The following is a 72089-nucleotide window of genomic DNA, read 5'->3' on the forward strand; positions in this document are numbered from 1 at the left end:
TAGGTCATTATGCAGCAAAATGTCCTCATAAACATGACAGTGATGATGAAGGAAATTCTAAAAGAATGGCAGACAAAAAGAAAGGGTTCAGTAAGAAGAACTTCTTTTCTAAGCAAGATGAGTCTGATGAGGATGAGTTTATGGTCATCAAAAAGAAATCAAATGAGGAAAGTGACCATGATGAAATCCAAGAAACATTATTCATGGCACTCGCAAATGATGATGACTCAGGGCTGGAAGGAAATGTAGATGAATTGTTAATAACTGTCATTGAAGAAAATGAGAAACTACGAAACAAAATCATTTCTCTCAAAGTAGAAAATGAGGAAACAAGAAGGAGAGAAGATCTCTTGGAAGAAAAGCTTAAAGAAAAAGAAGAGACTTGTGAAGAATGTGAGGCTGAAATAGTGTCTCTAAGAAAGGAGTTGGAGAAAATTAAAAAGGGTTGTAAGAGCTCTCAAATACTTGAGACTATTTTGAAAAATCAAAAACCTCAACATGACAAGTCTGGAATGGGTTTCAAATGAGAATCCTCAAGCACTAAGAATAGTGCAAAAATCTATGCCGATGCACCTTCCTGCAATCCAAAAGAAGAAAAAGTATGTTATCAAAAGTCCATCCCAGATCTAAAGAATGAAGAGAGAATTATTCCAAAGAAGAACGTGGAGTCAAATCATGGACACTATAGCAAATACAAACCTATACTCCACCAAGGACACATCACAAATCCAAAGAATGAGGGAGGAGTGATTCCCAAGAAGGAAATTGACTCAAACCATGGTTGCTTCAACAGGTACAAAACCATCTTTCTTGGACACTGTTTTCACTGTAAAAACTTTGGTCATCAAGCTCGACATTGCATAGCTCGCAGAAGTGAAACAACAAAGATAAAGGACCAAATAATCAATTCATATGCCCCCAAAAAGCAGGGACAAATCAAAACCTTCAATTCATTTGATCCCTTGACCAAATTTGATCTGATTTGCTCTTTCTGCTACAATAATGGACACTATGAACAAGACTGCCCACTCAAAGGAAGAAAGACGAGTAGTAAGAACTCCAGCATGGATAAATGCGGCCTGGCTCTATATGCTCAAAATAATGGAAACCATTGGTTTGTGGATAGTGGGTGCTCCAGACACATGACAGGAGATAAAAGGAAGTTTGTCTCACTGAGAAAAAAGGAAGGGAATGTGTCCTTTGGAAGCGGATCTGGCAGAATTGTAGGAAAAGGAACTGTTACTCTGATCAATGGAAAAGGAAAAGCTCAAGACGCTCTGCTTGTTGACGGACTCAAACATAACCTCCTGAGTGTCAGTGAAATCTGTGATCAAGGACATAAGGTTTTCTTTAGCACCAAAGACTGTGAAATAAGGAACTCTGCCTCAGGGGAACTTGTGGCAAAAGGGGTGAGAACACTAGACAACATTTACATTTTGAACAAGATTCAAGAAAATAAATGCTACCTGAGTCAGACAGATGAAAGTTGGCTATGCCACAAGCAACTTGGACATATAAGCTTCAAAAATCTGATCAATATCAACAAGATTAGAGTTGTACGAGACATCCCAAGGATGCTCAAACCAAATCAAGGAGTATGTGGTCCATGTCAACATGGAAAGCAAACCAGAACCATCCACAAGACAAAGGAGCTCTCTACATCGAAGCCCTTGGAGATCATCCATGCTGATGTGTGTGGGCCAACTAGAAATCAGGCACTCTAAGGAGAAAGGTACTTTGTGTTATTTGTTGATGACTATACTAGAATGATGTGGATATATTTTATAAAGTATAAATTTGAAACTTTTGAGAATTTTAAGAATCTAAAAGCCCTTGTAGAGAATGAAAAAGATTCAAAAATTGAGTGCCTCAGAACAGACAGAGGGGGAGAATTCACATCAAACAAGTTTAGTGAGTTCTATAATTCATGGAATTAAAAGGGAATTCTCTGCTGCCAGAACACCTCAACAAAATGGGGTAGTTGAAAGAAGAAACCGAATAGTCCAAGAAATGGCAAGAACAATGTTATTAGCAGCAGACTTGCAACCTAAATTCTGGAGAGAAGCAGTAGGGACAACTGTCTATACTTTGAATCAAACTCAATTGAGACCAAACTATGAAAAAACACCTTATGAGTTATGGAAAGGAAGACCAGCTTTAGTAAAGTACTTCAAGATCTTTGGAAGAAAGTGCTTCATAAAAATCAATGATGGCTCAATAGGAAAGTTTGATTCTCAAGTTGATGAAAGGATATTTCTTGGATACTCTGTATGGAACAAGGCTTACAAGTGCTACAATTTTTGACTGAAGAAAATAGTGGAAAGCATTGATGTAAAGGTTGATGAAGGACTTCTAGAAAAAGTAATTGAAGAATATGAAGATGATCTTTTCATTGAAGAAGAAGGACCTAAAGAAGAAGAACTTGAAGAATAAGAAATAGATGAGGAAGAAGAAGAGGAGAAAGAACCACCCCATACCCCTTCAAAGATGAAGTTTATCCAGAAATATCATCCAGAAGAGTAGATTATTGATAATAGAGATGAAGGGATGCAAACCCAAACAAGGGTGACCATTACACCAAAGAGAAATGTTATTTCTCTTCTATCTATGACACAACCAGAAACATTTGCAGAAGTAAGTAAGGGTCCTCATTGGGTAAAAGCCATGGAATAAGAAATGTCCCAAATTGAGAAGAACAAGACATGGGAGCTGGTACCTCATCCAAAGGATAAAAACATAATAGGAACCAAATGGGTGTTCAAAAACAAAATGAATAAAGAAGGACAAGTTATCAGAAACAAGGCAAGGCTTGTCTAGAAAGGCTATTCACAAATTGAAGGAATTGACTTTGAAGAGACATTTGCACCAATAGCCCGTATGGAAGCTATCAATATGTTCTTGGCATTTGCTTGCTCAAAAGGATTCAAAATCTATCAAATGTACGTGAAATTAGCATTTCTAAATGGGGAACTCAAGGAGGAAGTCTACATGGAGCAGCCATAAGGGTTTGATCTAATAGCAGGAAAGGACTTAGTTTGTAAGTTGAAAAAGGCTTTATATGGGTTGAAACAAGCTCCTAGGGCTTGGTATGCAAAATTGGATCACTATCTACAACAACAAGGCTTCAGAAAGGGAGTGGCTGGAAGTAATCTATACGTAAAGGTAGATGAAGATAGGTTACTAGTTACTCTTGTTTATGTCGATGATCTGATTAAGTTACTAGTTACTCTTGTTTATGTCGATGATCTGATTTTTGCTAGTAATAATGATGAAATGAGCCATGCATTTTCTTAAAACATGTCAAAAAAGTTTGATATGTCAATGATAGGAGAGCTGTCTCACTTCCTTGGACTTCAAGTATCTCAAACCAGAGCAGGATTGTGTATATCTCAAACCAAATATCTAAAATACATGCTCAAAAAATATGGAATGGAGGACTATGCACCCATGAGCACACCTATGACCACAAACTGTACGTGAGCAAAGATGATGACTCCCCTCTAGTAGATGCAATTCATTACAGGTCAATGATTGGATCCCTTCTATACTTAACAGCTACAAGACCAAACATAATGCAGGCAGTAGGAATGGTGGGAAGATTTCAACCTACTCCCAAACAATCCCATTTATTAGCTGTAAAAAGAATTCTCAAATATCTGAAAGGAACTTCTGATTTCGGTCTATGGTACCCAAAGAGCTCAACACTTACTGTAACTGCATACACCGATGCTGATTGGGCTAGAAGTATAGATTATTGGAAAAGTACTAGTGGAAATGCGTTCTTCCTAGGAAACTGTTTAGTATTCTGGCTCAGCAAAAAACAATCATCCATATCATTATCCACAACTGAAGCTAAGTATATTGCTGCAGCAAACTATTGTACTCAGATACTATGGATGAAGTAAGCTCTAAAAGATGTCAAAATATGTACAGATCAACCAATTACCATCTATTGTGACAACACAAGTGCTATCATCCTCAGCAAAAATCCAGTGATGCACTCAAGAACCAAACACATACCAATCAAGTATCATTTCCTCTGTGAGAAAGTAGTTAAACAAAACATCGTCCTGGAATATATCAATACTAAGGAGTAGATAGCTGATATTTTCACAAAACCTCTTCCTCGAGAAGCATTCGAACATCTGCGTCAAAAGATGGGGGTTATTTCTTTATCATCACTCAAGTTCATTCATAAATATGTAGCAGGACAGGGGGAGCAGTTTGACAAGGGGATTCCATATGCATTGCTTTGCCATTGATGTCAAAGGGGGAGACCAGAAGAATATTGCCATCAATAACAAAGGGGGAGATTGTTGGACACAGATTGTCATTGATGTCAATATGGAAATATTTGAGGAGAAAATGGAGCCAAGAGGAGCCAAGAGGAGCAGAACTCAGATATATATATATATATATATATATATATATATATATATATATATATATATATATATATATATATATGCATGCATTTAAACAGCATTCGGGGACCATATATGCCAAAGTACAGGAGCAAACAAAGCTAACAGACGACGCAGACAGCCATCAGAGAAATAGAGGAACAAGCAGAGCTATAAGGAAGCAGACAGAGCTATCAGAGGAGCAATGGGTGCATTTATATTATCGGGAGCTATCGGGCCACAAAAGAATTATATGCATGCAGATACAGGTGGAGGAGCATATATCATACATATGTGTTTTTAACACTATCGGAGGCGCAAACTTATATATATATATATATATATATATATATATATATACATTTATGCTATCGGGCCCGTAAAACCCATGAATGCATGTTTTTACACTATCGGCGGATAGAAAGCCCAAATACATAGGCTTAACACTATCGGGTCTAGAAAACAAACTTGAAAACATATGCACGAGATTTTTGGGATCCTATCGGGTCCGGCACCTCATATCGCATTTACACGTTGGGATTATATATTGCAAGTGGTTAAGGCCCTGCCACACTAAAACCTTTGATTGCAATAAAGTATGTGGACCCAACGCAATAGTGTAATATGACTTAATGCATTATTGCGTCCATCGCTATATCGCAAGCCGTAAAGCCTTGCCACATGAAAGAGCCAATTGCAATAAGGCTGCAGACCCAATGGGCATATTAACTATGGTTTAATACCATATCGCATCTGCCCATCATAATGCTACATAGAGGGTTGTCTAACTACAAGTGCCAATTGCGATAAAGCATGTGGACCCGATTAAACATTATAACATGGCTTAATATAATATCGTGTCTAGTGGAGGATTAGCCATCAGCCATCGGTGATGCCATGGTCTTGATGTATAAAGGACCTCCAGAAGTCTAAAGCGCTGATTGCGATATGGACTGGACCCTATACAGGAATAGGTGTGATTGTAATATTTCCTCAAGTTTGCCTTTTAGTCTGTTTGATTGTTTTTCTCATATTCTCTGTGTACTGGAATTTTTGGCTTGCGTGGGGTGTTTTAAGCTGACAGGCTTATGATGGCCTTTCCAATGGTTCAATGTTGAAAATGCAACAAGATGATGGAGCTTAGTGAAAAGGAGTCGCCTTCACTAAGTGGGCCCGCAGGCTATTTTTGGCGCAAAGTCTATTTTTAGACTATGTCTATTTTTAGACATATGGATCATGGTCTATGAGTTCCAGTATGTTATTTGTGGATGATTGGTCATATTGGTAAAAATAGATGGACTTCTATTTTCAGACATATGGCAGGTTTCTATTTTTAGACTGCCAGGCTAAAAATAGAAAAGTCAAATATTATTGTCTCATAATAATATTTGGACTATAAACATTATCTTATCCTCTTGGAGCACTTCAGTTTGAGCTACAGATGTGGCACATGCAACTATTAGAATGAAATACGCTTTCTTTGTGGGTCAGTTGAGCTATTGCATGCAGGACTTCAGTTAGAACTCATGTGGTTGAGTTTGGTGGAGTTGATTGTGGAGTTGATGGAGTTGTGTTCAGTTTGACTTGGTTGAACTAGTTGTATTTTAGTCTAACTAAAGAATAAACTAGTGATGAGTTGTGTGAATTAATTATTAATTAATTCACTAATTATTAACTCATAAAGCAACTAAAGAATACATCAGTTAACTCAGTGCATGGACAGTTCAGTGGAGACAAGTGTTAGAGGTTGAGATTGCTATCAGTTGTGACTATAGTTGTGCATGAGATCTTGCACAATCAATGGGATTGAGTTATGCCAATGAGGACTGCCCAGTGTGGGCCAATACCAAGGTAATTGTAGCCTATGCTCACGTGATTTTCACTTGGGATTGTGCAGTGGAGGCAGGCAAAGCAGCGGAGGAGATTTGAACCTGCGACTTGTTCGAATCTGAGCTAGTTTTGTGTGTAATAGGTGGAGATAGTACTGAGTACTTGTGAGGAGTATTGTAGTATGTATTGTTGCGTGTTCTCTATCATTATAATATACAGATAGTGTGGGGTTTTTCAGCTATGTACTTTCCCTGGGTTACATACTGTGTTAATCTGCACATGCAATTGATATTTCATTGTTTTTAATGCTGCTAAATTGATGATCAACGTAGAGGAGGTTATGTATTATGCATGCATTCCACAATAGTGTATAATCGGGATAATATCTATGAATAAGTGTTTAATTATTCAAAATTTCTACATGGTATCAGAGCAGTTGATCATCAGATCTATTATTCAGAAAGTGTTTACATTTTATTTCTTCAGGCAGAGCCTGTAATCGGGCCAGGTAACCTCTGAATTCATCCTTCCTTTGGAAGGTGATATATCCGATAAAAGCCCATACAATCAATCTCTGTATGAGAAATACTTTGTTCTCACGAATTCTAGATCATAGGCGGTTGAGTTTTGAGCTGGTGGAATTCAAATTTGCAGCAGTGTTTTCTTGGTGTCAAAGTTGAAATGTCTTTCAATGGATTGCGATTGGAGTATGCTCTTGAGGGCAGCTCAAATTATATTGCATGGAAAGACAGGATGGAGGTGGTGTTAGATGACAATGGGTTGAAGAATTTCATAGATGCTGAGGTCCCAAAGCCTACTTATGCTGCTGAAGCTGTGGTTTGGCAAAAGAAGACAGAAAAGTGTCGAAGGATTATGTTGGAGGGCGTGAAGGATCGCATTGTATCCAGCCTGCATGGAAAGGCTTCTCTATACTTGATGTGGAATGCGTTGATAGATTTATTCCAAAGCAAGAATGACTAGAGGAAGTTGGCGCTCAAGGGTAAACTCAGAAACATTAAGTGTGAGAATGGAGACAGTATGCCCAGGTATCTCACGAAGTTCACCCAGTGCCGGGATGAGCTAGGAAGTGTGGGGGTGACTGTAGATGAGGAGGACTTGGTGAGCTTGGCTCTCCTTGGTCTTCCGAAGATTTTGCATTCCTATCAGGACTCTGTCAATGGTTGGGAGAAATTGCTAGGATGGGAGAGACTTTGGTCAGATCTTGTGCAAGAGGAGATCAGGCAAAATACCAGGGACGGATCTTCATCAAAGGCATCTGATGAAGAAAATTGTGCTTTGGCTACCAAAGAAAAGAAGGGGAAGGAGAAGGGTTCTCTTTCTGAATCCAGTTCTTCCAATGATGGGAAGAAGGTTGACAAGTTGAAGGTGAGATGCTTTCGTTGTCATGAGTTGGTCCATTATGCTACTAATTGCCCAAAGAAGAAGTCCAAGAAGGGATCCGAGGAAGGATCTGAAGGTGAGGCACTCGCTTCACAGTTCGAGTTGGATTTCACACTCTTCGCATGCATGGTTTCATCAATGGTGGGAAGTGGTTGGTTTCTTGACAGTGGAGCTTCTTTCCACATGACCGGTGACAAGAGTTTGTTCAGTACTTTGGAGGAGAAAGATCTCTAGATACTCATAGCGATGGGTAATGATGAGAAGTATAGTATCTCAGGTGTAGGCACAGTTATTTTTTAGAGGGAGCATGGAGCTTGCCTTACCTTGACCGATGTCAAGTATGTACCAGGACTGAAGAGAAACTTGGTGTCGATCGCGATGCTAGAAGACAGAGGCTATGATGTAGTCTTCAGTAAGGGAAAGGTTTTCCTTAGACACATCATCACTAGACAGGTGAAGCAGATTGGTTCACGGGTCAAGAACCTGTATGCTCTTGAGGTTCAAGATGCATGAAAAGCCTTAAGCAGCGAGGCAACTGATGGAGACTTGGTGGTTGAGAGGGAGCGTATATTACCGCTCAACATGCAGAGCCAGAAGAAGTCTCAGACGATTGTGGAGGAGCCATGATTGGTGCAGCAGCTTCAGGAGGTTGTTGAGCAGCCACAACAAGGGAAGCTGAGAGGAGATCGAGTAGAGAAATCTACTCATGCAGAGACCTCCAGTAGGAGGAAACTTCGAGCCAGGTGGGCTGAGGGATCACATGCAGCCATACCTCCAGGTAGGAGGTGGGGTGATGTGGATTGATCGTCCCAAGGAGGAGGGGTAGGATCCTTGAGGTACCCAACCTCTTGGATGAGACCTTGGTACGGGAGACCCGATGTGGAGTAGCAGGAACTGACTGATTGGGTTGAGACAGATGCGGATGGAGCAGTAGAGAGAGCGACAGTTTAGGGAATCCCAGGACAGCGCACAGCTAGCAGGCTGTAGCATTGCGAGAGGCACAAGTGTTTTGCACAGTGCTAGGTGGCACAGAGAAGTGTGCAATGGTGTGAGATGCATGGAGATGTTGCAGTAGCACAGGTGTTAGAGAGGGAGCACTTGTCAGCAGTAGGTAGAGCTTCAGCATCAGAGTATGTTCCTAGCCCAACAGAGTGGTCAGTTGGGAGAGTTTTTGTTCCAAGTGTTGTTGGAGCAAGTGGACCGGGAAAATGTGTTACATGCAGAACATTCCAGAGTTGCAGGATATGGGTTGCAGATAATCCATATCTTGTTGAGAGGGAGTGTTGAAAATGCAACAAAATGATGGAGCTTAGTGAAAAGGGGTCGCCTTCACTAAGTGGGCCCGCAGGATATTTTTGGCGCAAAGTCTATTTTTAGACTATGTCTATTTTTAGACATATGGATCATGGTCTATGAGTTGCAGTATGTTATATTTTGATGATGGGTCATGTTGGTAAAAATTGATGGACTTCTATTTTTAGACATATGGGAAGGTTTCTATTTTTAGACTGCCAGGCTAAAAATAGAAAAGTCAAATATTATTGTCTCATAATAATATTTGGACTATAAACATTATCTTATCCTCTTGGAGCACTTCAGTTTGAGCTACAAATGTGGCACATGCAGCTGTCAAAAGGAAATACACTTTCTTTGTGGGTCAGTTGAGCTATTGCATGCAGGACTTTAGTTAGAACTCATGTGGTTGAGCTTGGTGGAGTTGATTGTGGAGTTGATGGAGTTGTGTTCAGTTTGACTTGGTTGAACTACGTGTATTTTAGTCTAACTAAAGAATACACTAGTGATGAGTTGTGTGAATTAATAATTAATTAATTCACTAATTATTAACTCATAAAGCAACTAAAGAATACATCAGTTAACTCAGTGCATGGACAGTTCAGTGGAGACAAGTGTTAGAGGTTGAGATTGCTATCAGTTGTGACTATAGTTGTGCATGAGATCTTACACAATCAATGGGATTGAGTGATGCCAATGAGGACTACGTAGTGTGGGCCAATACCAAGGTAATTGTAGCCTGTGCTCACGTGATTTTCACTTGGGATTGTGCAGTGGAGGCAGGCAAAGCAGTGGAGGAGATTTTAACCTGTGACTTGTTCGGATCTGAGCTAGTTTTGTGTATAACAGGTGGAGATAGTACTGAGTGCTTGTGAGGAGTATTGTACTATGTACTGTTACATGTTCTCTATCATTATAATATACAGATAGTGTGCGGTTTTCAGCTGTATGCTTTCCCCGGGTTACATATTGTGTTAATGTGTGCATGCGATTGATGTTTCATTGTTTTTAATGCTACTAAATTGATGATCAACGTAGAGGAGGTTATGTATTATCCATGCATTCCGCAATAGTGTATAATCGGGATAATGTCTATGAATAAGTGTTTAATTATTCAAAATTTCTACATTCAGAAGGTTGAACGTCAATTGAAAGGGGTGAATCATGGTGATTATGATTGCGACTAGGACAAAACATCTCTGTTTAACTGAAATATCTATGTGTATGCCCGTAATCATTGCCTAAAGGAGCATTGTTATGGTAAACTGGGAAGATGTGTTCTTTGTGGATCATTTGGACCTGTATAATGAATTTATGTGTTCCCAAAAAGTCAGTAAACTTGCATAGCACAGAGGAAACCGCAACGATTGAGGAGGAAGACTAAGAAGCAGTGTAAGAGGAAACAAATGGACAAAGGCATGGGAATGAATAAAAGAGTAAAAATAGAGAACTGTGGTTGCTATTGTTGTGGTGAATAACTAGAGTGTGAGGTATCAGAAGCAGCAGATGTAGGAGAGTAGGAGTGAAGGAGAACCTCAGTTGAACAGAGATTAGCAGCATACCACTTTATACCAAGGTTGGGTTGGAGCCCAAGAGGTTGGAGCCTCAGAACTGAATAGGACTGAAGTCCTTAGGGGTAGGTGCTCCTAAGTGCAGAACCACTGCAAAACAGAGTTGGTGCTCTGGAGGTTGGAGCCTCACTGAAGTCCAAGTTGGAGCTTGGCAACTAATCACAATCAGATATTTCTTATATTGTATTTATTTCATTGCATTGTGTTGTGTTTAATAAAAGAATTAATTCCAGCTGTTGATTTCTATGTTCTATATATATATACATACATACATATATGCTTTTGGAAATAACTAGAACAATTAAAAAGAAATACTTATTCAACCCCCCTATCAGTATTTCCAACATGATTTTTGTTTCCTTATTAAAATGTTTAATTATAAATTGGAATTGCATATGGTTATACCCATGCATGTATTAAGGTTATTATCCAATTATATATATATATATATATATATATATATATATATATATATATATATATATATATATATATATATATATATATATATATATATATATATATTATCGGGCACGGGATCCCCCAAGGGAAGTTTTGGGGCTAAGAGCCCATATTTTGGTCCAACTTTGTAATTACAATGTAAAGACTCCGCATTTTGTGGGCACAGAGCGCATAGTTGTTAAAGAGTCATAGGGTTGTCTGCCCTTATTTTGATAATGTAATGTCAGTTGTAGAAGATCTACCCATGGTCCACGGACCATGGAATTGTATAAATAGAGCAAAGCTCTAAGTAGTCAAAGGCATCTAAGATAAGATAATGCAAATATATGCGAGATAATTCTGAAGTGTAAGTCTAAGTTTTGAGTCATAGCGTAGGTATAGCCTCTGTAGCTGAGTGCACAGAGGACTAGTAGTCCGCAACTGAGTGTGCAGACCCCTGTAGCTAAGTGCACAAGGCAATTCGAGTCTGTAATCATTTGGAAGTATTAATAAAGAGAAGTTTCTATCATTTATGCATCTCTATTTCCTATTTATGCATCTGTTATATTAGGTATGAATTTCACTTCTAATTCTTATATGATGTGAGAATGTGTATGATGATATTGGTTAAGTGGATGCAAGTAAGAACATTTGTTTAGGCGAAGATAATTAAGATCTGCCAATAAGATAAGTAATTTACTTAGCCTAGTTTGAGAAATAGCGCAGTTCACTAACCTAGCAATGCGAAAGCATCTCAGCCCCTAATTAGGGCTGCGCGAAGGACGATTGTAACAGATCACAAAGGTGTTGAAGGTTAGAACGAGGCGCGAAGTGACCTACACTAAGGCAGGTCTAGTTGGAATAAATCGACATCACATCCATCTCAAGGGTACAGAAACTTGGTTCCAGCATCCCCCCATACTACTTCGGGTGAGACTTCAGTCCGCGCTCCACGAGCTGATGCCGAAAGGGCCAGTAGTGTAGGGATTTGTTTATCTAAATAACTCTCAACCTAGGTCAGGCCCCCATAAGCCAAAAATGGTTTTGTTTCAAGGGCCTAGAATCTGCATATAGATGTGTGATGTTGTATCACTGTTATCCAAGTAAGAAAAAAATTGAAGGCTGGTTGGACAAAAGAATTCACAAGTTCGCGGCGTAGGAGAACATAAAACCACGACTGTCAAAAGATGAGTGGATAGATAGCTACCTGTATACAAAGATCCACGAAATATTTTTCATGTCCTTCCCTACTGAGTTATACAAGTGGATCGCAAAGCTAGCAGATAGCCAAGGAAGGTGGAATCTTGACGGTCCTATTGTATGGACCCCAGAGCTAGTGCGTAGATTGGAAGCATCAGGGGATAAGAATGTGTGCACCATCGATCATTGGCTCAATCGTATTATATGAGGATTTGTTACTCAGTTCGTGGTCGACACCTTAGTCAACTATAGCGAGGCAAAACAATGCTTTCTCAAAGGACCACGAGGTAAGTATATAAAGTCTTTGAATACTTGGACTAAAAATGTTGTTGTGCGAAAAATGGGTTATGCAATTACCTCGATGTTTGGGGCTATGTGAAATGGAAAGGTTTACAGGAACGAAGGAAATAAGGGTCTAGAGAATAGCCCCTTGATTTCACCTCCACGAGGGGATGAGGAAGAGCTTGCGAAGGTCTCTTCGTGAAGTGTTATTCACCTAATAAGGCAAAGAATTCCGCGAATACCATCTCCACTCACACCACCACCGGCTTTGCTGCCATCACCTCCATATTCGCCCGCACCAACTCCACCACCACTACAATTCAGTATGGCAAACACAAAAAAGTTGCCTATGTTCAAAGGTTTGGGAAATGAAGATCCGAACCAATTCTGGTTCGTTGTAAGGGCTATATGGGAAGCATAGGGTGTTACAAATGACCATATAAAGAAAACGATGCTAGTTAGTGCCTTGCAGGATCATGCGATGACCTGGTATATTAAGTACTCCAATGATAACCCAAATGTGAGAGTTGTGAATATCCAAATAGCACTAAATAGAGAATTTAGCAGGCCTAAATCTAAAGTGTAGTCGACCGTGGGATTTAAAGAGATCATGATGCTACCAGGCGAGACTCCTTGGGAACTAGATCAGAGGCTGAAATGTACAATTCGCGAAGGCAATATGAATCTGACATATGGACAGCATCGTGAGTGGTTTGTAGCTTCGCTACTACCACATTTAAGGAGTGCGCTATCGCAGCAGAAGATAACAACTCAGGCAGAGGCCTTAGAGATTTCTATGAGGTTACATGAGACCCCAATGCAGGATCCTAACCTAGGAGTTCAGCAGATCCACACACAGCTGAAGAATTTGTGCCTTAAGATGCAGAGTTTGAAACAAGATAGGATGGTTCGACCAGAAGTGTGTGAAGAAGTGTGGTGCGTAAAATGCAAGAGTCAAGGTCATGACAAAGACCACTACCTGGTTTTTATGAATTACCTTGTAGGAGGAGGACCGATGCCTTTAAGGCCAGAAGTTCAAGCAAGACCTAGTGTGGTGCCTGCTTTGTGGTGTGCTATCTGTAAAATAGCAAGAAAACTTGCTACAGATAACTGCCACTTGTTACATAAGTATATGCAAACTTCACAACAGTTGTTCTGCAACTTTTGTAGGTTGGTGGGACATGATGAGCATACTTGCAGAAGCTATGAATTGATGATGGATAGAACTTCCACCTATAGGGTTCAGGCTGAAACACGACCCCTTGACCAGAATGCAGGAATGGCGTGGACAGGATTTCAGGGGCATGGATGAGGCCGAGGTGGAGGAGGACTTGGTAGAGGTCACAGATAGTTGATTTTATACAATTGCAGAGGGATAGGACACTATGCCCTCGATTGCATGAATCCAACGTGCCCGTCATGCAAGTATTGCACGTTGTTTGATCATGAGACATAAGATTGTCCTACACTGATAGCTAGGATCCACGACAAAGGAGCGCTACCCCGTCCCCTAACTTAGAACCTATAGATGATGAGGTCTGAGCCACGTGAGGAAGATCTGAACATAATATTGTGCTCCAAAGTGGAATCATGATGGGAGATGACAAGGGGAAACAACCAAAAGATAGTACCTAGGTTCGCAAAGCCCCGGCAAAAGAAGTTGAGTTTGATTTGGAGTGCACTGGGGAAACCTTCGTGGAAGCTCAGAAGAGCTTCACTAAGGCCTCCACGTTAGGGAGAAAAGATCAGCCTGAGTCAGAAATGGATCCCTCCATGCTCACAACTTTCTTGGAAACCTGTATGAAGCTACTACATGACTGTAAAGTTGTAAAGGGGTTATAAGAACTCATCAACAGATGCGTTGGGACTGTGCCAGGTGAACTGTGGGTAGTCTGCAAGATTAAAAAGCATAAGATAAGGACAGGGCATGAAATGAGACTAACCGCGTAGATCGGAGAATACGAAATGGATCAAGTCATTCTTGATTTGGGATCAGACGCGAATGTTTTACCAAAACATACATGGGAACGAATGGGGAGACCTGCGCTACAATGGTCTCTGATTAAGCTGAGAATGGCGAACCAGCAGAAAATCATACCCATGGGGCGATTGCAAGGAATAACTGTAGATATTGAGGGAGCAAGTGCGCTGGAAGATTTTGAAGTAATCGAGATTGTTGATGACAACAATCCCTACCCTGCATTCTTTGGAATTGACTGGGCCACTGATATGAATGTGGTAATTAATATGAAGAAGCAAAAGATGATCTTTGAGAAGAATTCACTACGCGTAATAATACCCCTGGATCCTACTGAGGGATCTCGCTATACGGAACCAGTTCGCGACGATGAGAGTGATGATGATTTGGACTGCATCTATAAGATAACAACATGAGACGAATACTAGGTGAATCCCATCACAGATGAACGGATTACATGGGAGTGCAAGAGTTTCTACACTTTAGATTCCAATGAAGAAGTAGAACGATGGCAGAATCAGTTACACGAAGTAACTATGTTGACTTATAACATGATGACCCGATCGCTGCACTGCATGTTGACAAAAGTAAGAGATCTACCTACTTATGATGGTCTAAATGAGGTAGATATCTTCTTGGATGCATTCAAAAGGGAGGTTTCGGAAAAGCAACGCTTCCAGGCCTTGGACTAGGTATTGTGCGCTACGCCCGCAAGATGGTGGGGTATGCACAAAGGAAGCTTTGATGATTGGTGTGAATGTAGGAGAATGATGTGAGTACAATTTGGGAAGCCTAAGATGTGACTGATAGACAAGTATGATGGACAGGATGACCCACGTGCACATCTGGCTAAGTGGACGTAAGCCTATGGAGAAAAGCTACAACTTGATTGGGTGCACCTATTCTGTTATACCCTAGATGTTATACCAATGAGCTAGTATATAGAAACAGAGCTCTGCTATGGGACAGGTGAATGGGATATCCTGCGCGAAGGTTTCGGGATGACCTTCAGTTTTGAGGATGGGTGGGAAAGTATTGATGAAGCGCTACAAGAGGTAAAAGCAGCCATCTTTAGGATACCACAGGAGTCGGTAGACTTGATTCAGCCTGAATGGGCTACTCAGCTGAGTTGCGCACTGGAATGTTATAATGTAACTACTGAAGAGGAGGATGAGGATCCGCGGAATATTAACATTCCAGAAATAGAAGGCCACCACGAGGTTCATGGACCACAGATTGAGAACCTTGATATAACCGCGCTGGTGAAAACTACGCAGGTAAACATTGGTATAGAGGTAGAACCCAAATTCGTGAGGATCGGAGACTGACGGTGGATAAGGTTGCTGAATTACTCCATGAATATCAGTACTTAGTCCTGACCAAGTTTACAGATTTGAAAGGAATAATCAGAGATCTAGGAGTGATGAAGATCACATTAAAGCTCAATGCAAAGCCAGTTAAGCCAAGGCCTTACCGCTTAAATCCAAAATACAAGGAGAAGGTCCACGTAGAACTAGACAAAATGCTCACAGCAGGCATCATTGAGCCTGTGGAAGAATCTAATTGGGTAAGCCCAATGGTGGTACAAGAGAAGAAGAAAAAGGATGAGATAAGGATATGTGTGGATCTTAGAAAATTGAATGACACTTGTGTGCATAATCCATTCCCAACTCCGTTCACAGATGAAGTGTTGGACAATGTAGGAAGCATATTCTTTCACTGAAGGGTTCTCGGGGTACCACCAAATCAAAATCACGCTGGAGGATAGGAGCAAGACAACCTTCATGACTGAGTGGGGTTGCTTTCAATATACTGTCATGCCACTTGGATTGAAGAATTCCCCTGCTATCTTTTCACGCGTGGTTGTTGCAGAATTCAAGGAATATATTGATAAGTTCTTAGAGGTCTATTTTGATGACTAGACTGTATTTGGGCTGGTTAAGTGCCATGTAGCAAGCTTGTGCTTAATGCTGGATACCTATTGAAGATACCAAATCACGCTCAACCTCAAGAAGTGTCTATTCCTCATTCCTTTTGGGAACCTATTAGGGCATGTGGTTTGCAAACAAGGGCTAATGGTAGACCCCGTGAAGATCGTGGTGATTTTGAACTTGGAAGCACTGAGAAGTGTGAAATAGTTGCGCGCCACTCTGAGATATACGGGATATTACATAAATTTTATCAAAGGCTATGTCCAGATCATTGTGCCAATGGAAAAATTGTTGAAGAAGGATGTCACGTTCTACTGGAACGATGACTGTAAGAAAATCCTAGATATATTGAAAGAATAGATTGTTACTGCACCGATTCTAGTCTTCTTGAACTGGAAGAAAGAGTTCCAGGTACATGTCGATGCGTCTTGTTTAGCGCTTGGGGCAATACTGACACAGGATGGCGGAGAAGGCTTGGATCACCCTATCATGTTCGCAAGTCATAGATTATCCAAAGCAGAGAAGAGCTATTCCACCACTAAGCGCGAGGGACTAGCTATGGTATATGCACTCCAGAAGTATCCACACTACTTGCTAGGAGGCCACTTTAAGATGTATATAGGTCACTCAGCGCTAAAGTACCTGGTAAATAAGCCTGTGTTGGGGGGAGCATTTGTAGATGGCTTTTATTGTTCCAAGAAGACGATTTTGAATTTATTGTGAGGCGTGGATGATTAAACGCGGGACTAGATCACCTGTCACACATTGAGATAGGGGGGAACCTACTAGTTTGGAGGAAGGATTACTTGACGTGTAGCTCTTTGTTGTGCGCATATCGGATGGACATATTGAAGATATAATACACTTTCTAACAGCTGGAACTACACCGAAAGGATACTATTTCTAGAAGAAGAAGGAATTAGTGGTGCGCGTGGAAGATTTATTTGTCATTGTTGGGCATCTATAGAAGATGGGGAATGATGAAATACTGCGAAGGTATGTACCTGAATTTGAATGAAGCAGCATCCTCATGGACGCTCATGGGGGTGCCATGGAGGACATTATGCAGGAATAGCAACCACGCAGAAGATTCTATGTGTCGGGTTGTGGTGGCCAACCCTTCATCAGGATTCAAAAGCATATTCCAAGGCATGTGATGTATGTCAACGGACAGGAAGGCCATCGGGGAGGGATGAAATGCCTTTGAATCCACAAATGACATTGCAACCTTTCGAAAAGTGGGTAATAGATTTTGTAGGACCTATTAAACCTCAAGGAAATATGGGTGCGAGGTATATTATCACTGCGACGGATTATCTGACTCATTGACCAGAAGCATAGCTAGTGAAGGATTGCATGGGCGCGGCTGCTGCGAAGTTTTTATCTGAACACATACTGACGTGATTTGGATGTCCGAAGATCTTGATGAGCAATTGCTATACACACTTCCTGAACAAGATAACCAGTGCACTAACAAAGGAATTTCAGGTGTATCACCAGAATAGCACACCTTATCACCCACGGGCTAACACGACAATGGAGGCATTCAACAAAGTGCTCGAAAACACTCTAACCAAGGCATGCAATGTGCAATGAAGTGATTAGGACCTATGCATACCTACAGTGTTATGGGCTTATTGAACGACATGCAAGAAACTGACGGGACAGACACCTTTTAGGCTTGTCTATGGAGTGGAATCCATAATGCCTATGGAATACATTGTGCCTAGTTTGTGCATAGCAGCGCTCACAGGTATGACGGATCATGGAGCCCTCGAGGAGAGGCTTGCACAGTTGGATGAGCTTGAATAAGAATGATTTTTGGTTGGATTTCACTAGCAGGTCCAAAAGTAGCATGAAAAGGCATGGCACAACCCACACATCAAGCTTCACACATTCAAGGTAAATTATCTGGTGTTGTTGTATGATAGTAAGTTTGATAAATTCCCAGGAAAGTTCAGGATGCACTCGTTAGGGTCGTATATTATTAAGGAGATTACCAATGAAGGCGCGGTATAGTTGGTCAAGATAAACGGAGAACCCTTCCCAGGAAAGGTGAATGGCAATCACTTGAAGCCATACACCGACGATCCAACGATGTGACTATATGAAAGTGGCATAGTCTTAGCACTCCAGGCAACTGAAAGGAGGCGCGGGACTATAAACTACTCTGCCTAGGAACTATGTGATGTCAGGACTGTGCGGAGTCACAAAGTCTCACAGGGCCTGCAACAGTGCTAAGATAGCTGCACTGGCACACAGTTCTACTGGAAAGTGACTGTCAAAGTCACTGTTCACAATTTGATGGTTGGTTTGAGGCCAAATGGAGTGGGCGGTAGGCATTTAAGGTAGACTTTATGGGTTAGATTATTGGAAATCTACCACCAACTTATCATTAATGGACCGAATGTGGGGGGAACGGTCGAATTCAAATTCGAAAGGCGGTATAAATTACAAGTGGTTGTCCGGCAAAAAACACTTGGAAATTTGAGAACTGAGTTTTTGCGGGCTCAAGTATTCATGAAATGAGACTTATTCGATATTCTTAAAGTGAATTCATTGTTTGAGCAATTACCAAAGACACTGAGAGAACTATGGAATAGCACTATGTCAGCACCCGAAGAAGCCAAGCAGGAAATTACAAAAGTAGAAGCCCTAGAGAGCGCTAGAATAATCGTTGAGGTCCCTAAATCACCGTGCATGCCGAGACCCAAGAAGGATAAACATGCCATGATACCGACGTGTGTCTCGCCTAGAAATCCACTAAGGACAAAGCTCACAATGGAGGTCGATAACGAGGAAGAGTTTGGAGAAATCCTGGTGGAGGAGGAGGATGTAGAGATGAAAGTCGAAACCTAGGGTGCGAACCCTATCACCAGGCTATCGGAATATGTTCCTCTGTGAAAGGGTAAAGCCAAGGTTCCAAAGGATATAGATGAGATCAAGATCTCTCTACAAACCCTGCTACTCCCTGACGATATTGTTTGTGAGGGACCGCACTTGGGGTGGGTCCCTGTGTTGAAATTTGAAGATTGGGACCTCGCTGACCACAATAAGTTACCACATTTAGCGATTGTGAAGCTATTTCTCTAGAGCATCAACATGACTATTGGAACACTCCAATTAGAGCCACTAAAATGGCTTAGAGGTGTGGAGAAAGCAGGGTTGCTAAACCTACTCTGGGTGCCACATTACCACGGCGCCCCAATGACCACTTTTGTCATCAGGCAACTTCTCTACTTGGTTCATGATGGGTGTTTGTGGCTAGAGGAGTCCATCCCCATCACAAACCATCTGGTTCACCAAATTACATAGACCATCAGGGCATGAAAGGACCCTATGAATATGTGGCATGAGTTACCATACTTGGCGATCGATGATGTAATTTTCATGGTCCTTGAGTCTTGACCGCCGGAGTGGCGCACTCCAACTGACTCCGCGGTGGAAGTATAGAAGTCCTCCACGCAGTGGAATAAGGAAGAGATAAAACTGTAGATGGCACAACTGGTGGAAAAGTGCAGGATAGAAGAAGCAACAATTACGGCCCAAGCAATGTGCGAATCTATGAAGTTAGCAGAACAATAGCAAAAAGCAGTAGAAGAAGAGCGTGAAGGACAAAATTCACCTTCGTCCGAACCAGAGATAGACATAGAACAAAGTGGTATAGACCCAGAGAAAATGTCCACCCAGCTCAAGCGTCCACGACCACGAGAGCAGGTAGGGCCGCGAAAGAAAACAAAGGCCTCTAAGACATATTTCGACCCGATCACCCTTAGTGAAGGGGAATTGCATGATATTGGCGAAACGGTGAGGGATGTCACTGCGGAGGCCCTCCAATAGTTTGAGGAAAAACACCAGATGGTATTGGGGGCTTTCTGGATAAAAATACAGGAGTTACAGGTGCGCACTCCATAGGCTAGCACAGTGTCCACCAGCCTCATAGTTGGAACTTTAGCTGCCAAGGAAATGTTGCACACCAAGATGACCAACACAATAATGCTACAGATGGAGCACTCATCACAGAGAATGAGACCAACAGGCCTATCATTAGCAGTTTTAAAGGGGTCAAGTTAAACATGGTTGTGCTCCCTCAGGAGACGCTCTATCTTTTGCAAGATGTAGTCACCGCAAAACTTCGGGCCAGGGAGATTCACGTTCTATAGGAAATGAGCAAGTAGTGCATCAACATTGAGTAGTTGATCCTGCAGCACAACGAGGTAGTGGAGCAGAACAAACAAATAGTTCAGGTTGTGGAGGAAGCCTTCCAGATGGTCCTGGAGTTGATCATCTAAGCAGAGGAACTGGTGGAGGCGCGCGTCTGAAAGTTAGCCACAAGGATGCGCAATGCAAGAGTAGAAATGGATAGGGTTCAACTGGAGCTAAACCTGTTGATAGCAGAATTGCAGTTGAAGTCTCAACCTTCAACTCTATTGGAGGTCAGAGAACAGTGTACCACCACGGTCACAACAGAAATGGCGGCAGTTGACAATGCAGTGACAGACTACATGAAGCTTTTCGAATAATCGTTCAAGGTCCTAACCACCCTACAGGAGGACCCGAACATAGAGTGCCTAAAGACAGAGGCGCATGAGCTACAAGAGAGATATGATGAGGTAAAAGGGACCGTGCAGACGGTTGCCCTTACATAGAGGCTTGCAAAGATGCAGTAGGAAAAGGCGCTCAAGAAGCAAGTGGATGTCGCTCGACATAAAGAGGCAGTTTTGAAAGTGTGCCTATAGCCATGGATCGATAAGGCTTATACAATTATAGCCTCCATTGAAGCAAAGCTCGCACCACTACAAGCAACTCAGGAGGGGATTTAGGGCAGCAGTTCAACACTAGCGATCACCGAACAACACGTAGAGGAAGTCTAGCAGGTAGCTGCTTAGTGCGCTGCCAAACTTACTGTGCTTCAATAAGAGTTGGGAGGTCTTCACACTAAGATCTCTGCACCTACAGAGTGACTTGAGGGAGAGTCACAATGTTTGTGTTGAGGGCTTGTTGGACGCGGGATCCCCTAAGGGCAATTTTGGGGCTAAGAGCCCAGATTTTGGTCTAACTTTGTAATTACAATGTAAAGACTCCGCATTTTGTGGGCACGAAGCACATAGTTGTTAAAGAGTCATAGGATTGTCCACCGTTGCTTTCATAATGTAATGTGAGCTGTAGAAGATCTACCCATGGTCCGCAGACCATGGAATTGTAGAAATAGAGAGAAGCTCTAAGTAGTCAAAGGCATCTAAGATAAGATAATGTAGATGTATGTGAGATAGTTCTAAAGTGTAAGTATAAGTTTTGAGTCATAGCATAGGTAGAGGCTCTACACTTGAGTGCGCATAGGCCTAATAGTCCACACCTAAGTTCGTAGAACCCTGCAACTGAGTGCACAGGGCAAGTCGAGTCTGTAATCATCCGGAAGTATTAATAAAGAGAATTTTCTATCATTTCTGTGTCTTTATTTCCTGTTTATGCTTCTGTTATATTGGGTATGAATTTCACTTCTAATGCTTATATGATGTGTGAATGTGTATGACTATATTGGTTAAGTGGACACAAGTAAGAACATTTGTTTATGCGAAGATAATTAAGATATGTCAATAAGATAAGTAAGTTACTTAGCCTAGTTTGGGAAATAACACAGTTCATTTCCCTAGTAGTGTGAAAGCATCTCAGCCCCAGATTAGGGCTACATGAAGGTCGATTGTAACGGATCGCAAAGGTGCTGAAGGTTAAAACAGGGTGCAAAGTGACTAGCACGAAGGCAGGTCTAGTTGGAAAAAACCGACATCACATCCATCTCAAGGGTGCAGAAACTTGGTTCCAGCATCCCCCCATATTGCTTCAGGTGAGACTTCAATCCATGCTCCGTGGGCTGATGCCAAAAGGGCCAGTAGTGTAGGGACAATAGTGTAGGGATTTGTTTGGATACCTAACTCTAAACCTGGGTCAGGCCCCCATAAGCCAACATATATGTGTGTGTGTGTGTGTGTGTGTGTGTGTGTGTGTTTGTGTGTGTGTGTATATCTTTGTATATATATGTGTGTGTGTGTGTGTGTGTGTGTGTGTGTGTGTGTGTGTGTGTGTGTGTGGTTTTTCAATTTATTAAAAAAATAAATGCTTTTTTTTGTTAATTTATTGTTTAACATTTTAGTTAAAATTATAAACTATAATTGGATATGGCATATACCTTTATGTTTGACATGTTTGGCATAAAAGAAAAAAATTTAAAATTTGTCAATTTGTGTGTAAAATTGGATGTTAGTCATGGTATGGTTATGTTATGTGGGTATTACATTGGCATCACAATCTTTGTAGGGTAAAAAAACTGTAGCAATATGTAACACCCCTCCCTTATGTACTAAATTATTGTAAACCTAAGCTAAGTTAAAGCTAGGTGTGATATCCTCCCTTGTGTGCTAAATGTCTGTAAACCTAAGCCGAGAAAAGCTAGGTTTGATACCCTACTTTGTGGGTTAAACTATTCTATACCTAACCTAAGGAAAGCTAGGTGATATGTAATATGAAAAGCAAATTTGTTATCAAATAATTAATAAAATAAATCACTTGGAGGGTGGAGCACCAAAAGAGAGGAGATGCTTGCCAAATCCCATGAGGAATGGGATAAAGATGAATCTTTCATAATAAATCTTCTAGATGTGATTCTAGATAAGCTTGGATGGATTGTATATCCATCGAATGGATGGGAGATAAAGATCCATCAGACATAAAAGCTTTGCAGGAGATAAAGGCAAGATTTTCTGTGGAAAAGTGTCGTGGGAGATAAATATGATCTTTTCCGAAAAATACCTAGGCAAATGGACAAATCCATAAAGCAGGACGTCGCTAATTGTAACTAAATCATGAAAGAGGGTATTAAATACCAAGTGCATTGATCAATTGAGGACAGATGATCCTTGGCAAGGTCTTCAGCTCGGGGGGAATCAGAGGTGATTCATGGCTGGGTGGTGGTGCTCCTCCATCCAAGTGATGTTTTAGTGGGATTCATTTGTGCAAAATGTTTTGTATGATGATTTCTTCCCTCTCTGTCTCAAATTCATTTAGCTTATGGAAAATTTGCATGAGTTTTTCCTTGCAATAAATGAATGAAGGAATTGTATATAATCATTATGCATGAGTAGATTTGTCAATGTTAATGGCTTTGATACTTTATAGCCTAAGGTTCAGAATCTCTATGCTTTGAATTTGCATTGTGGAATAGTTGCATATATTGTGGGATTGTTGTGAATAAGATCTATGGCAACAATTGATTTGGAGAATAATAATTGCGGGGTGCTTATGTAAATGATTTCATTAATGTTCTAGGAAACTAACTTTATGAGATGGTCATATAGAGATTAACGTGTAGGTAGCTAATGGAATGAGATATTGGTGCATGCAAACCCATGATGGGATAATGCTCCTAAATGGTATAATCAATGATTGAGAATTTTCTATGACCTACATGACAGAGAATGGTACCCTATGAGGCTGGTCTAGCTGCTTTTGTATAAAACGTTATATCACCAAACCTTCTGACTATGCATGTAGAGTTATGATCTTGATTCCTAGCCATATTGGTTACCATAATGTCAATGAAATGTTCATTAACGTTGGTGTGGGGTTTCCAATGCTTGTGTAAGGTTGTCAAAGAGTTTTGTTGATTTCATGCTATGATTAATTTCTATGTATGATGAAAGATTGACCCAACATATGATTCTTGTAGATAGACCTAAAATTTCACATTAATAATCCACCTCTGGAGACAAATGGATAAAGATTATGGATTCTACTATATAGATAATAATAAGGATATAATGACAAACTAAATATACCCTTGGCAAGGGTTGAATCTTAACTATAAACAAGAAAACAATTCACCAGAATGGGAGCTTAGAAACTAAATTTCAGGGCAGGCTCAAGAGGTATGTTACAAATGGTATCAGAGCTTAAGTCCAAACCTTTCGGCCTATGGACTCATCTACCTCAGCAAAGTTTTGTTGACGGGTTGTATAATCCATAAATGTGAAGTTAAATCTTGAAAATTTATAACATGTTAATATCATACTCGTTTCTAGTCAGTAAAGGAAGTTAGGATAATTGAATCCAAATATTAACATGGAACGACATGTTGATCCCATATATATATATATATATATATATATATATATATATATATATATATATATAAAACATTAAATTTAATGAGGATTGTTGGGAAGATGTATGCCTTTTACCCATCTAGGCTCTATACCAAAACACGTCCTCTTAAAAGACCGTATTATGTCAAAAATAGTGGATCGGGGTCTATAAGAAAATTATGTACAAAATTTGGTTATGGTGTTATTTCCTCCAAATAGCATTCTTATACCTCTCTCCATTTTATATGTTGATGTTAAACACACATGGGCAGCAAAGGAATCTGAAAGATAAAACATGAGAATACATTTTTATTAACAAATGATTTACATTTATAGTACATGTTGTGACCATTGGGTTCCACATCCCAAGGTCTCTTGGACTCCTTTCGTCTATTCGGCTTCCACACTAACCCATTGAGGAGTAGGTGTCCAACATTCACCACCTTAATCCAAAGGGTTATGTATGAGTCCAAGAAAAGAGCTGTAATACAAAATGTGCAAAAAATGCATGGCAGCACTAGGTTGAATGTGCTCTCTGAAATGTTGGTATAAAGGGTGGTGGTTTAAGGATGACCACCAACACTGGAACGCTTAGTATAGTTCCCGAAACTCTTCCAAAACTGGCAAGAAGCTGAAGTCTTCTGCTAGAGGAAGTGCTCCTATTTTTTTGAAGAGGGAAACCTTCAACCATGAAAGGGAGGTCTCACCCCGCATAAAAGGGAGAACTTCAACCTGAAAAGGGAAGTCTCAACTTGTGATGGTTTAAGGATGACCAACAACTCTGGAATGCTTAATGCAATTCCTCGAACTCTTCCAAAACTGGCAAGAAGATGAAGTCTTCTGCTAGAGGAAGTATTCTCAATTTTGTTCCTGGAATTCTTCCGAAACTGGCAAGAAGTTGAAGTCTTCCACTAGAGGAAGTGTCCCAGATTACCAACTGAAGGCATGCTCAGGGGCATCTTTGTCTCTGGCTACAACTCTGAAACTGGTGTGGCAAGTTGTGGCTTAGGCTCGCTTGATGTGACTTTGAAGCATGTAGATGACCATCATTCCCCCCCCCCCGTCAGATACAAGGTGAGATGATGGAGAAAACTCAACTGCAAGACTATTTAATACTCTGGAACAAGTTCTAACATGTGATTGGAATATCATCTTAGCTATTGATGCCCATTGCCAAGAAGCGATCCATCCAAGATGAATCTTTGTTCTTGCAGGACGTTTGTTTCTGAAGCATCTGTGTGAAGAATGGGTGGTTTTATGACAATTCTTACATGGATGAAGATCAAAACAGTGATCTTTCAAATGGCCAACTCGGTCACAGTGTTGGCATTTCACAATCTGTTGTTGTTGCTATTGCTGTGGAAGAGGGGCAGAATCTGGAACAGCTGGAGGTGAACTGTCATGAAGAACAGGTGAAGATGAATCATCCTCAAAAAATCCAGCAGTTTGAAATTGAATTGGCTTTGAGTAGTCTAGAATATGAAAGGACAAGTCCTTGTCATATCCAAGACTAGTTCTGTGCTTTTTGTGGACAACTTGTTCCCAAGGTCTGCTTATGGGCTTGGGAAGTGCATACTGACTTTTTGCATCTACATGTACAACTGTTGCTTTATTGGGTACTAAATCTGAACCAACTTTAACATTGTTGACTTAATTCTGATGGGTTGCAGTCTCAATGTTCTAAATAGAAACATGTTCAGAAGGACTCCTTTGTTTTAATTCTTCTTGCTGTAACTGAGATTCGAGCTGCAAAAAATCAATTTTCTCTTGTGCATTTTGTAGACAGACCTGAATGTTTGTGAGAGAAACTTTGCTAACTTTTAATGTATCATGATTAGTAGACAATATGAGAGTTTTGAGGAACTCTAATACTTCACTGATTCTGGCCATTTTTTCTTCAATGTCAGATTTACACCTTAAAAAACTGAACAACTACTACTCAATGCAGAAAAGTAATATCACTCATAGTACACAGCAATATCCTTTATAAATGTGCAGCAAATGATCAGTGTGCAACCAGTAAGCACCAATTACAATCCATTACATAAAAAACAATAGTTTACTCATGACCAACATTATGTTCTGACAATACAACCAACAAAACTTTTCTCCATAAAAGATTACAGTCAGCCCACCAAACCCTTTATTGAGCAGTCAAATCAAGGAATCAATGCACTATAATGAGTTTTAAATATAATGCCACACTCGGGCAGCAACAACTGCAAACTTGCTTGGATCCTTCAAATACTCCTTCACTTTCAAAGTAGAAATGATGGCTATCAAAACTTCAACAATTATAACACCATGTCATGGACAAGACTTGAATGCTCATATGCTTTGACTGGGGTACGAATCAATATTCTCTGATCTTGCACTTTAGTTAGCTTCAGCAATTGTTCACATTGAAACGCCCAGCGCTTGCTGTATATGCACTTATATATCAGCAGTGCAAATTTTAGAGAATAGATGTTCCATTCTTCCACTTTATGCCCTTTGCTACAACAATGTGAAGCTACAGGAATAGATTCAATTGAATGCATTCATGTTTCTGTTGCTCAAAAGGCACACACAATCAGTAGAGAAGAAGAGTGGCTGTGTTCTGTGCAAACAGTGGTCTAATCTTCCTCAAAGAGAACCCAACAAACATAATAAAGGCGGTGGCTTAGTTCAGCAAAAGAGCACAGTTATCTCAAGGCCACTTTCAAACTCCAGAAAGGAAGCCCCCCGCAGTTTTTCCTTGAGTCCATATCAATTGACATTTAAACACTGAATTTTCATCTTACATCATGAAATGCCCATTTTATTATATTATGCACCTAAAAATTCCAAAGAGGATTCTAAATCCTGGAAGTATTGACATTAGCAAAAATGGTGTCAAAGGATAACCCCGATGGAGTTATTTTAGATGGGTGAAAAGTATTGCATTATCCATGGTCTCCTCTCATTATTTTGTTGCTAGAAAGAAACAAAATAAATGACGATTTGAATACGTCCATGATGAAACCCAACTTGAATACCTTGATCATTCAGTAAATACCACAAAGAAGGAACAAAAAACCCAAAGTTGTATCAAAGAGTGATGTTACGTAGACTTCTACGTTTGATGTTTGGTGATGGGAAATGTCACAAGTTTGAATAGTCAACCGTGGAGAAGAACAAAGAAATTGTACCAATCTTCAAACGAAGTGAGTGGTCCCTCTCTGAACATGAAATGTATTTAATGTATTTGAAGTTTACCTCTTTCTGTGCAATAATTGATATTGATAATAATGTGCCTGTGTGTGTAAATGCATCCTTCACTGACAGAACACGAGAGAAAAAGGGTATGCCAAATAATGAATTGCCAAAAATTGTCCATTGATGCTTGCTTGCACATGGCCCAGAATGAACGTCTGCCTATGAGAAATGTAATGCAAGTTCTCCTCTGTGAACAGATAAGGGTCAGAAATATTTTGACATCAACACCCAATATTAACAATCATCAGTTTCACCTTCATTCTGAGAGTCCAAGAAAGAGTGATTATCGTATTTTAGAGGAAAACTACAACTGTCCAGCATTACCAACAACTATATGTAATCGGCCTCTCTCACCCCACCATCACAGTATGTAGCAGAAAATGGTAGATTATAGGAACAACACCATAGTGATCAGCAAAAACATACAGACTTTCAACACACACGGTTATGGTCTTTGTCTCAAGAGGTTCTACAAAAATGACCAACTCTCGAGCTTCAACCAGAGTTATCCAAGAATCTGCATGTTATTTATATTCCCATTGACTGGTGTACGCATGGGCTTCATGTATTTTTCAGCACTCTTCCATGACCTTCACGCAGGGAATAGATAACAGAGAAGTATTGAATACCAGATGAGCCAGTGTACATTCAACCAGGGCATATGAACGAGCGTTCATTCAATAATAACGAAACTTAGAATAGGTCTGAGTGGCAGAGGAGATGGAAGACACAGAGCTGACAGGGAGTGGCAGCAACAAATGAGGACAATGGCAGCATATGGCAGAGGTGAGCAGCGACTGTGGAGGGGTAGGTCAGAATGCAACGAATAGCTCTGAGCAGAGAAATGCCAATGTGGGCCAGCCAGATATCCAATGCAGATAATAACAATGAAAGATAGCGCTGATTTGAGCGCACAGTTACTACAGTGAGTGCTGAGTAGTCAGAGAATCAACAAAGGCCATTTTTATATTTTTTTTTTGTGAGGCCAACAGGAAGCCAACAGGAAAATGATCTGACAAAAAGAGAAATAGTCAAAGGTAGTGGAAGCAGAATACGTTATAGCAGATGTGCATGAATTTCGATTAGGCACAACAGAGAGATAATCCAAGGAATCGACAGAGTAAAAGCATCAAATTTCTGACTGTCAGTGAATTAATGGAGTGTTATGGACAGTGAACAGAAATGTCATAACTGATATGCACATAGAGGCCACAAAACAAATGGCTCAAATTTGAGTAGGGTAGGAGATCGCCCGCTCTGATACCATGTTAAACACACATGGGCAGCAAGGGAATCTGGAAGATAAAACATGCGAATACATTTTCATTAACAAATGATTTACATTTATAGTACATGTTGTGATCGTTGGGTTCCACATCCCAAGGTCTCTTGGACTCCTTTTCTCTATTCGGCTTCCACACTAACCCATTGAGGATTTGGTGTCCAACAGTTGATATTGAATGTAAACATGAATAAATTGATTTTATGTATATACTAATCTAAATATGGTATTGATGAGGTTAAGCTGACTCAGAATGTCATTAAGAATGGGTTGTCATTATCACCTTTACTTCTTCCTTTCGGGGTGAATTGAATGCCCTAGTCATATGCATGGGTTGGACATTGCATCGAGAGAAAACACAGTTCTGCCTACAAAAGGAAATTTATGTTCTCAGATCTGAGATGAGACAACTAGTCTCACTATGGATAGTGAACTGTATGACACATTGTGAGCATATATTGTCAATTGAGGTCAATTGAGCACAGTGGTTGGAAGTAGAGGTTTAAAACTAAAGCAAATTTAAGCAATTACAATAATTGCAAATATTGATATGAGTTAACAGAGTTGCTGTTATCATCACAAAAAATTAGAACGAGGTTGAAAATGAAGCATCATTCCTCTATCTCTGCGAATAGAAGATAGGGATACTTAGATGACTGACTATTGGAATTTTCTTCAAACAAAAATAAACAACGAGTGATTTCTAATTATTGCTCCTCCCTTGTGACCGTGCGTTGGTTGCTTTAGTCATTACCATCATGCTGCTTTTATTCCTCATGCACTGATGAGGAAAGTAGTGTTTTCCTTTTTTATTATGACTATTCTCCAATAGTAGCAAAATTTCATGAATTTATTTTTCTGATCATGATGATCGTCGAACTGAAGGCAATTGTGAATAATGAGTAACATTGGTTAGAAACAAAATTAAACCTGTAAAAATGCATTACGGGATTACTGTGAAATGGTGAAAAATCAAATCACCATAAGTTTCTGCCAAACCGTTAGTTGAAGGCTATGGTTACCTGCAATATGTTCATTATCCATATGGAATCGAGATATGTTCGACCATATCCGCAATTTGGGAAACTTCTAGGAGAGCGACTTCATCAAACGAATCCGGAAACATTTGATTCCAAAAGCCGATTCTCTGGGGTATGGATATATGGACGTGATTCACTCACACACCTTTAAAAAAAAAAAAAAGCAAAGAAATATAATTGGAAAAGTCAAACGAATTAAGGATATGGGCTATCAAAAAGGATAAAAAGTATGATTTAAGGATAGCTAGCCTCTAACCCCCATGGATAAGCCTTTCGAGCATAGAGTGGTGGCTTTTAATCATAGTTTTAGAAAAAAAAATAAATAAATAAATAAATAAATAAAATAAAATAAATAAATTGAGTAAAGCCGCAGGATTTTTGGTCGTACCAATAATATAATTAGGAAAAAGGTTGTGGTAAGACCAACCGAGTGGCTATTAAACCTAGACCTTGTGAGCTTGGATATACATCTTCTCTTTGGTACCTTTATGTAATATTTGTTATTTTCTCATGCGTTACGAGAGGGGAAGAACAAGTGTGGCACTAGACTAACGATGGCAAAGGATGTAGCGTTGTTTTATTGTTGTAGCCACCATCGTTCCTATTCTTGGTATGAGAGGTGTTGAGGTTACTGAGTTGAGGATAGTATTGTGGTAGCATATTGGGGCAGCTTTATTTTTGGTCATCAACTAGCCTTGCCTTTATTATTATAATAGACCTTTAATGTTGACATCGATTATTACCTATTTGATCCGCATTCAGTTCGTCTGGAGACTTTGATGACCTGGATCACTTACGTTGTTTTTTTTCGGTCTTGAGTAGGAGAACCCAAATCAGTGTTTTACAGAAGATTAAAAGAGTAATACTGATTTGATTTCAATGAGTCTCTGCATAGAATTCGAGATGGATTTCTTATTTCTATAGGTCAGTTGTGAAGTAATATGGCAATGATTGATAGATTTGGGGATTCCGTCCTATATTGCACGTGAAGCTTCAAAAGTAAGTTTTTTGTGAACTTAATGTAGATCTATTGATTTAAATGAGTATTGGTGAGCACCAGTATTGCAGTAATAATGTTGCAACTCCTAGGCTATCTACTTTACTCTTATCAACCCGGTAGTTCATAACAAACTTGGAAGCGACGGTGGTGTATGCATAAGCACTAGTTCTTACTGCAAGTTATCGCTTGGTCAGCCATTGCAAGATCACTAGGAGCTCAAGCCAACTTCTATGGATTATAGAAGAAGCTCTATATGTGATGAAAGAAGAGATTACTCTACAGAGGCTACTCTAATTGCAGAAAGGAGAAAGATTGAAATGCAAAGCAAACATAGCAAACCCTAATTAACCATCTAATCATACTTTTGCAAAAAGCACTATGAAAAACATGAAATGAATGCCATTACCTACTCAAGGAAGTAAACAACATCTACTCAAGCTATTTCTAGAAGTAAATGAGAAAAGAAAACATCTTTTTGGATTTCTATGTATTTTTATGTGAATTTTACATGCATGTATTTTATTGTGTGTGAAGGTGGAAGTGAATAAGTGGATTTGAAGGGCGACTTTGGGACATGAGAGTATGTAGGATGGTGTGGATGGGTCCTAGGATGTCTCAGTTGGCCTTTTTGAGGCTTTTCCCACACTCGGCCTTCAAAAGAAAGCCTATGGGAAAATCTACAAGAGGACACAGGGGATCTACAGGAGGTCCACAGGAGGAGGCCGAGAGCAGTTTTCATGGTTTTGAGGATATGAAACTGGGTGGAAAAGGTGGATGAAGGTTGGAATGAGGTGTTAAGGTGCCTAGGGTCTATCAAGAATCACCAGGAGAGAGGAAGATGATTGGGTTTGCTCAAGGAGAGAGGAAGAAGTTCTATGGAAAATGCAGAAAACTAAGGCTGATTTGAGGGAGCATTGGGCGACCTGTAAGGCATGGATTAGAGAGAGGATGTGATGGCTCATAGGCTATCCTATTTTTAGAAGATATCTACTGCAAAAGAACTAACAGTCAACCAATAAGATCAAACAAGTAATGAAATGAGTGCATCTAGAAAAATAGAATTTTGCATCAAGCTAGTCTAAACTATGATCTATGAAAGAAAATGTTGAGAAATGCTACAAGAAAGAAAGCATGGAAGAAGACTTATTTCAAATAAAGAAGTGAGCCTAGTGGAAAAGATCTAAAGCAAAGCATTAACCTTCTAACAAACTGCAAACACTAGAAGTCCTATGAATGAGGAAAATCTGTGTTTTTGGGGCAGCAAGAGGGTCTTTGCCTCAATTCATGGTCCCAAAGGGAGGAAGAGAGGCCAAGACACTGTTGCTAGCCTTTTGAATCTTCTTTTTATCACTGCTTAACTTGCTATAGAAATCACAAATGGAAGCAAACTCCTAAATCATCAAAAGCAACCTATTCTTAACCATGAAAGAGATACATCAAACAACAACTAATCTACAAACTGAAATAAAACATAAAAATACAAATAAAGAGGAGCTTGGCTACTTATATTGGGCTCTAACCCAAGAGCTTCAGCCCTCTCAGGTAACTCAGTGCTAACTCAAAAAGGATTCCATCTGTGTTCTCAAAACAATAACAAGATTACATGAACTGTCAAGATAAGAAGCTTGAAGTTGAGCAGAGTTTACATAAGCAAAACTGCAGCAAAAATCCAATAAAAATCCAACCCTAGAGAGGCCCTAAGCCTCTCTACTTATAAAACTAAAGCTACCAATAGCTTCCTTAAAATCAGGGAGGCTTGGCTGCCAAAACTCGAGATAATCATCAGTTATCCTCCACTTGCTCGGCTGCCTCCTAGTGCATTGATTTGGCTGTTTGTACTCCGAGCTGAATGAATGGGATTTTCAAAGTGGGGAGTAATAAATGAGGGGGATTCCCTCCTATAATTCCTCTCCTTTGTCCACTTCGAGTTATTGTTGTCATTTGTCCACTGAATATTTGACTTTGTCTTCAAAATTCAACAATAAGTTGAATTAAACACACATTAGACCATATGGCATCATAACTAACTCAACTCACTCCATAAGCACAAATATAATAAAAAAACATACAATAAGCTAAGAGAATGGTTGATTTGACTATGTTAGGAGGTAAAATGAGCCCATATAATTACCCATTAATGGGGCTCATTATCACCCCCTACTGAAGGTGTTGCTCATCCTCTGAGCAATTTATTCCATCTCCTCATCTTTTATGGCCCTGGTGGCGTCTCTAGCATCCCAAGCTTCTGATGTTGTTTCCTCTTCCTTGTCATAGAATCCTACATTTCTGTCTATCTCTTCCCACCGCTTCTACTCTTCTTCTTTTGTTCTTCCTTATAGCATTCCTAACAACAGTGGGGGACTCAGTTTGAGGCCAATCCAGTTGACCTACAGCCTCTGCATGGAGTGATTATACATTGGAACCCTCCTTAGTGCCTCCTTCACCCACATGGGGGAATGATATTCCCTGATCTTCAGACTATGTTGTAAGGTGTTCCATCTCCTCATACATGCATTCACACAATCATCCCCAAGTAGCCTTTCCATGTCCTCAAAATGTGCAATGGCTTTTGCTTGATCACTTATATATCTAGGGGAAATTTAAGGATTATTGGCAAGCAACTGGTGTGCGTTGATGAGTGCCATGGGATCTGATGGCTCAGCTCTGATCATTAATGGATCACTCTGCTCTCTTATCATCACCTTTTTACTTCTATTGCCCTCAACTCTTCATGGTTCATCCATGCGGCCATGGCCATTAGTTGTAGGTCCCCTAGCCTAGCATTGGGTTCCCACACATTCATGTCTGTGAGGGCCATATTATGTAGGTAAAATTCTGCCATATTTGCCTTATCTTCTATTGTTCTTTGGTCACACAAGTCCATAAACTGCCTGTAATCTTAGAAAGGCATTGTGCCTCTTTGTGCCAAAGTCTTGATCTGAAATTGTAGCCATTGGTCCTTGAGATATAAGCCATAGGATTTTGCTGGTGTTCTACACTGCAATGCCTCCATGGATAAGTTGGCCATGCATGCCAACTGGGTTTCTTTCTCCTTTAGCTGCCTCCTTAGAAATTCATTTTCAGTTTCTAGTTAGCTTCTTGCAATTGCTTCTCTATGTCTGACAACACTTAATTCTCTACCCATTTCTCTATGTTTATTTTCCATATGGCCAATGTCCTCAACTCCCTTGGATTTGGCTATTTGCATCCACCGATGTGTTCTTATTCTTTCTTTTTCTAATTCAAAGAATAGTGGAATTGCAAATGTTTGTGGAATTATCCTACCTCCGTCAAGAAAATGGTAATAGGAGGCAAGGCTAGGCTGGGGATCGGGTTCTTGTAGCTCTGTAGCTTCCTCCTTCCCCTTTGGTTTTTCTTCTATTCTTTTCTCAAGTTGTTGGGTCTCCTGTAATTTTGACAGTGTCTCCTATAGAACTGTCTGAGCCTCTTGTAGGACTATTTTTGTGTCCTATAGTTGCACTTTCTCCTTCCAGGTGGAATATCTAGGAGCCCCTCTTTCATATGTGATAAGTATTTTGGAAGAAGATTCTTCCCCTTTGACAGAAGGTGAATCTTCAATTGTAATTGGCACTATTTAAGATGGTTGGGGTTTCCCCATTTTGATCCTTGTGCTTTTCCTAGCGTTGAAATACATGGAGGCCAACCCTTTTCTCTTTTCCTTTGGCTTAATTGGTGTGCTCAGGGTAGTGAGGGCAGCTGCTGCCTCCCTTTCCATAGTCTCAGTGGACGCTTCTCTTTGTTTTGCCTCTGTTGCGTCTTTTTCTCCTCCCTTTGTCTCTTTTTCTTTCTCTGTTTGCTTTGTTTCTTCCTGTTTTGTTTCTTCACCTTCTCCTCTTCTATCTTAGTTTCTTCCTCCTCCCTTTCTTGTCCTGTTGAGTCATCAGTTGCTTCACCTTCTCCCCCTTTCTTCTCTTTCTCCTCACTGTCAAAAGGACTGATATCATAGGTGAGGGCCTTTATGTCATCTTCTACTGTCATGTTTCGGAAGACTTCCCATGCTATAGGGAGTGTGAATGTATGGAGGGCTTCTTCCACTAAGATTTTGATTAACCCATGGTGAGCCAGCTGATCTAAATTCCCTATCTTAACCTTAATGCTGGAGTCTATGAGGGACTGCAGGAGGAAATAGGGGATGCTGAGTTTCTGGGGTGTTGGAGTGTCCATGCCATATCTTAGTTCATGAAGGATTCTAAAATGGTAACCATAGACTATGTTGTACCTCCCTTCACAGGAAATGTATTTGATGATTTGATAACTAACCTCATCCCAAGGGTATGGTATGCTAGCCCATCTAATGCCATTTTTATCCTCTACAGGGGTTTCATTGTTTTGGAAGAAGTCTTTCTTGGCAACCTGTCCAATTGGTTTTTCATCTTTGCTCCAAGGTAATTCAAGAGGAATGGTAGTAACCCTACTGATAAATTCAGGGGTTATCTCCATGGAAAGACCTCTAAAAGTGACAGTGGCATGTGTTCTTGAGTGAGGGACTAAAGAGAGGGCAAATTCTTGGGCAATTTCCTCATCAAACCCTCAGAATTTCTCAAAAAAGTTCATCCAATTTGCCCTTGTGAATATGGCCACTTCTTTGGGATGTTCATGGAGCCTGGTGGAATTAGGGGGCTCCTTCCTCATGAACCCTCCTATCATTGTGTTTATACCCCTTTGGAACACCAAATGTGGAGATGGAGACAATATTTTTTAAGAAAACAGGAAAACAGAGGAAATCTATGTTTTTTTTTTCTAACAGGCGGAAATTTTTATGTATTTCTCCTTCTTCTATGGAATTAATTCCTCCTTAAATTGATATCATTTCTTGCATATACTGATAATCAAGGTGGGTATGCATAGAACCTAACTCCTCAAGCCAAAAATCGTGTTAAAAACCTGTGTTTTCTTCTTCAAAACAGCTCACTGCCCCTATTGGTGAACTACCTGTAGGTGCTCCTGTAGAGAACGCCAAGAGCAGGAGAATGGGAGAGATCGATGGAGAACAATGGTTTTGAGGTTGTGTGGGCACAAAGATTCTGCTGCAGCTTAGTTTACGAGGAGAGAATGAAGGAAAAGGTGGTGAGAGTGCTCGAGGAGAAGTACTTATTACTCTTTTTAGATATTTCTGGTGATGGGGGTGAGCTGGCAAAAGTGTACGTTGGCCCCCACCTACCTTGTCATCATGGCTTCTCCCCATAATCACCTCTCATCATTGCATTGGAGTTTACACACCCTCCACTACCTATCCTTGACATCTCTCTTGAGTTGACTGTGCACACATGTGGGTGACATCTTTGGATGAGTGCAGTCAACTAGATGAAGGTGGCCAAGTTAACTGGCCACCTTTTCCTCGTTCAACCTCAACCATCTCATTGCTCATGCATATCTTTCAATTACACAAATGCAAACAGAGGAGCGGGTTAGTCACTTACCTGTGATTTGAATGCATGTGTTGTGAGGTATTTTGGCTCTTTCTACTACTGCATGCCTGTATTTCCTTTGATGCATGCTATCTTCTTGCTGATGTGTGGTTGTTTGTCTTGTGTAGGTATCCTCTAGCTAGATCTGAGCTTCAAATGTCTCCTTCAATCCTCATGGTTGCACTTCTTTTGCTGTTGTGGCTAGATTTTAATGGGATCAACTGCTACAAGAATTCCTACAGGAGCTCCTGTAGCTGCTTCTCCCCTTGAATCTTCAGCTTCTTTCTATGTTGGGAGCTGTGAGGATGATGCCAAAGATGCAAATGGAGATGGAGAGGTAATAGGTAAGCTGCAGGTGAGATTTAAGGCGCTGCTTCCTCTCTTATTTTTGTTTTTTTTCTCTTTACTAAAAATTGTTTTTTTCTGTGTTTTTCTGGGACAGGAAGAAAAAATGATGATTGGGGTGTGATGCAGGTGTGGAATGGATGGCAAGGAGGATTTAAGATTGTAGGAGGGTTTATATGTTCTTCCTGAAGCTTCCCTGCCCCTCAAACTTCTTCTTATATTCATTTCTAGCTCTCTATAATTCCTACAGGAGCCTCCTATAGAACACACAATTTCTGAAAAAGAAGCACAGTGGGGTGAAAGAAATGTCAGAAATGATGGAGAAGAGTGTGGAGGAGATAAGATAGGTGCTGGTGTGAATGTCAGGGCTCTGTGGCATCTTCTCTTGCTCTCTGTAGTCCTCCTGCAAACCTGCAATGCACATTAAAATTCAATTTTCTTTTTTCTTTTCTTTCTTTTTCTTCTTTTTCTTTTTCTTTTTTTTCCTGAAAACAAATAGGGTGCCTCAAGGAGGTTTTCAACCTAATTGCCTACCCTAGGCACCTCCAAGGGAGATTTTCACCTAGGGATATTCTTTTTTTTTTTCTTTTTTTGACATCACTGGGCCACCTCAGGAGAGGCTTTCAACCCAATTATGGGACTCAAGCACCTCATGGAGGTTTTCACTTGAGTCCTTATTTTTTTCTTTTTTATTTTCCTTCAATGAGTGGGTGAAGTGGAGGCTAAGACATGCTCCATGATCACTGTCTTATTCAAATCTTCAATGAACTCTCTCTTGGAGAGGGGCTTCTTGTAAACTTTCAACTGATGTCCATTGACAAGGATGGGGATGGCCTCATCATCAATGGTTTTGATAAGAACTGAACCATTGTCATTGCATTTTTCCATAGTGTAAGGTCCCATCAATCTTGTGCTCAGCTTGCCTTTGAAGTCTTTATATCTTGAATCATAGAGTAGTGCCCAATCTCCCTCTTGAAATTGCTTCTCCCTGATATTTTTGTCATGCCATATCTTCCTCTGAAGCTGAACTACCTCTGTGTGGAGAAGGGCCTGCAATCTTTGTTCATCCAATCCATTGAGCTAGAGTAATCTTTCCTTATGTGCATGGCTGAGGTCTAGGTCCAGCTGAGCTTCCATCCTTAGTGTATTGAATTCAAATTCTATTGACAGCAAAGCCTTCTTCCCATAGACTAGTTCATAGGGTGTGAACCCTGTAGTGGTCTTCCATGTTGTGTTGTAGGCCCAGGTGGCCTCAACTAATCTATCCGCCCAGTCTTTTCTATTGTTGCTCACTACCTTGGTCAGGATCCCTTCCAAAGCTCTGTTAGTGACTTCCACCTGCCCATTGGCTTGTGGATGGTAAGGGGTGGAAGTCTTGTTCTTGATTTGATGATGTGTGAGCATGTCTTCAATCAACTTGGAAGTGAACTGACTGCCTTGATCTATGACCAATTCTCTTGGATACCCGAACTTGTAGAATATGTTTTCTCTCAAAAACTCAGCTACTTTTTCCTCTGTTGCTACTTTGATTGCTTTTGTTTCTGCCCACTTTATCAGGTAATCGGTGCACACAATGATGTATTGTTTCTGTTTTGAAGGAGGGTTGATAGGACCCACAAAGTCCATGCCCCACTTCTCAAATGGCTCAAAGGTCACTTGAGTTTGCAAGGGCATCTCATCCTTTGGAGTAGGTTTCCCATCCTTTGACACTGATCACATTGGCTGGTGTATCTCCTCACATCTTGATGAAGAGTGGGCCAGTAGTAGCCTGCTTGCAATATCTTGAAGGCAGTTCTCTTTGCTGCAAAATGACCTCCACAAGGCCCGTCATGACAGGTCAGGAGAATGTCAAAGACTTCCTCCTCCTTGACACATATTCTCAAGATCTGATCTGGCCCAAGTTTGAAGAGATTACCCCTAATCCAAGTGAAAGGGATGCTTTTCCTTACTATCTTGCTCTTCTCTTTTGAGGAAAAGTGTGGTGGAAACTGTGCTAAAACCAAGTAGTTGTTATATCAGCAAACCATGGAGAGAGTACTAAAATAGAAAACATATGTTCATCTGAAATTTTGTCATCCACCATTCCTTCTACACCTAGAGGAAAATTTACTCTAGACAAAAAGTCAGCGACCACATTTTCTTTATCGGGCTTATCAATAATGGTCAGATCAAACTGCTGCAGTAAAAGCAGCCATCTAATAATGTAAGTATTTACATCTGGTTTGTTCATCAAATATCTAATTGCAGCATGATCAGTGTGCATGAAGGTTTAGTAGCTTGTGATATAATGTCTGAATTTTTTTAAGGAATGCACAATAGCTAGGAGTTCCTTCTTGGTCACTGTGTAGTTTAACTCTGCCTTTGACAAATTTTTGCTTATAAAATATATGGCATAAGGAAAATTTTCATCAATTTCTCCTAAGGCTACTCCTATTGCTTTGTGCTGGGCTCCAGTATTGTAGCAATAATGCTACAACTCCTGGAACTCCCTTCTTTAATTTTATCAACCCGGTAGTTCGTAACAAACTTGGAAGCGACGGTGCTGTATGCACAAGTACTAGCTCTTGCCGCAGCTGTCACTTGGTCAGCTGGCACAAGTCCACTAGGAGCTTAAGCCAACTTCTATGAGCTCTTAGAAGAAGCTTTTTAATTGATGGATGAAAGCTAACTCGAAGGAAGCTAATATAATTGCAAAAAGAAACTGAAAGCCAAAAAGAAACACAAACCCTAGCAAACCCTAATTCTACCAGCTAGTCCTACTGACGCAAAGGAGAGCATGCAAACTACTAAAATAGATGCCATTACTTCTATGAAGTTAAAATACATGTGTCTAGACTACCTCTATCTGAAGAAAACATCTTTTTGTATTTTTGTTTAAGTTGTTGGAATTATCATGCATGTGCTTCTAACTATTTTTGACTGTGCAGAGGTGGATCAAGGAGGAGAAATGCTTGGGAAAGGTTGGGAAGGTTCAGAGAGGGTCTAAGGGGTCCCTAACACCCTTCCAGAGAGTCTCACAAAGTTTGGCTGCCAAGAAACTGTGTTTATGAGCTTCTACAGGAAGTCTGCAGGGGTTCTACAAGATGTTCAGGATTTCTACAGGATGTTCTGTAATTCTTCTACAGGATTTTTCGAAATGGGATTTTGGAGCATGGATGGAGGGAAAAAGATGGAGGAATGGGTATGGAGGTGAAATAGGGGTGTGAAGAGGTCTAGGACTTGGTGGATGAGGCTAAGGAGTGATTGGATTTTTTCAAGGATGGAGGAAGCGATGATGCACAAGAATGTAGGAATTAGGGCAAGGTGGGGAAAGTATGGCAAACGAAGGGTACGAATCATGGACTAAGGGTTGGAGCAGATTATTTGATGGATTATGGGTAGATAGAGAAGGATAACAGGTGCTCTGCAAGTTATTTTTCGAATTTAACAAATGAAGACTTGGAAAATCAAGAACCTAATTACCTTGACCTAATCTGACCTAGATAATAGCAAAAGAAATGGAACAGAAGTTTATTTGCACAAAATCAGATGAACTTACTATGCAACTAAGCAATCATAACCCTAAGCATGCAGTCAAAACTGATATCAAGTTTGACAACTAAGAATCCAACACTAATACTTGCATGGTGAAGCAAAACTGCGTTTTTGTGGGCAACAAGGTCACCTTTGTCCCAACTCACGATCCCACTGAGGGAGAGGTAAGATCAGAGGTGCTTGAGCCCCTTTTTCCAAGGATCCTTTATGTTATTAATCTATCCAAATCAATCTAAACATGAGAATCTACTTTAATCATCAAAAGCAACCTAAATAACGCAACAAGTTTTAAATCTAAATAGCAGATTTTACTCTAAGAATGCAGCAAAGACACATGAAAGTAAACAAAGGAGGTACTGGGCGCTTGAGATGGGCCCAACCCCAAGAGCCACAGCCTCCTAAGAGAGATTTAGAGCTGGTGCAAAGCTGGATTCATCTTTATTGATCAAGAAATGAAGAGTTACATTAAAATTGTCCACAAGGAGAACTTGAAAATGAGCTGACAGCAAAACTAATCTATTGCCTAAAAATCAAACTACAAAATGACTACAACAAGACTATGAAATGACTAACTACCAGCTAACCAAAATGAGGCCCTAAGCCTTCTTATTTATACAAATTGAGAACCCAACAGTCCTCCTAAACTTTAGGGACTCGGCTGCCCAAAACTTGTAGTTAACAACAGTCCTACTTGACTTGCTTGGCTGCCCTTGTGCTAATTGATTTGGTGGCCCTTGAACTCCGAGCTGATGGTGGAGAATTCGAGGTAAGGGCCCATAAATGAAGGGGACACCTTCCTACAAATCCTCTCCCTTGTTCTCCCACGAATTTTGCTGCCAAGTGCTCACTAAAACCTTCAATTTTGTCTCCAAGTTGACCAAAAAGGCTACACAAAGCACCCATTAGACTTGTTGGCATAATGACTAACCCAATTCACTCTATTAGCATAAATATAATAAAAAACATGCAATAAACTAATGAGAATGGTGGATTAAGTCGAATTAGGAGGTTGAATGAGCCCAAATAATTATCCATTTTTGGGGCTCATCATCACCCCCCTACTGAAAGTGTTGCTCATCCTCTGAGCAACCAATATATCTCCTCATCTTTGATGGCCCTGGTGGCCACCCTGTCATGCCAAGCTTCTGAAGTGATGCCCTCTTCTTAGTCATGAAACCATGCTTTTCTCTTTGCTTCTTCCCACTGCCTGTGCTTCTTTTCCTAGAGAATTCTCATCTTTGGTATGATTGTGCAAGTATATTCAATATGATGGTGGCAATGGTGGTGAAAGGAGATGAAACCAGTGGAGGATGGAAGAAAAGAGTGGTTGCATGCCTCCTCAACAAACTTCAAGCTTCAAATCCCTCTCCATAATTGATTCTGACCTACCCAAAGGCTTCTACAGGATGTTTCTGGTAAAAATACAGAACTTCCTGTAGAAAGTCCTGTAGCTTCCTGTAGAAGGTTGAACCATGACCAGATTGTGTCCGAACCTTGAAAAAATGAGTGTTCATGGAGGGGATGGATGTTCTTAGGGTGGCTAGCACAGGTGCTGCCTCCCTAGCTAAAATCTCGACCAATTTCTCCTTCTGCTGCCCTCTCCCCAAACTTCCTTGTATGCCAATCCCAAACAACGCAAAGCCTTTGAACTCATTTGATGAAACTTCCTCAAGAGTAATTCCCTTGATGCATCATCTAATTCAACAACTGATCCATCTGCAAGTTGTTGAAAAGCACTCCTTTCAAGCGAATTTTCCATGGTACCCTTCACTAGCAGACAATTTTGTCCCATTAGTTCCGTGACAATAACACCCATGGATTTTCGATCACAATCAAACTCCAATAAAGCCCGCCTCTTTGATCTTTGTATCCACCAATCGCAATTGCCCAATTTCACTATGCCACTGTTGAGAATGGCACTTGTATCACCTGCCATTGGGTCTGGAACTCCCATTTTTTCAACCAATACCTTCAAGACTGCCTCAGTGGGAATACCAGTAGCATGGAACTGGTGACCTTGACAAGATATCCCTGCATCATTGCAAACTGCAGCAACTTCTGCCAGAGTTTCTAAATTTTCCCCCAATTATGTGCAGGCCAATCCAATATTTTCCATCCTCAGGATTATATGTTGTTCCTTCAACAGTAAACTCTCTAAGTGAACCAGCACTCTGCCCTATGGCTATAAACTCACTGACAGACATCTGATTGGTTGTAAGAGTACCTGTCTTATCAGAGCAAATCCCTGTGGTGCAACCCAAAGTCTCCACGCTCGGTAACTTACGCACAATAGCATTCTTTTGTGCCATCTTACGAGTGCCAAGAGCCAAACATGTAGTAATCATAGCAGGCAATCCCTCTGGTATAGCAGCAACTGCCAGAGCAACAACAATCTTAAAGTAGTACGTACATTTCTCAAAGGAAAACCTGATATTTTTTTGGCCACCCATCTCTGACTTCCCATGAAAGAAAATATTTGTAGTTCATGATCCAAACAAGAATACAAATGGCACCAATCATTGTTGTCAGTCTTTCACCAAATTCATCTAACTTTCTTTTCAAAGGGGTATCATGACATTCCATTGAAGCTTCCTGAATTTGTGCCTGAATTTTACCTATTTCTATAAACATGCCAGTGCTCACAACAATGCATGTGCAGCAACCATTGGTAACTGTAGTTCCTGCAAACACCATGCATTCCTTTGACTGCAACTCACAGTCACACAAGGTGGCTGGATATGTTCTTTTGACCATAGGCATGCTCTCTCTAGTCAGGGAGCTCTGCTCCATCCTAAAGGTGGATGTCTTGAGGGACACAATTCTCATGTCTGCAGGAACCTTGTCTCCCACCTTCAGTTCCACTATTTCTCCTGGAACAAGTTCTCTGGAGGGAAGATCTACAACACAATGTCCATCTCTCAAGACCTTTGCATGATCAGATTGCATTTCTTTGAGAGCTTCCAAAGCCTTCTCAGAATTATTCTCCTTCCATACTCCAACAATGTCATTGAAGATGAGAATCAGGAGAATGACCAGGGGCTCTACATAGGCTATTATGCCCTCCTCAGAAGACACATTATCACGAAAGTAAGCGAGAAGAAATGAAATGCCAGCTGCCAGCAGAAGTATTTTAACAACTATATCATCAAATTGCTCCACTGCCAGCTTCCACAAAGGTGTACCATTTTTCTTCTGGAGCTCATTCCATCCATATATTTGACGGCGTTTTTCCACTTCATGAGAATTTAAACCATTCTCTAAGCTCACATCATATTCTTCTGAGCATTCTTCAACAGTTTTAGACCAAGCAGGGAATATCTTGTCCTCCATGGACTATGAAATAGATGATCAGATTCTGAATTCAAACAGATTGCTCCACCATTAACAGATCTATAATGCGTTTGAAAAACTCCAAAATCAATACTTTCAAGAACCCTGGTAACCTTGGACACGAGCTTTAACTACTTTTCTCATTTCAAGCTTGAATTTTGACAAGAATCTCGGGTTTTCCTTCTGCAGAGCTGTTTTCTGCGTTTCCTGTAGACGACTTCCTGTAGAAACGCCTGTAGAGTGCCCCTGCACCTCTAAGTGAGCCCGATACGCTGGAGAATTGTGAACCAGGCCATAAAGCTCAGTGAAGGACGATAGGTTAACCAATTGTGGGAGCAAAGGACGCATACTTCAGCTAAGAATGTTGCAGGTGCAAATGAATCAGCGGGTGGTGAGAGTCAGCCGAGCCTTCTTTTTTAATTACAGTGTGATTCGTGGTGAGTAAGTGAAGTGGCCAGGCATATGTGGCCACATGCAGACTGCAGTGCTATCATGAACTGCATGTTCTCTTCTGGATCAGTTGCACTAGAGTTCAAACGACCAACACTTCCTGTTTTTTTAATTTTCACGTGAGTCAGTTGTCCATGTGTACTGCGTGACTTCCGGCTGAGTGCTAGAGAAGACAATCGACTTAACCTTGCTAGATTCATGGCTTACCCCACCATTCCATTCGTTCATGCATTTCTTTAATTAGATTCATGCAATAGAGGAACAAGTTTTAGTCACGTACCTGAAGTCAAATGGCTGCTGTGAGGTGCTGTGGCTAGTCATTGCTGCATGCACTGGTTTCTTTGGTTGCATGAGGGCGTGGATGCTAATTTTTTGTTTGCTTTCCTTGTGCAGGTGTCCTCTGGCTGGATCCAAGCTGCAGAAGTTCATTTCCACATTTAGATCTGCACCTTCAAGCTGCTGCTGCTGAATTTTCACAGGACCAGAACTTGTTTTCACCATTTCTCCCAAACGGTAAACCGGATCAATCTGAAACTTATTGAGCACGTTCCTATCATCATTATGCACCTCCCATAGAAAAATCGTGATCAATGGATGCACAGATTTCGAGAAAAATGGAAAATGGCTGAAGATTTCAGAGATCAATTTCTCGGAAACCGTGCATCGGAATCGGCTGAAACTGCTTGGGTAAGTTACTATCCCCCATATGCATATCCCCATGAAACAGGTTTTGAAACGGATGCACGGATATGGAGAAAATGCAAAAATGGTTGATGGTGATGGAGGCTAATTTCTTGGAAACCGTGCACCGGAATGGCCTGAAACTGCTCGAGCATGTTTCCATCATCCCTATACAATTCTATGTAAAGCAGTTTTTCAAATGGATGCATGGTTTTCAAGTTATGGCAAAAACAAATTTTGTTCTATGTATTTTCTCTTCAAAGCATTTTGCAAGTTTTTGCATGGAAAGAAAAATTGAGCTTGGGCTGTGATGCAGGTATGGAGATGATGGAGGAGGAGTTTGAAGATTGCAGGAGGACTTATGAACCCTTGAGGAAGCTACCATGTTAACCAAACTGCCTTTTTGAAATCCATTTCTAGCTTCCTACAATTTCTACAGGAACTTCCTGTAGAAGCACAATGAGAAGCACAATGAGGTGGAAAAGATGATGGAAAAGGGTGAGGAATGGGAACATGGATGCTTGCAGGCATAACCAATGGATTCCAAGCTTTAGATCCCCTTCCAAAATCGAATCTGGCTCGCTTGAAGGTTCTACAGGATGTTTCCTGTAGAAATATAGAACCTCCTCTAGAAGGCACAAAAACTCCTTTGTCTTTGTTTTGAGTGATCCTCTTGACCTGCAATGTCATTGCTGCAACCTGAAATTATTCAATGGGAATTAGATTTATTTTTTCTTTTTCTTTTTCTCTTTTTTTTTTTTGAAAAACAACTAGGGCGCCTCATGGAGGTTTTCACCCTAATTGCCTGCCCTGGGCGCCTCCAAGGGAGGTTTTCACCCAGAGACCTTATTCTCTTTTCTATTTTTTCCCAACCCATTGACTGCCTCATGGAGGTTTTCAATCAATGAGCCAATCTAAGGCGCCTCCGAGGAGGTTTTCACCTTAGATTTTTCCTCTTATTTCCATTTTTTCATTTCATTTCTTTTTTCCTTTTTTTCTTTTTTTTTTCTACCTTACCCTACTTGAAAAAAAAAATCGTTCTCAAGTATAAGAATACTTGCAATGGAGCCATGTGCACATCGAGATTAGAGAAAAAATGATGTGGAGGCTCGAAATGCATGCTTGGACAGCTATCCGGATTTTAGATACCAAATGATCTGACTTTGAAGGGATCAAACATAACTGAGGAAGAGAGTACTGCTGCAACTTAGTGACTGTCTGGAACCATGTCTCAATATAGCTTTGATATCCTTGGTCCTTTTGCTGATCTGGATCATTCTTCATGTCACCTTCTATCTTGACCTTCTCATCTTCCTCTTTTTGTTGATCTTTCTCTTGAGTACATGGAGGATTTGATGGTAACCATGAGGGAACTCTCTCGATCTCTGATTCTGATCTCTTCTCTTCATCAAGTGTAGCCCCTGGTTCTTTGATCTGCTCTTTGGAATTTTCTTTTGCCTTTGGACCTTCAATTTTGTCAATATAATCTCTGTTTTGCAACACTCTTCCTGAGCTTTGGTGAAGATCATTGAGCTTAGGAGGAGTCATTTGGACATGTTGTGCCTCAGCTTTGCAATTGGGTTGAGATGCTCCATGGTATGGTTTTGGAAATGGTGGTACAGGTAGTTGAGTGGAGGTGTGTATTTGAGATGGATGCGGATGAGGTTGTAGTTGGGTAGGCATTTGGGGTTGCCTTGGTGGAGGAGGAGGTGATGGTTGCGGTTGAGCAGGTGGTGGAGGAAAAGAAGTGGGAGGATTGTTGTACTGGGGCCTCCACCCCTGATGAGGTGCATTCCACTGAGGTTGTGGCTGAGCATAAGAGTGAAATGAATGAGCAGCTGGTTGGGCATAATATGGATCTGTGAAGGAACAAGGAAGAGGTGTGAACCAGGAAGGATGAGTAGGGGGACCCCAAGAAGGCATGAAAGTGGCTTGATAGGGGTCATAATAGGTCTCGGATGTCCCTTGCAGTTCCTGTTGATAAGATCTAGGTTCATGTGGCCTCCTTTGGTTCATATAATAGAGTGATTTAGTGGCTCCTTTGGCTCTCTGATATGCAGCTTTGATTCTGGGTAAGGAAGGGCACTGATCTGTAGGATGGTATTCTTTACATACAAAACACACTTCTATAGAGTACAATGGACATTCGTTCCTAGGATGATTTCTAGTGCACCTAGGACAAAAAATGGCCAAAGCCCTCTTGGCTTCTTCTTGCTTCTTTTGGATCCGCAAGGTATCCAGTTGCATGGCAAGAAACTGCCTCATATCACTCTTGAAATCTTCGATCTGATTTTCAAATTCGTCTTTGGACAAGGTGCTGCTCCCAACATTTCTGCTTGTAGCCATTTGCTCCAGAGGAATGGTTTCTTCTTCTTCTTCCCTTGAGGTTCTTCAAATATGTCTTGTTGTCCACCTAAGGGTTCTTTAATCACAGCCATCGAAGAAGAGAGAATGTTGGCTGTGTGAAGCAGTGGGGGTGTTGTGCAATCATTTTTCTAACTTATCTCTACTCCTACAAGGCATGAAATGAAATATTTTTGGTTGATTTTTGCTTTTTTCTACTTCTACCTGCAAAACTGAAATAGATTGAACTGCAACTAACTATCTTGCTAAAATGAAAATGCGGAATTGAAATGAAAGCAGGAAAGGACTAATCTATTTTGCTCAAATGAAATTGCAGGAATGAAATGCTAGTTTACGCTTGCGGAATTGAAATGCTAATCTATGCTTGCAGAAATGAAATTGCGGAATTGAAATGCTAATCTATGAAAGCGGGAAATGCTAATCTACTTTTGCATAAACGAAATTGCATAATGGAAATGAAATAAACTACTTAGAAGAAGACTGTAGTGGAGAATAGAAGAAAAGCAGCAATCACCAATACTCTGACGCTTCCCCGACAACGGCGCCAAAAAGATGGTGGGCTCCAGTATTGTAGCAATAATGCTACAACTCCTGGAACTCCCTTCTTTAATTTTATCAACCTGGTAGTTCGTAACAAACTTGGAAGCGACGGTGCTGTATGCACAAGTACTAGCTCTTGCCGTAGCTGTCACTTGGTCAGCTGGCACAAGTCCACTAGGAGCTTAAGCCAACTTCTATGAGCTCTTAGAAGAAGCTTTTGAATTGATGGATGAAAGCTAACTCGAAGGAAGCTAATATAATTGCAAAAAGAAACTGAAATCCAAAAAGAAACGCAAACCCTAGCAAACCCTAATTCTACCAGCTAGTCCTACTGACGCAAAGGAGAGCATGCAAACTACTAAAAGAGATGCCATTACTTCTATGAAGGTAAAATACATGTGTCTAAACTACCTCTATCTGAAGAAAACATCTTTTTGTATTTTTGTTTAAGTTGTTGGAATTATCATGCATGTGCTTCTAACTATTTTTGATTGTGCAGAGGTGGATCAAGGAGGAGAAATGCTTGGGAAAGGTTGGGAAGGTTCAGAGAGGGTCTAAGGGGTCCCTAACACCCTTCCAGAGAGTCTCACAAAGTTTGGCTGCCAAGAAACCGTGTTTATGAGCTTCTACAGGAAGTCTGCAGGGGTTCTACAGGATGTTCTGTAATTCTTCTACAGGATGTTTCGAAATGGGATTTTGGAGCATGGATGGAGGGAAAAAGATGGAGGAATGAGTATGGAGGTGAAATAGGGGTGTGAAGAGGTCTAGGACTTGGTGGATGAGGCTAAGGAGCGATTGGATTTGTTCAAGGATGGAGGAAGCGATGATGCACAAGAATGTAGGAATTAGGGCAAGGTGGGGAAAGTATGGCAAATGAAGGGTACGAATCATGGACTAAGGGTTGGAGCAGATTATTTGATGGATTATGGGTAGATAGAGAAGGATAACAGGTGCTCTGCAAGTTATTTTTCGAATTTAACAAATGAAGACTTGAAAAATCAAGAACCTAATTACCTTGACCTAATCTGACCTAGATAATAGCAAAAGAAATGGAACAGAAGTTTATTTGCACGAAATCAGATGAACTAACTATGCAACTAAGCAATCATAACCCTAAGCATGCAGTCAAAACTGATATCAAGTTTGACAACTAAGAATCCAACACTAATACTTGCATGGTGAAGCAAAACAGCGTTTTTGTGGGCAACAAGGTCACCTTTGTCCCAACTCACGATCCCACTGAGGGAGAGGTAAGATCAGAGGTGCTTGAGCCCCTTTTTCCAAGGATCCTTTATGTTATTAATCTATCCAAATCAATCTGAACATGAGAATCTGCTTTAATCATCAAAAGCAACCTAAATAATGCAACAAGTTTTAAATCTAAATAGCAGATTTTACTCTAAGAATGCAGCAAAGACACATGAAAGTAAACAAAGGAGGTATTGGGCGCTTGAGATGGGCCCAACCCCAAGAGCTACAACCTCCTAAGAGAGATTTAGAGCTGGTGAAAAGTTGGATTCATCTTTATTGATCAAGAAATGAAGAGTTACATCAAAACTGTCCACAAGGAGAACTTGAAAATGAGCTGACAGCAAAACTAATCTATTTCCTAAAAATCGAACTGCAAAATGACTACAACAAGACTATGAAATGACTAACTACCAGCTAACCAAAATGAGGCCCTAAGCCTTCTTATTTATACAAATTGAGGACCCAACAGTCCTCCTAAACTTTAGGGACTCGGCTGCCCAAAACTTGTAGTTAACAACAGTCCTACTTGACTTGCTTGGCTGCCCTTGTGCTAATTGATTTGGTGGCCCTTGAACTCCAAGCTAATGGTGTAGAATTCGAGGTAAGGGCCCATAAATGAAGGGGACACCTTCCTACAAATCCTCTCCCTTGTTCTCCCACGAATTTGGCTACCAAGTGCTCATTAAAACCTTTAATTTTGTCTCCAAGTTGACCAAAAAGGCTACACAAAGCACCCATTAGACTTGTTGGCATAATGACTAACCCAATTCACTCTATTAGCATAAATATAATCAAAAACATGCAATAAACTAATGAGAATGGTGGATTAAGTCGAATTAGGAGGTTGAATGAGCCCAAATAATTATCCATTTTTGGGGCTCATCACTTTGTTCAAGGCATCTGTGTGAATGTGAAAGGGTAGGGCCCAGTTTGGGCCTCTGAGAATTAGGGTAGTTACTAACCTGCTCTTCAAGGTATCTAGGGCTTCTTGACAGTTTTCGGACCATATGAACTCAACATCTTTGCCTAAGAGGCCAAACAAAGGAGAGGCTAGCTTGCTGAAATCTTTAATGAATGTTCTGTAATACCCATCTAAGCCTAGGAAGCTTCTCACATCTCTCACCTTTTGAGGAGGTGGGACCCTTTGGATGATGGCAATCTTGTTGGGGTCCACCTATAGTCCTTGTTGAGATATTGCATGGCCTAACACAGTCCCTTCAGTCATCACAAATTCGCATTTCTTCAAACTGAGGGATAGGTTCATCTAAATACACTTGTCTAGAACTTTACCTAGGTTAGCTAAAGCTTCCTGAAAGTCAGAACCATGAGTAAAATCATTCATGTATATTTCCACTACATCATGAACCAGTTCATAAAATATACTCAATACCGCTCTTTGGAAAGTGGTTGGAGCATTGCACAAACCAAAAGGAAGACCCGGTATGCAAAGGTACGCCAAGGACAAGTGGAAGTGGTCTTATCTTGATCTTCTAGGCTGATTTGAATTTGATTGTATTCGCTAAACCCATCTAGGAAGGAAACAAACTTTTTCCCTGCTAGACCATCTAACACTTGATCTATGAAAGGTAAAGGAAAATGGTCCTTTTTAGTGGCTTCATTCAATTCCCAATAGTCGACATAGATTCTCCACTTGCTATTTTTCTTTGGCACTAGCACCAAAGGAGAGACACATTCATTGTCAGAGATGGGATAGATGAATCCTGCATCAAGCAATTTCTGCAGTTCTTCCTTAACAATATCTTTAAGTGCTAGATTCATCCTCCTTTGAGGATGCCTAACTGGTTTGCAATCTTCCTTAATGTATATATGATGATTACATACTGAAGGGTGCACTCCCTTCATCTCCTTATAACTCCAGGCGAAGGCATCTAAATGTTTTCTCAGTAAGCTACACAGCTCCTTCTCCTGGGAAGTGGATAGGGATGGATTGATTTTCAAGGTTCTTTCTGGGCTAAACTCTATATTCTTAACACAGAGAGAGGTTGGGTCGGCCACACTGATATCAGTTGATGGGTTTTCTTGGATTTCTCTCATTATGTCCTCTAAGGGTAATACACTGGAAGGTGGATTCTGAATCAAATTTTTAATCATATCATCCTCATCTTGCAGTTTCACCCCCATGAAAGTTTCTAATGCACAAAGAAGTGCAGAATAGACTTCATCCTCATCTTCCTCCTCCAACCAAAGAGGTAGATTATGTTCTAGCAAGGGTTGGGCAGGAGGGTATAGGATTAACTGCTTGGACATATGCCCATTCTTTATGGTCATGTTCCCATCTCAACAGCTAATGTAGGCATCAGCGGTAGCCAGCCATGGTCTTCCCAGGATGAGAGGATACCCAGTGAGCTTTGCCTTCGGCTGGAGAACTAAGAAATCAATAGGGCACTCCCAAGAATCAATGGAGTCCATCATATCTTCCACAATCCCCTCAGGGGTCATGGTGGAGCGGTCTGCTAACTATAGCACGGTTGTGGTCTTCCTCAAGGAACTCTGAAGGTTGAGTTTGAGCATCGTGTCCTTTGTCATCACATTAATGGCAGCTACTAGATCAATAAAAGTGTGTGGGATCATCGTGCCATTGATTTGGACATCAACTACTAGGCTTCCAGGGTCTAGATACTTTGGCCAGATTACCTGCCCCAACATCAGGTCGGACAGTTGGCCTATGACATTGATGGTTGGGGCATCTCTCTTACACCTTCCTAGATGCCTGAAGCACTTCTCTTTGATCAACCTATTGTAGATAGGCACATCTTTTATGGCTTGGAGAAGTGGTATCTTCACACATAACTGTTTCAATTCTCCTAGAAGTTCAGTTTCCTCTGGAGTAGGCTATGTTGTCCTAGATAGTCTTTGAGAAAAGGGTGGAATTGCTTTAGGTTCACTTCCCTCTTTATCTTCCTCAACCTCCCTAGGTGGAGGCTAGCTATCTGGGAGAACCTTCCCAGATCACAGGTTAAGCTCCTGAATCTCCACAGCATAAGTTTGGCATGATGGTTCCCCACTATACACTTGCTGAGCATGTCTATTGTTCAGGTTCGGGTTCGGCTGGACAGGCATTTGGGGTTGCCTTGGTGGAGCAAAAGGTAATGGTTGTGGTTGAGTAGGTGGTGGAGGCAAAAGAGTGGGAGGAGAGTTGTACTAGGGCCTCCACCCCTGATGAGATGCATTCCACTGAGGTTGCGACTGAGCATAGGATTGAAATGAATGAGCGGCTGGTTAGGCATGATATTGAGATGGGAAGGACCAAGGAGGAGGCATGGACCAGGAAGGATGAGTAGGAGGGCCCCAAGAATGTATGGAAGTGACATTGTTGGGGTGGTAGTATGCCTAAGATGTCCCTTGCATCCCCTAATGGTATGGTCTAGGTCCATGCAGTCTCCTTTGGTTCATGAAATAGAGTGGATCAGTGGCTCCTTCGGCCCCTTGGTATACTACTTTAAGTCTGAGCAAGGAAGGGCACTTATCTGTAGAATGATCTTCTTCACAAACTGAACAAACCTCTATAGAGCTCAATGGACATTCATTCCTAGGATGTCTCCTGGTGCATCTAGGAAAAAAAATGGCCAAAACCCTCTCTGCTTCCTCTTGTTTTCTTTTGATATGTAAGATATCCATTTGGATTGTAAGAGTCTGCAACATCTCACTCTTGAAGTCTTCCATCATGTTTCCAATTTCTCCTTTAATGGATGAATTGGAAGAAGAGGTACTGGCTATGGGTTGACTACCTCTACCTTTCTTTCTGGCTACTCTAGAATGGTTTCTAAAAATAATCTTTATGTCCTCGTAAGATAGTTGGTAGATGTCTCCCCCGGCTAGCAGATGGAGGGTTTCTAGAAGGTCTTCTGGAATTCCCCTGAGCAGGACCAACTTCAAAGATTTAGGGTCAAGTGTACACCTGGCCCTTTTGTAACTGAGCTAGAACCTCTCTTCATAATCTTCCAAGGATTCATCACTTCCCATGGTCATTCGGAAGATTTCTTCTTTGGTATCTTTTGACCTACAGTAGTCTCGATACTTGTCATTAAAGGCCTGCTGCATCTGAGCCCAAGTTGTGATGCTATTGCCAGGTAACCCCATGAACCAGCACAATGCTACATCCTTGAGAGTAGAAGGGAATAGTTTCAACTTTTTCTCATCTTCTGCATAGTCATAGGTTCGACAAATGACAGCAAACTCAAACAAGAAGGTGTCAGGATCTTCTGTAGTCAAACCATGGAAGTGAGGTAGGGATGAAGGACTTATATTCTTCATTTTGGTGTCCCCATTGGTCTCCCGAATGGGAAGGGTACCCTCTATCGTCTCTCCATTTCCCCTAGCATTTTTGTTTCCAGCCATCGGCTCGGGAGGGATGTTTTCTCCTTCTTCTTCCCCTATAGGTTCTTCAAATGTCTTAGGTTGCTCACCTAAAGGTTCTTCTTGATCACTGCCACTAAAGAAGAGACAAGGTTGGCTGTGTGAGTTAGTGGGGGTGTTGGGAAAAAAATTTCCTAAATTATCTCTATTCCTACGAGGCATGAAAGGAAATATTTTTGGTTGGTTTTTGTTTCTTTTTCCCCACACTGATTATACCTGCAAAACTAAAATTGATTAAACAAAAAAAATTGCAACTAACTGAAATGAACTTGCTGAAATGAAATTTGTAGAATTGAAAAGGAAAGCAAGGAAATGTAGAATTTGAAGGAAAAGAAATGACTAGTCTACTCTTGTTGAAATGAAATTTGCAGAATTGAAAAGGAAAGAAAGGAAATGCAGAACTGAAAGAAATGACTAGTCTACTTTTGTTGAAATAAAATATTAGTAGAATATTACGATAGAAAATAGAAGAAAGTAGTGATTACAAAATACTCTGACGCTTCCCAGGAAACGACGCCAAAATGTGGTGAGCACCAGTATTGCAGCAATAATGCTGCAACTCCTGGGCTGCCTACTTTACTCTTATCAACCCGGTAGTTTGTAACAAACTTGGAAGCGATGGTGTTGTATGCACAAGTACTAGTTCTTACTGCAGGTTGTCACTTGGTCAGCCGGCGCAAGATCACTAGGAGCTGAAGCCAACTTCTATGGATTCCAGAAGAATCTCTATATGTGATGAAAGAAGATATTACTCTACAGAGGCTACTTTAATTGCAAAAAGGAGAAAGACTGAAATGCAAAGTAAACCTAGTAAACCCTATAACCATCTAATCCTACATTTGTAGAAAACACTATGAAAACCATGAAATGAATGCCATTACCTACTCAAGGAAGTAAACAACATCTACTCAAGATATTTCTGGAAGTAAATGAGAAAAAAAACATCTTTTTGGATTTCTATGTATTTTTATGTGAATTTTACATGCATGTATTTTATTGTGTGTGAAGGTGGAAGCGAATAAGTGGGGTTGAAGGGTGACTTTGGGACATGAGAGGATGTAGGATGGTGTGGATGGGTCCTAGGAGGTCTTAGGTGGCCTTCTGGAGGCTTTTCCCACACTCGGCCTTCAAAAGAAAGCCTACAGGAAAATCTACAGGAGGACACAGGGGATCTACAGGAGGAGGCTGAGAGCAGTTTTCATGGTTTTGAGGGTATGAGAGTGGGTGGTAAAGGTGGATGAAGGTTGGAACGAGGTGTTAAGGTGCCTAAGGTCTATCAATAATCACCAGGAGAGAGAAAGATGGTTGGGTTTGCTCAAGGAGAGAGGAAGAAGCTCTGTGGAAAAATGTAGAAAACTAAGGCATATTTGAGGTGAGCTTTGGGCGACCTATAAGGCATGGATTAGAGAGAGGATGTGATGGCTGATAGACTATCCTATTGTTAGAAGAGATCTACTGCAAAAGAACTGATAGTCAACCAATAAGATCAATCAAGCAATGAAACGAGTGCATCTAGAAAAATAAAATTTTGCATCAAGCTAGTCTAAACTATGACCTATGAAAGTAGATGCTGAGAAATGCTACAAGAAATAAAGCATGGAAGAAGACTTATTGAAAATAAAGAAGTGAGCCTGGTAGAAAAGATCCAAAGCAAAGCATTTACCTTCTAACAAACTGCAAACACTAGAAGTCCTATGAATGAGGAAAATCTGTGTTTTTGGGGTAGAAAGAGGGTCTTTGCCTCAATTCATGATCCCAAAGGGAGGAAGAGAGGCCAAGGCACTATTGCTAGCCTTTTGAATATTATTTTTATCACTACTTAACATGCTATAGAAAGCACAAATGGAAGCAAACTCCTAAATCATCAAAAGCAACCTATTCTTAACCATGAAATAGATACATCAAATACAACTAATCTACAAACTGAAATAAAACATACAAATACAAGTAAAGAGGAACTTGGCTGTTTGGATTGGGCCCTAATCCAAGAGCTTTAGCCCTCTAAGGTAACTCAGTGCTAACTCAAAAAGGATTCCATCTTTATTCTCAAAACAATAACAAGATTACATGAACTGTCAAGATAATAAGCTCGAAGTTGAGAAGAGTTTACATAAGAAAAACTACAGCAAAAATCCAACATAAAATCTGACCCTAGTGAGGCCCTAAGCCTATCTACTTATAAAACTAAAGCTACCAACAACTTCCTTAAAATCAAGGAGGCCTGGCTCCAAAAACTCGAGATAATCATCAGTTATCCTCCACTTGCTCAGCTGCCTCCTAGTGCATTGATTTGGCTGCTTGTACTCCAAACTGAATGAAGGGGAATTTGAAGTGGGGAGTAATAAATGAGGGGGATTCCCTCCTATAAGTCCTCTCCTTTGTCTGCTTTGAGTTATTTCTGCCATTTGTCCACTGAATCTTTGACTTTGTCTTCAAAATTCAACAATAAGCTGCATTAAACACACATTAGACCACATGGCATCATAACTAACTCAACTCACTCCATAAGCATAAATATAATCAAAAAACATACAATAAGCTAAGAGAATGGTTGATTTGACTATGTGAGGTGGTGAAATGAGCCCATATAATTACCCATTTATGGGGCTCATCAAGTATGTATTCTGATTGCTATTGGATTGTGATCCTGATATAGGATTTTCGAGAAACCATGGGAGAGTAGCCATGCAGCGAAAAATCCATAGTTGTTGAATGCTTGTGGCAGACTCTTAAACCCCCAAAGGCACCCCATGTTTCCTCTCTTCTTTACCACCCACTCTCAGCCTAGATACTCGCTCTATATATATGAATGTTTGATGGTCTAGGAGATGGTGTTTCTTGTCTTCTACGACTTGAATTATTCAAATTGTACGGATTAGTGGGATGGGCAAACAATCTCATTATTGGAATGAACTCCCACAACCTTTTAAAAAGTGAAATTTCCAGATGAATAAATTGGAAATTTACATTACCAGAAAGTAGAGATTGGTGATACAAGATGAAATTTGTTTTTTTAATTATATTTTTTCTCAATATTTTTTTTAATTCTTTGAAACATGTTGCAAATTTTTTTTACCAGCTTGTATTTCTTGGGAAAATTGCAAATTTCTTTTGATGAAATGGTGAGGTTTTTCCAGGAACAGAGGTGGTTGTTTCTCAGACAGGGTAAATATTAAGAAAGAAGAAATGTGAGGCATAAACGGTGTCTCCCACTCATTCCCAACCAGTGATCCTCAACATCATGTTCTGGTAACATGATCCAAAATGTCATGAGAGAAAATTATAGATATAACTGAACAATTCTTTAGATGATGAATGGGACAAATTCAAGTCTCCTGCATTCAAATATCTTAAAAAGAAAAGAAAGAATAGGTGAAAACAAGCGAACAATCTTGTGATAATATAACTTGTATAATCAACGTAATAGGAGCCTAGGAGGAAGTGTAGTTAAATTGCTGAAATTATAAGGTTGTGTTATTTTAAAAATTTATTGTTGATACTATCATTTGCTATATAGTTTTTACAGAAAGGTCGGAGAAACCCCACTTACTTTCCTTTTGAATCAGTCTTGCCTTTTGAACTATTGTCATATTGGAAAAAGCAATTGCATCCTGATTTAATACTAATAGTATACAAATTATAACATGGATATGGATATTGATGGGCCAACATTTTAGAAAAATCTGGATATGGTACAACTGAACATTGTATCTGTTAAAATACACACACAAGCACAGAAATCAAGTTTTCTTTTTTAGAAGACATGACATGGCATTCATACCAAATGTATCCTAAAATGTGAATGGATCTTGTATAGACCCCATAGAGATCTATGATTTATCCAGTCCATATATGGTTCATGGATGTTTCATTGTGCTTCTAAGGAGGATATGGATTTGATGTGTCTGAGGATATTTAGAGGGATCAGATGGAAAAATCTTGTGACATAGCGCACATTGGGTCTTCAGAGGGTATTAAAGTCTCTGAATACATGTGTATATTCTAGTTTGTTGCTCAAGACAAAATTATAATGTTATCCTTGTGGCCAATGCATTTGTAATTTTATTTGTTTTCTATAAAGATCATTGTCCATTACTCTAGTTAGTCTTTGTGTAATGATTTATGTATATGAGCAATGGAAGTTTTCTATCTGCAATTATATTTATTTTAGTGGGTTGATTTCTTTCATGTAAATCTTCAAATAGTCATGCTTAAGCATGTGGAGATTGTGGTATCAGAAGTGAAGATAAAATACATATATATGCATGATAGCAACTAGATGTACATGAAAGGAAACTTGGGAAAAATTGGTATTATGAATGACAAAGAGAAATTAGAAAGTTTTCCTAAAACCTCTAACACAATTTATACCATTGGATCAACATCCCAAACCATGACATTAATGTGTTAATGAACCGTGTGGAAAACTATATTGGAATTGAATGTTCCAAGAGGTAAGGGATTTAAATGGTGATTGGTACAAATGCAGTATAGATGCATGGCTAAATAAAATCACCTAACCCTGGAAAAGAAGCTTAGGTAATAAAAAAAAACCATGGTTGTATCATTGATGTATTTTTATGTAATGATACATATACCTATGCATTGTCATAAATTGTATGTGTTACCATAGTTTGACTAAGTGTTTATTCGAATAAACATGTTTTAAAAAGGATCATACATAATATCCATGCATAGTAATGAGTCATACGAATCTTCCATGTAAACACTTCCTGATGAATTCTGGTATTGATAGTCTCTTACATGTTGAAAGAAGGTAAAAGTCAACAATCATAAAGATGTTGGTTACCCCAAATCCTATTAAAGGGGAGTATGTTTTGTATAAGAAAAGAGCGTGACTGACCTAGTGATTATATTGGCAAAGTAGTGTGGAGTTGTTGTTGTGTTGTGATAGATTGTATGTTTTATGCTTAGATGTTGGGCATAGTTGTGATTTGTAGAATCAATGTTATGCTGCTATCAATGCTTACAAATATGCATAGCATGTAGAAATTTGGTTCTTCCTACATGCAGGGGATTTGAGTTGCTTGAACTATATTGAAGTTATATATTGATAGCATACATGCTTGGGTTGTTATATGCCAATAGTAAATAGGCAAAGTATGCATGACTATGTTAGGAGTCATGCTAGACAAAGAAATTGAAGGTTATTAATCTTACTGACAGGAAAAATCTTATAACCAAATATGTTATAGCATGCAATAGGGAGAAAATACCTTAAAAGTAATGTTGTTCGATTTTGTTAAAATTAATAACAAGTAATGCATATGGGTGGAAGATATCATTACTTGAGTGGCACACTTACATATGTTGCCTTCATGAATACAAGAATCACAAATTCTCATAAAACTAGACTATGATTCTGGTCAGAGATTAAACTATGGTCATCATGCTATAAAAACAACTTATTAATGGTATAATTGCTATGAAAGTATTATACCAAGGTAAAGGATGGTGAGAGCATGTTATAGTATAAGGCTATATAACCTGCACAAATTTTCATTTCAATTAATCCTTTGATTAATGCATCCACATACAATGTGATTCGTTCTTCGGTTGGAAGAAAGTATGGTTAAGGGGAAATTTAACTTAAACAGATTTCCAGGACATATGCATATTTGATGGATATGCATAATGGAACTTATAAGTATTCTTGATCCGGATTTAAACAGGAACGCAACAAATTACAGAGATAACCATATACACAAAGATGCAGCGGAAATAATACTTCATTTCATTAATGGAAAATACTGAAATATGCTTACAAACAGAAATGGCAATAAACTAGCTAGGGCGATGGTAGCTTATCTCTGAGAAGAGATGTGATGGCTACATGCCTCTGAACTGTCTTACAATGAGGCTCGAAGGCCTATTTATTGTTGAGAAACAATGGAAAACCCTTAACATTCCAAAACCTAACCCTAGGAGACGAAACGCCAAACTGTGGGCCCCGTTTGGGTAAATTGGTACATCAACTTCCCGGGGTCGTAACTTTGGCATACGATCTCCGTTTGACGCGTACAATAGCTCGTTAGAAAGATCTATCCGAGCACTACCACTTTGGGAAGGGCAACATCGGTCCATGGACCCATGTTGCCCCCAGATTTCCCAAAAAACGTCGTTTAGGGCCTCAAAACGGCTCCGGAAGTTCAGGACCCGAAAAACTGCTAAAAATAGTAAGTTGTGCTACAATTAAGGAAACTGAAAATGCTGAGAAAGACAATGGTGGGGGTGCAGGTGGACTTGGCAGGTGGCCACCAATATCCACCTGGATCATTCCTCCCCCCTTAGGAAGCAATGGTCCCCATTGCGTTGAGCTCCTCCATGAGATGAGGAAACTTCTGCTGAACTTGTTCCCTGGTGAGCCACTTGCCCTGCTGAAGGAGTTGGCCCGCTTTGACAACTTGATACAGTTGGATATTCTGTTGGCAAGTGTTCTTGATCTGTGTGTCCATGATCCGATCAGTTGCAGCTTGTTCCATGCAATCTGGATTTAATTCTGTGGGTTTGAGCTGTTCTGCAATGTCGGATGTGTCTAGCAATGGTGGAAAGTATGGCCGAAGGCGGTCCACATTAAATACTGGGTGCAGGCCAAGGAATGGGGGAATGCTGAGCTCAAATGCATTGTCTCCCATAGCCTTAGTAATGGTGTAAGGACCATATCGGAGTGGTCTCAATTTCCGATAGGCTCCAGTAAGGCGTTCCTTTTGCAAATGCAACCAGACTTTGTCGCCCACCTGACACTTGTGTGGCACCCGATGTTGATCATGTCGCTGCTTGTACTTGGCATTTGATTTCTCAAGAATGTCATGGACCTGCTGGCGAATATGTTGGATTCGCTCAATGAAGCTGGTGGCCTTATCTGTTTCGGACTGGACATGAGCTGAATTCATGTGAGTAGCTGCAAGCGGCATGGCCACATCAATGGGGCATAGTGGCTGGAATCCCAAACCCACCTGAAAAGGGCTATGGCCAGTGGAGCTGTGAAGAGCTCGGTGGTAGCTGTGCTGAACGTAGGGGAGGCTCTCGTCCCATGTGCGTGGATGCTTTGAGTTATACATGCGCAGAATGTGCACAATCATCCTATTGACAACCTCCATCTGGCCATCAGTTTAAGGATGGAAGGCTGTGGACTTCGTGAGTTTGGTGTCCAGCATTGACCAGAGACTGGACCAAAAGGTGCTGAGAAACCGACTGTCCCGATCTGAGATGATAGACTGTGGGATCCCAAAGTGCACCCACACTTGTTCAAAGAAGAGTTTAGCAGTGGCTTCTGCTGTGATATTCTTCTTGCAGGCCATCATAATGGCCATCTTTGAGAACCTGTCGACGACCACAAAAACACAGTCATTTCCATGCTTAGTGGAAGGAAGGCCTGACATGTAATCCATGGAGATGGATTCCCAAGGTCGACTAGGGGTAGGCAACGGGGTATAGAGGCCTTGCTTCTTAATGGTCGGTTTGGCAATGGCACAGGCAGTACATGATCGGATGTACTTCCCAACATCCTGTCGAAGATTCGGCCAATAGAAATAGTTTTGCAGTACTGCCACTGTTTTCTCGACCCCGAAATGCCCAGCAGCCCGACTGTAGTGTGCTTCCCAAATCATCTTGGCACGCTCGCTTGAAGGAACACAGAGGTGACTGAGGTGGCATAATAGGGCATCCTGGAGGTGAAAATCTGCAACCTGCCGACCTTCCAAGAGTGCCTGGTATGTGTGGCCGAATTCTGGGTCGCTTTTGTAGAGAAGTGGCCAATCAGAAGTCTCGTGCCCGCAAGAGTTGAGCACGGTGGTTAGCGCCATGATCGGTGGTCGACTGAGGCAATCTGCAACATTATTGGTGCTACCCTTTTTATACTTGATATTCAAGTGAAACTGTTGCAGGTATGTAGACCACTTCTGATGGCGATCATTCTGCAATTTCCCTTGGGTCTATATGAACTGCAGAGGTCGGTGGTCTGTGTGGATGACCGTTTCCTTCCCCAAAATGTAATGCTTCCATTGTCGGCAGGCCTGTACAATGGAATACATCTCTTTATCATAAGTGGGGTACTTCCGAACTGTGTCTGAAAGTGTTTCACTGTGATATGCCATTGGATGTCCATGTTGAGTAAGGACCGCCCCAATAGCATAGTCAGAGGCATCTGTCTCGACCTCAAATGGTTGTTGTAAATCTGGTAACGCGAGCACTGGTGCCGTGCAGAGGCGATCCTTCAACTCCCTGAATGACTTCTGTTGAGATTCAGACCAAAAGAATTTTGCTTTCGCCCCGCCCTTGGTGACTTGACTCAAGGGCCAAGAAATATGAGAAAATCCCAACACAAACCTGCGGTAGAAGTTGGCAAGACCTAGAAAGTTGCGGAGCTCTATTAGAGTGGTTGGAGAGGGCCAATCCCGAATGACTTGGACCTTGGCTGGATCGACATGCACCCCCTGTTCATCAATGATGTATCCCAGATACTGAACCTCGGTCATGCCAAAAGTGCATTTCTCCAAATTGGCACATAGCTTGTGTTGCCGCAGTGTTTGGAGAACCTGTCGGATGTGGTGGAGGTGCTCTTCCCAACTCTGGCTGAAGATCAGAATGTCATCCAAGTATACTACTACAAAGGAGTTGGTGAATGGCCGCAAGATGTCATCCATTAGCCTCATAAAGGTTGCAGGAGCATTCGTCAATCCGAAAGGCATGACCAACCATTCGAAGAGGCCCTCCTTGGATTTGAAGGCAGTCTTCCACACATCTGAGGGTTCAATTGGTACCTGGTGATATCCTGACTTCAAATCGATCTTGCTGAAATATTTCGCCCCCTTTAGTTGGTCTAGGAGGTCATCAATCCGCGGGATCGGGTACCTATTACGGACAGTGATCTTGTTCAGTGCCCGATAGTCAATACAGAGTCTCCACGTCCCATCCTTTTTCTGTACCAACACTATCGGGCTCCCACAGGGCGAAGAACTCGGACGGATGTGACCTTTCTGCAGGAGCTCTTGAATCTGTCTCTTGATTTCATTGTTCTCCAGAACAGAGCGCCGATAAATTGGTCCATTGGGTAGCGGCGCACCTGGGGTCAGATCGATGGAGTGCTTGACTTGACAGTGCAGAGGAACCCCTGCCGGGGAGGTGAAGATGTCTTCGTACTCCTCCACAATCTTGTCCATCTGTAGCTGTCGTGCAGAGGAACCCCGTTTGGAGGCCGCGGCCACTGTCTTCTTCTTCCCTTGAGGGCGTATCATCAGGAAAACAAATTTCCTAGTTTTGGAAATGATCTTACTGCATTGTTTTGCAGTAATCAAAGAGATGGCGGCAGGTGGTGCTACCTCTGGTATCCTGAACAACTTATTTCCCAATGTAATAATAACAGCACGGGGCCTTGATTCATACACAGCATGTCGCTTCCACAAGTATGGTTGTCCTAGTAATACATCACAAACTTCAAGGGGAGCAATGTCACACAATACCTCATCCGTGAAGGGCTTGATGTTGTATGGAAGGCGACACTGCTGGCTCACGCGAAGATCTCGCCCTTGGTGAAGCCACCCAATGGTGTATGGTTGTGGATGTGCTGTGGTCGGTAAGCCCAACCGCTTCACGACCTCTGCCGAAATGAGGTTCTTTTGACTCCCGCTATCAACAATGAACTGTATCGGGGAGCCCTTTACCCACATCTGGGAGTGGAAGAGACGCTCCTCCTCCTCTGGATCTTCGGGTTCATTTTTCTGGATCTTTGCAGTAGCAACAGTGGCGCTGGGATCCGCATCAATGATCTGCTTCCCTTTTTCATACCCCTTATCGGGTTCTGACTCAGAGTCGGAACATGCATCTAATTCTGAAACCTTTAGCTCAGCCACCAGTGACTGCTTGGCCCGACACTCACTTGTGTTGTGAGTGGAGCTCTTATGGAACTCGCACCATTTTCCAGTGTCCTTTCTCGGCTTCGCAGCGTTGCTCTTTGCTTGCAGCTTCGGCTGGTTGTCTTGGGTTGTCCTGCCTTGGCTTTGTCCTTTGTTCTGTGGTTTAGGGGCACCTTTCCCCTGCTTTGGATTCGCAGATCCAAAGTCTCGCTTCTTTTGTTTAAACTTCTGCTCGACCTTGACAACATACCGGTATGCTGCGCCGAGCGAGGGGATGTTTAAGAACTGTATTTCTTCCTGGATGTACTTGTGCAGGCAGCCACGGTATTTGAGTATCAAATGTTGCTCCGAATCCTTGATACCCAACTTTGTGCGAAGGGTATGGAAAAGATTGGTGAACTCCGGCACCGTCTTGGTCCCTTCCCTGCCGCAGCGTGGTCCACTTTATGTATTCATCCTCATAGCTTCCGACAGGGTAGTACTGCTCCTTGATGGCATCCCGGAACGAATCCCAGGTGGGTGCAGCTGAAAATAGTGAGCCAGTACTTTCATCCTTCTGCTCGCAGTAGGTTTCCCACCAGTCCTTGACGTGGGGGGCTGCTTTGAGAAGAGCAAAAACAATCTTTTCCCGACTCGAAAATTCATGAACAGAAAAATAACCCTCTAGCAGATTTAACTATTTATCTACGGCATCGGCGTCTATCTAACCCTTGAATATGGGGATTTCAAAATTAACTTGTACCTTAAAGGGTGTGGCGTTTCCAGAGGAGCTACTGGAAGCCGATGCGCCGCTTCTGGGTAGCCGCTGAAGGATCTGCGCAAAGCTGTCCATCATCGCGTTCCGTTGTCGCTCGAGCGCTTCTTCGAGCAAGATTTTGATGGGATCTCCTGCCCCCTCGTCTTTCTTCTCGTCCGCCATGGGAGGCCGTCGGGATTTGCGAGGCTGGTCTTGTAAAGGTTCAACCAGTTCAAGCCCTAACTCCTTATATCCCGACCTTGTTGGGGACATGCAAAGAAAAACAAAGAAAAAGCAGACCGCTCTGATACCACTGATCCGGATTTAAACAGGAACGCAACAAATTACAGAGATAACCATATACACAAAGATGCAGCGGAAATAATACTTCATTTCATTAATGGAAAATACTGAAATATGCTTACAAACAGAAATGGCAATAAACTAGCTAGGGCGATGGTAGCTTATCTCTGAGAAGAGATGTGATGGCTACATGCCTCTGAATTGTCTTACAATGAGGCTCGAAGGCCTATTTATTGTTGAGAAACAATGGACAACCCTTAACATTCCAAAACCTAACCCTAGGAGACGAAACGCCAAACTGTGGGCCCCGTTTGGGTAAATTGGTACATCAACTTCCCGGGGTCGTAACTTTGGCATACGATCTCCGTTTGACGCGTACAATAGCTCGTTAGAAAGATCTATCCGAGCACTACCACTTTGGGAAGGGCAACATCGGTCCATGGACCCATGTTGCCCCCAGATTTCCCAAAAAAACGTCGTTTAGGGCCTCAAAACGGCTTCGAAAGTTCAGGACCCGAAAAACTGCTAAAAATAGTAAGTTGTGCTACAATTAAGGAAACTGAAAATGCTGAGAAAGACAATGGTGGGGGTCCAGGTGGACTTGGCAGGTGGCCACCAATATCCACCTGGATCAATTCTTGAGTACAAACCATGGTAATTAATAAGCAAAACAAATGGTATGAACCACTATGTAAATTAAATGATATTTAACAATATATTAAAATAGATTGATATCATAATTTGTACCAAGCAATTTTGAGAGGATCTCTTATTGGATTGCATTGATAAGGTGTCTGGACAACATAAGGAAATGTTATGTAATAAGAATTCATAAAGTAGATAATTCATCTTCTAGTAAAGGTTGATTTAATGTTAAGGATGAGCTAACATGTAAATACCTTGAGATCATAAACACTTACAACTAAAAGGGGTGTAGGATTGAAAGTAGTAAAAAAAAAATTCAAGTATAACTACACTAAATTATGCATGGTCGACAAGTTGTTGAGGCATACAAAGGTCAATAATCAATCATACGGGATGGATTATGATCTACCTATGAGTTAACAGTATGCTTTAGAACATTAAGCAAAAGGTATGGTAAAGATCAAAATATGCATGAATACAATACTATGTCATTGATATTGTAACCACATGACATCTAGAATTAATTTACACATGACATAGAACTTTCTTAACTACATAGATGAACCATGATAAATGAATGTTGCTATGACACTAAACTGGTGGAAAAATATGTGGATAAAGTTTATTTCATGCAGGTGATACCATGAGGATGGTATTATAGGTTGTACCACAGTTGGACTATGTACAACAATACATATGGGACCATATGACTACATATGCTACAAGGTTGAAAAATGAAATGTGTATTGGTGTGTATAACATACCTTGTGTGCAGGTATGTAGTAGTCATTGGATGGATGTCTGGCTAGGTAAACAAACCTGGAGATTACCGAGAAGAAGGAAAGTAAGTTGGTATAAGTAACTATGGTTAATCACAGTTTGGCATACATACAATTATGATGAATATATGTATATGAATATATATTGTGATGTGAAATAATTTGTTATGACCTTGCAGGCATATTAATGTGGAAAATATGCTAACTAATGTATTATATGCAGAGAGACTGCAAGAAGCAGGTGTTTGACAAGAACACAAAGGCTTGAAAGAATGCAAGCAAAGAACATGCATTCTTCAGATAAAATAAATGATAAGCAATAGTTGCTTTAATAATATTAAGTAACAGATTATGATATTTATCATAGTTAAACTTTTGCATCTATAAATTCTCACAAATGGTTTGAAAAAAAAAATGTTACAGGTAGCTATGAAAGGAGAGCACTCCTTGAGACTAATGTAGCTATGGAAGGAGAGATGCTGGGAGCACTCCTTGAGACCAATGTAGCTATGGAAGGAGAGATGCTGGGAGCACTCCTTGTGACCAATGTACATTAGAAAAAGATTGCATCAGATGGTAGAGCCATGAGAGCTGTTGATTTAGAAACCATCTACCTGTGAATGAGAATATGATACAGTGATACACCGAGTACGGTGTAAAATTTAAGGGGGCAGTATGTAACACCCCTCCCCTGTGTACTAAATTATTGTAAACCTAAGCTAAGTTAAATCTAGGTGTGATATCCTCCCTTGTGTGTTAAATGTCTATAAACCTAAGATGAGGAAAGCTAAGTTTGATACCCTCGTTTGTGGGTTAAACTATTCTAAACCTAAGCTGAGGAAATCTAGGTGATATGTAATATGAAAAGCAAATGTGTTATTAAATAATTAATAAAACAAATCACTTGGAGGGTGGAGCACCAAGAGAGAGGATATTCTTGCCAAATCCCATGACGAATGGGATAGAGATGAATATTTCATGATAAAGCTTCTAGATGTGATTCTAGATCAACTTGGATGGATTGGATATCCATCAGATGGATGGGAGATAAACATCTGTTAGACATAAAAGCTTTGTGGGAGATAAAGGAAATATTTTATGTGGAAAAGCATCATGGGAGATAAAGACGATCTTTTCCGGAAAAGGCCTACGCAAATGGAAAAATCCATAAAGTGGGACACTGCTAATGGTAACTAAATCATGAAAGAGGGTATTAAATACCCAGTGCATCGATCAATTGAGGACAGTTGATCCTTGGAAAGATCTTTGGCTCAAGGGGAATCAGAGGTGATTCATGGATGGGTGGTGGTGCTCCTCCCTCCAAGTAATGGTTTAGTGGGATTCATTTGCGCGAAATGTTTTGTATGATGCTTTCTTCTCTCTTTGTCTCAAATTCGTTTAGTTTATGGAAAAATTGCATGATTTTTTCCTTGTAATGAATGAATGAAGGAATTGTATATAATCATTATGCATGAGTAGATTTGTCAATGTTAATGGCTTTGATATTTTATAGCCTAAGGTTCAAAATATCTATGCTTTGCATTTGCATTGTGGAATAATTGCATATACTGTGGGCTTGTTGTGAATAAGATCTATGGCAGCAATTGTTTTGGAGAATGATAATTGCGAGGTGTTTATGTAAATGAATGTTCTAGGAAACTAACTTTATGATATGGTCATATAGAGATTAATGTGTAAGATAGCTAATGGAATGAGATATTAGTGCATGAAAACCCATGATGGGATAATTCTCCTAAATGGTATAATTAGTGATTTAGAATTTTCTATGACCTGCATGATAGAGAATGGTACCCTATGAGGCTGGTCTAGCTACTTTTGTATAAAAATTTATATTAGCAAACCTCCATGTAGAATTATGATCTTGAGTCCTAGCCATGTTGGTTACCATAATGTCAACGAAATGTTCATTAATGCTAGTGTGGGGTTTCCAATGCTTGTGTAAGGTTGTCAAAGAGTTCTATTGATTGCATGCTATGATTAATTTCTATGTATGATGAAATATTGTCCTGACATACGAATCTTATATATAGACCTAAAAGTTCAAATCAAGAATCCACCTCTGTAGTCAAATGGATAAAGACTATGTATTCTATTATATAGATAATAATAAGGATATAATGACAAACTAAATATACCCCTGGCAAGGGTTGAATCTTAACTATAAACAAAAAAAAATCACCAGAATGGGAGCCTAGAAACTAAATTTCAGGGCAAGCTCAAGAGGTACATTACAAAATAAAAGCATTGTGGGGAAAACAAATCTATCACATTCTAGATTTGTTTCTAGCATAAACAAAAACATTGTATGGTACAACAAATCTAGCATGTGTTAGATTTTCTTCTAACACAAATACAAGAATTCGAGGGTAAAAAAATTATAATGCCTGTGATCCAAATTTAAACAGGAACGCAACAAATTACAAAGATAACCATAAACATAGAAATGCATTGGAAATAATACTTCATTTCATTACTGTAAAATACTAAAATATGCTTACAAACAAAAATGGAAATAAACTAGCTAGGGTGATGGTAGATTATCTCTGAGAAGAGATGTGGTGGCTACATGCCTCTGAACTGTGTTACAATGAGGCTTGAAGGCCTATTTATTGTTGAAAAACAATGGAAAACACTAAACATCCAAAAACCTAACCCTAGAAGATGAAACACCAAACAGTGGGCCTGTTTGGGTAAATTAGTACATCAACTTCCCGGGGTCGTAACTTTGGCATCCGATCTTTGTTTGATGCATACAATAGCTTGTTAGAAAGATCTATTTGTGGAATACAACTTTGGGAAGAGCAATAGTGACACATGGTTCTCTCGATTTTCCCCAAAAACGTCGTTTAGGGCCTCAAAATGGCTCCGAAAGTTTAGGACCCAAAAAATTGCTAAAAATAGTAAATTGTGCTACAATTATGGAAATTGAAAAATTGAAAGAGATAGTTGTGGGGGTCCAAGTGAGATAGGTGGGTGGCCACCAACATCCACCTTGATCATTCTTTCCCCCTTAGGAAGAAATGGTCCCCATTGGATTGAGTTCCTCCATCTGCTGAACTTGGTCCTTGGTGAGTTGTTCTACAATCTCTGATGTGTCCAGTAATGGTGGGAAGCATGGTAGAGGGCGTTCCACATTGAACACTCAGTGTAAGCGAAGGAATGGAGGAATTTTGTGCTCCAAAGAATTATTTCCCACAGCCTTGGTAATGTTATAAGGGCCATGTCGGAGTGGTCTAAGTTTCTATTGGGATCTTGTAAGGCATTCTTTCTGCAGATGTAACCAAACTTTATCGCCCACCTGAAACTTGTGTGGTACCCCTATGGGTGAGGAGAAGTTGCTCCTATGTTCTGTCATGGCCGTATCTTTTTGCTGCTACTGCTACATGGAGGAAACCTTCTCAGGGTTCATGGATGTGACTATGATCTTCCCCTTACTTTGGGATTGAACCAGATAGAAAATGAATTTCCTAGTCTGGGAGACAATCTTGCTACATTTCTTAGCAGAGATCAAAGAGGTGGTGGTAGGTGGGGCTACCTCTAGTATCATGTATAATAAATTACCCAAACTAATAATAATAGTGCAAGGACTTAACTCATACATAGCATATCACCTCCACAAGTATGGCTGGCCAAATAGTACATCACAAACATCTAGAGGTGCAACATCACACAATACCTTGTCTGTGAAGGGTTTGATGTTGTAGGGAAGGTGGCACTACTGGCGAACTCGGAGACCCCATCCTTGGTGAAGCCACTCGATAATATATGGCTACGAGTGTGGTGTAGTCGGTAGGCCAACCGCTTCACGACCTCTACTGAAATGAGGTTCTTTTGGCTGCCACTGTTGACAATGAATTGTAGCGGCGAACCCTTCACCCACATTTGTGAGTGGAAAAGACGCTCCCCCTCTTCTGGATCTTCGGGCTCATTCTTCTGGATCTTGGCAGTGGAAATAGTGGCGCTAGGCTCTATATCAATGACCTGCTTCCCTTGCCATTCTCCTTGTTGGGTTCTGACTCAGGGTCAGAACATGCATCTGATTCGGAGGTCTTCAACTCAACCACCAGCAACTGCTTGGTCCGACACTCACTTGTGTTGTGAGTGGGGCTCTTCTGGAACTCACACCACTTTCCTGTGCCCTCCTTTGACTTCATGGTGTTGTTCTTTTCTTGCGGCTTCGACAAGCTGTCTTTGTTCACCCCACCTTGGCATTGTCCTTTAGTCTTCAGATTCACAAATCCAAAGTCTCGCTTCTTTTGTTTAAACTTCTACTCGATCTTGACAGCATATTGATACACCGTGTCGAGTAAGGAGATGTCTAGGAATTCCATCTCTTCCTGGATGTATCTGTGTAGGCAGCTGCAGTATTTGAGTACCAAATGCAACTCAGAATATTTGATACCCAACTCTGTGCAAAGGGTATGAAAAATGTTGGTGAACTTCGGCACATCTTGGTCCCTTCCCTGCCGCAGCGTGGTCCACTTTATGTATTTGTCCTCATAGCTTTTGATAGGGTAATACTACTCCTTAATGGCATCCAAAAATGAATTCCAAGTGGGTGCGACTGAAAATAGTGAGTCCGTACTTTCATCCTTCTGCTCGCAGTAGGTTTCCCACTAGTCCTTGACATGGGGGGCTGCTTTGAGAAGAGCGAAAACGATATTTTCCCGACTCGAAAATTCATGAATAGAAAAATACCCTTCTAGCAGATTTAACCATTTATCTACGGCATCTACATCTATCTGATCCTTGAATATGGGGATTTCAAAATTAACTTGTACCTTCAATAGTGTGGCGTTTCCAGAGTAGCTTTCAGAAGCCAATGCATCGCCTATGGGTAGTCGCTGAAGGATCTGGGAAAAGTTGTCCATCATCGTGTTCCTTTGTCACTCGAGGGCTTCTTCGAGCAAGATTTTGATAGGATCTTCTACCCCCTCGTCTTTCTTTTCATATGCCATGGGAGGACATCGGGATTTGCGAGGCTGGTCTTGCAAATGTTCGACCAGTTCAAGCTCTATCTCCTTATATGCTGACCTCGTTAGGGACATGCAAAGAAAAACAAAGAAAAAGTAGATCGCTTTGATACCACTGATCCAGATTTAAACAGGAACGCAACAAATTATAAAGATAACCATAAACACAGAGATGCAGTGGAAATAATACTTCATTTCATTACTGTAAAATACTAAAATATGCTTACAAACAGAAATGGAAATAAACTTGCTACAATGATGGTAGCTTATCCCTGAGAAGAGATGTGGTGGCTACATGCCTCTGAACTGTGTTAAAATGAGGTTTGAAGGCCTATCTATTGTTGAGAAACAATGGAAAATCCTAAACATCCAAAAACCTCACCCTAGAGGATGAAATGCCAAACCGTGGGCCCCGTTTGGGTAAATTGGTACATCAAATTCCCGAGTCATAAATTTGGCATCCGATCTCCATTTAATGCATACAATAGCTCGTTAGAAAGATCTATATGAGGAATATAACTTTGGGAAAAGCAACATGGGTCATAAACCCATGTTTCTCCTAATTTTCCCAAAAAACATAGTTTAGGGACTCAGGATGGCTCCAGAAGTTCAGGACCCGAAAAACTACTGAAAATAGAACATTGTGCTACAATTACGGAAACAAAAAAACTGAAAGAGACAATTGTGGGGGTCCAAGTGAGATAGATGGGTGGCCACCATAATCCACTTGGATCAGCCTTAGCACAAACACAAACATAGCAAGGTAAAACAATTCTATCACCCACTATATTTGTCTATAATAGGAACAAAAGAATTGCAGTGTAAAACAAATCTAGCTAGTTTTATATTTGTTTCTAGAACAAAAAAAAAACATTGCAAAATAAATCAAACCTAGCACTGCTTGATCTGTTTCTATCACAAACGCAAGGACCATTGGGAAAATAAATCTAGGGCATGCTATATTTGTTTCTAACACAAACAAAAACATTGTAGGGTAAAGCTAGTGCTCACTAGATTTTTTTCTAGCACAACGACAAGCATTGCAAGATAAAACAAATCTAGCACCTGCTAGATTTGATATTAACATAAAAAAAAACAATGTGAGGAAAAGAAAATATAGCCTGCACTATATTTTCTTTCAACAAGAACCAATACATGGCAAGGTAAAACATATTTAGCATGCACTAGATTTTGTTTTAACAAAAATATAAGAATTACAGGATAAAACAAATCTAGTGCACATTAGATTTGTTTCTAGCACAAAAACAATAATGTTAGGATATGCGAACACATAGGAAATAGTTAAGTATAACTTCGTCTAGTGTAGAGTTAGGTGTATTTCTTTACTATGTACTTTCGTAACTTACAATCTGACAGTCAAGATATGTTCTAGACATGAAGTGATCTGACGATTCATTCTCTCCTTGGT

At 40.6% G+C, this 72089-nt stretch overlaps 1 protein-coding gene across 1 annotated transcript; it reads right to left on the reverse strand.

Annotated features, from left to right (window-relative positions):
- Positions 1 to 12631: 12631 nt before the first annotated feature.
- LOC149167377 (calcium-transporting ATPase, endoplasmic reticulum-type-like) lies at positions 12632 to 43665 on the reverse strand. Its single transcript, XM_089430464.1, has 4 exons — positions 42951 to 43665; positions 42560 to 42709; positions 41913 to 42405; positions 12632 to 12734 (listed from the first exon to the last, which is right to left on the reverse strand). The coding sequence occupies exons 1-4, from the start codon at positions 43663 to 43665 to the stop codon at positions 12632 to 12634; spliced, it is 1461 nt and encodes a 486-aa protein (XP_089286590.1).
- Positions 43666 to 72089: the final 28424 nt, after the last annotated feature.

Source organism: Pinus tabuliformis, chromosome 5_1 (genome assembly GCF_031772625.1).
Source record: "Pinus tabuliformis cultivar Carrire ecotype Pingquan chromosome 5_1, CPIR1, whole genome shotgun sequence".
Taxonomy (NCBI): Eukaryota; Viridiplantae; Streptophyta; class Pinopsida; order Pinales; family Pinaceae; genus Pinus; species Pinus tabuliformis.

Coding starts and splice junctions, on each gene's coding strand:
- LOC149167377 (XM_089430464.1), bottom strand. CDS start 43,665: ATGGAGGACAAGATATTCCCTGCTTGGTCTAAAACTGTTGAAGAATGC. Junction 42,406..42,559: donor GATTTGCTCTGATAAGACAG/GTACTCTTACAA, acceptor GGGAAAATTTAG/AAACTCTGGCAGAAGTTGCT. Junction 12,735..41,912: donor GGCAGCAGAAGGAGAAATTG/GTCGAGATTTTA, acceptor ACTGAATTGTAG/TGGTGGTGGAGTTGGTGCGG.